Genomic DNA, 56,515 nt, shown 5'->3' with positions numbered 1-56,515 from the left:
TCGGGATGAAAGCTGGGGTCTTCCTCTGCGTTGTGCGTGGTGCCCTTCAGGTCGCGCGCATACATTTCACAATGCAATATCGCTCTGCTGGCTCAGTACAATCATTGTGGTGATAGCCCGTACTTAGTGCCTAGTTTCATCGTAAAATCACTTCCCGAGTTGATGTAACAAATTATCACCTATCACACCTCATAGCCAGTTTTCACCAAATTTTGCAAACAGGTCCGCAACAGCAGCAGAGAAGTGCCTTAGTTGGTTTGAAAATCAAGCTGAGCTAATTGGGTTAAAATTGAACTTACTGAGAAAAGAGAAGGCCTTGAGTCCTAAAGCTGTGACCTCACGTATTCAAAAACAAACAAACAAAAAAACCCTTTTGAAGGAAGTTGAGCACAGCTATAGAGGAAGTTGCAGGAAAGTGAGAAGCTTGTCAGAACTGAGAGGTGCAGCTAAGGGAATTCAGTTACTACAGGTGTCATGGAGATTACACACGGACATCACATTGGCAGCCTAAAGCCAGTGCCTAGCACCTCTTTAGCAGATTTGAGATCAGGCAAAAGGAAGCTGGCGTGGCCAAAATCTAAAGCCAGAGGGATTATCAGTATGCATTCTTCAGCAAGCTCACCTTGCATCCAAAGGAGGAAAATTTAAAGGATCATGACCTCCATTAAATGTAAAACCCCCAAAATGCAAGGCAAAAAAGAGCCTCAGAAACAACTAGTAGAAGCCATCAGAACTAGTAATAAATCCTTTTCTATGCATACTGAAAGCAGAAACACAGACTTCACAGACTTTGAGGACAAATGAAGACCAGGGAATAAAAGGAGCAATCAGAGAGAACAGGGACGTTGAAACAGAGCTAAACGAATTATTTGCAACAGTACTGACAGCAGAAGAAAGTGTAGAGATTCCCAAACCAGACCCTTCTCTTGTGGGGGAATAAATCAAAGGACCCATCCAAAATAAAAGTAATTGTGAAGAGGGTATGGAATTAGTAGGTCTGGGCAGGATGGTCCCAGGGGTTCCCAAGAAATTCAGGGATGAAATAGCTGAATGGCTAATTGCGTTGGGTGGCCTTTTGCCTTAAACTGCCTTCAAATCAGAAAATCACAGGATGGCAAAGAATAAACCAAAAGGAAAAAGAAATCCAGAGAGATCTAGAAAATGAAAGATGTGACATCAGTATTGGGCAAATTAACAGAAATTATAATAAAAGAATAAAATTAATGGACACATGTATAAGTATGATCTACTTGCGAAGAGTCAATATAACTTTCATAAAGGAAAATCCTGCCTTACAAAGCTTTTTTAGTTCTTTGAAGGGGACAACAAGCATATTCATAAGAGTAATCTAGCTATTTGGATTTCCAAAGACTTTCAGCACAGTTCCTCAGCAAACATTTCTAAGGAAAGTGAGCCATGGGATAAGAAGACAGATCTTTTCATAGTAAGCAGACAGGAAAGATGGGTAGGAATAAATGATCAGTTCTCTCAGTGAATGAAAAGCACCAATAGAGCTCTATCAGGTCTGCAGTAAGACAGGTGCCAATATGTCCTTAAACAACAAGGCAAAGAGGAATGAGATGACAAAGTCTACTAATGATACCAAATTGTTCAGGGCAGTAAGGACAAGAGCAAACTGTGAAGAACTGCGGAAGGATGAGACTGAGAAACTACATGATAAAAGGATATAGTCCAATGTAAATAATTATCTAAATGAAGCAACACACATTAGGGAAACCTGCCCTAACTTCACATATAAAATGAGGGACTCTGAGGTGACTATTGCCACTCATAAAGGAAACCTTGGATTATAACCAACATGAAAAATCAGTTCAGATGCAAAGAGAAAAGCAAACCAAACATCAGGAATAATGAAAAAAGAATACAGCAGAGAATATTGTTACAGCACTGTATCGTTATGCCCACATAACTCCAATCTTCTCATCTCAAGAAGGGTACAGAAAAGGTTCAGAGAAAAACAACAAGGATGAACAAAGGTATAGAAGGACTGTCATATAAAGAATAGCTAATTAATACCGGACATTGCCATCTGGAAAAGAGAAATTTTAGAAGAGAAATAATAGAGGTCTATGAAATCATCAATGAAAGGGTTGATGTGGACTTACATTTGTTTCTTTTAATACAAGAACTACAAGACATTGAAAAAAGGAAAAAGGAGTCAGTTAACAAAGGAAGGTGGTTCTTCACAAAACTGATAGTAGGGCAATGGACTCCTTACTCCAGCACGTTGTGCATGCTGAAAGCTTTCTTGGCTTAAAGGTGGAAACAAACTGACTGTTTACTGAATGCACAGCAACTATGTCCTACTCAGTAAGTTCCTATTCAGAGGCTGGAATAATGGCTGGAAGGGGACAAAGCATTCAAGGAGAACATGCTGTATGCTTGCCCTGGTTTTAGTCTTTAGGCACTAACATCACTATGGTCATTCTTAGATTATTTGTCCGAAGCATCTATCAATTCGAGGTTTGCCTGGAGGCAAGTGCTGTAGTCAGGTGCTAATATCAGGGCTTGAGGTTCTGTAAACAACAGCACAAAGGGGGCTGTTGATGTGCTTTCATCCTTTTGAGCAGGCTTTAGTTCTCCCAGCCAGCTGGGGGATGCTGCCAGTATGGCAACCTTTGGTACATGAGCACACTTCCAGGGGCTAGCTGTTCTGCCAGTTGTAGGGGTCTCCCACAGAGCATAGACCTACACAGGAAAGGTAGCTTACTGCATTCTGGAAAGCAAAGCAGAGAGCAAGAAGGGCGGAAAGACAGAAATGAGGTGGGGGAAGCAAATTCTCTAGACAAATTCCATTCTCTCCATTTATTATCTTTCATGTAGTTGTATTTATCAACACTCAGTATTGTGAGTTGTTTTGCTCAGTTTCTGAACGGAGCACTGATAGCACAAGACCTTCTCGCAAGACCTCTAAGCTCTTATTCAAGCACAGTCCACACCTGCTCCTTTCACAAATTCTCTGCTCTGATCTTACCCTGATCCTATCTGTTCCTCTCCCTACTGACAGGGCACTCCAGCCACCACCTGCTCTTAGAGCTAACCTGCTCCTCCAGGTCACTTGAGTTATCTTGCCTTTCCTCCCTGCACCAGGGTGAGAAGAGCATCAGGAGTGAACCTGCTCCACCTTCTTAGTCCTCCCTCCCTTCCCCACATCACCTTGCTTCTCTCCTAGGGATTAAGGCAGAATTGGCCATGGAGATATTAAGGGAGAAGTAGAGTCCTCCTAGCCAAGAGGAGAGCATAAAATGCCAAGGAAGCACGGGGAATGGGGCCCCAAGACCCAGCACTGTGTGGTGAGTAAGGGATGGCAAATATCTAGCCTCTGACAGTCAGGAAGTGAAAGAGTTCCTTGAGTGCTCCCGAGGGATTCAGTTGGTGAGAATGGATGCAGCAATAAGTGATCCACCTGTCTACCAGGCTGTGAGGAAATAGCTAAGATGCAAAGACAGGGAGGGGCAAGACACTACAATTCTTACTGTGCAGTACACCCAGCTGTAGGATACAGTGTGGGAGCAGTGCAGCCAGCTGGGACAAGAGAGAAAAACATCATTTGCCCTCCTCGCACATGGCTGACAACTCTGGCCAGAGCTGCAGGGAAAAGAGACCTCTTCTGGAAGGTAGTAAACTCTGCTGAAGACAGAATAAACCAGAGTAAAATAAGGAGGTACTAGAAGACCTAGGAAGAAAAGGATTATGAAGCCATGAAAGCTCAGAGACAAGGGAATTAGAGCATTCAGGGGTGAAGGGGAAAACAGGGAAGAACTGAAAGGAGGGTAAGAAAAGGGAGGCTAGAGCAGAGAGTGAGAGGGATAAAGCAAAACTGGTATCAGTGGAAAACCACATTGATTTCTGGCAGGTGGCAGCACATCAGCATAGGCAGGCCTGAGTTAGCACGAACACTGTCTCCTTACCAAAACCACCTAGGGTTACCCTCTAGCATTTTGACCAAGTTCAACAGCTCTCCTCACTGTATGGCTGCAGTCCCATGGAGGACATGGTGGAAGGAAGGGAGACTAGAAGAGATGAGAAAAATAAGTTCCTCACCAGTAGGGTTTGTGCACACCCCTGCCCCCATCAAGTTTTAGAAAGAACTGAGGGGTTCAAGCAGAATGGAGCATGCCCAAAAGCCAGCTGAGCTGAGAGAGATCACACTTGGTCAGCTTTGTAATGGGGAAAAGACATATGGTCTCCTGTGATCACAGGTTCCTGAAATCCCTCAGGTATAGGCAGTCTTGGAACAAGAGAAGGAAGAACAGTATCCAGAGAACCTTCAAACAGAAAAGAAACCCTAATCCTCTTCTTTCCACAAACTGTTAACCCAGGACTGTTTTCTCAGAAGAGGAATGATACATTTTTCTCCCCTAATTAACCAATCATCCAACCAAAGCCAACAGAGGACACAATCATATGCATTATCCCACAGCTGTTTTATGTCATTATGGGGAACATCACACCTTCACTTCCTTCCTCTTTTGGGGCTGAGCCACAAATCTCAAGGCCAGAAATTGCTGAAGATCAGATCCAGATGATATTGTAGCTGCTTGCCATAGCTGCACTATATCTGATTCCAAACCTGGGCCAAATCTAAGTCCAGAACTGCCAGACCCAATGCCCTGTTTCAAAGGCAGGAGTGTGAAGTCTGTGGCCTTAGAGAGAGCACACAGCATCTGTATGAACAAGCTATGGCCACATAGCTCACAGAAGTGCTAATAACACCTTCCCACAGAGACAATCCTTCATATTTCATTGTCAATATCTGTCTAAGGATTGTACAGAACTCAACAGACTTAAATTTACCTTTGTATGCCTCTGCCCCAAGAGGTAAGTAACCTCATCTCTCTCTTTTGACAGTGGTGGTATGAAAAGAAAAGCACAAAAAGGCAAATCAGCCCAATCATAATCACCAAGAAAACAAGGCCACAATCAGGTAAGGTCACCCAGACCCATGCTGCAACTTTAGGGCCACTCTTACTTGTTCTCAACCTGTTTTCCTCCCACATCCTCTTCATGCACATTAGGGGAATGCAGTAAAGCCTTCTCAGAGAAAGGAGGTTTTGGTGTGAGCTGCATTGGTTAAACAATTCCACCAGAGGGCACTGGAACAGTCGCACCAATCTCGCAAGCTCTGCACGGCGTGCATCAGCACTGATACTGCATGACTCCATCACTCTGCTTTTACCCTCGAGGTTAGATTTATCGGAAGGATTATAAGTGGCCTGCGCTGACCCTTACCCTGTACTGTAGCAGCATCCTACAGCCCAGAAGGCCAGGCACACCCTTTGGAGCTTCCATTTCCTTTCCCTTCTACCCTCTGCATGGCATGTTACTCTCCCACAGGCAGAGAGTGGGGCCAGGCAGAGCACCTGCCTCCAGAACAGACTGCTGCAGCTCCAAGTCACAGCAATCCTAGCTAAGCAATCAGGGTAGGAAAAAAAGAAAGCCATCTGGAAACCACTCGGGAAGGACTGAATTAAACCAAGTACAGTCACCTCAGCTGGAAGTTCCTATAAGCCTTCAGCAACTACTCCCTGAAATATGTTAGGGAATTTTTAATGCCAGGCACTCAGCACTGTAGCTTTGGGTTTCAAACAAATGAAGGAGTCCCATCAGGACCCAGATGTTAACACAGTCAGATGGGGAAGAGGACTTTTTGTTCCTATCAAGTTGCCTGCATCACCTAGTTTTAACACACTAAGGCACTGAACTCAGTGTTGGCACAGCAGGAAAAAGAAGGGAAGGTAAAGAGCACTCCCATGTGCCAGCCCTCAGCATGGGAGCCAACACGATTCAGAGGGCAAAAGACCCTCTCTTGCCAAGTTCCTGCAGGTCTTGCAGCTGTCAGCCAGGATTGACTCAAAGGGTGAAGTGCTCCCTGTTCACTTATACTGGCCTACAGCACCATGGCCCGTGTCTTTTAGACTCTGCCTCTAGTTCATGTTTACTTGCATATTTGGCATTTTAAACTGGGAAGGAGCAGCACACCACGCTGGTCTTTCTACAACAGGTGTGGTCTCTGCCCTTTCTGAGCAGAAGAACTGTTGTCGTACCTTAGCACCCCCCACAACCTATCAAATCCCCATATCAGACTTCTCACCAGCCACTGCTGTCCCGAGCCCCATCCTGGGACCAACCTCACTGCTGCATTGAGGGCCTAGCACAAAAGTTGAGTTATAGAATAACTCAGCTTGGACAGATTCTCTGGAGGTATCTAGTTCAATCACTGCTCAAAGCAGGGCTAATTCTGAAGTTAGATCAGGTTACCCAGGGCAGGTTCACTGCTAAAAAAACCTCCTCTATTTCTGTATGGAACAGGCTTTTCCTGTTCTCCTCCCTTCCCTCAAATGTCTTTATTTCCATGGTAGCCTCCAGAAATAGATATTCTACCCAAAAAGTAGTTACACAGCAGTGGTTTCCAAGCACAGTTTACACACTTACTATTGTGTTGACTTCAGCCTTAGGTATTGGTGACAGCAGCCCCTAATTCTGGGCCAGACATCAGTCCATGCTGCCATATCTCTAGCCTCATATCACATATTTTCCTCCCAGAGGAAACAGCCTCCCAGCCCTCTCCTATCTTCCTAGCACTGCTACACACTAGAATAAAATTCCTTGTCCCTGGCAGCTAACCAAAGCAATAGTTTGAGTAGCACTATTGATTTAGCATCTCCACACATCTTTGGAAGCAGTTCACCTAACACCATAACCAGTGCTCATGGACAAGTGCTTAGCCTTCACTTCAGAAAAGACCAGGAGAAAAATCAGCTCCTAATGGCCAAACTTTAAAGACAACTCAAATACACATGTACTGCCATACCAGAAGAGGATATGTGCCTGCCCTGGAGCATCTTGATTCCAAGTCTTACACTACCCTCTCTGTGCATGAGGGCACTAAAGCACAGAGGTCATTAGGTAACAGAGCATTTCAGCATTTGGAAGAAATTAATTCCATTACTGCCAAATTGTCAAGAGAGATGAAAAAAAAATCTTCAAATTGTGCTTCCTGTAAAATTGACTCCCTGCCAAGTTTAAGTCACCCAGGAAAGCATTTGAATGACAAGTCATGATGCTGATGGACATGAGTTGAGAGCTGCTGTTGGACTCAGGGAAACATTTGAAAAGGCTTATACAAACTTTGCAGTCACCCAAAGCTGTTCTGGAATTTTACATCAGACCCACCAAATTCCTTTTCTGGTATTTTACATTTGCCTACCTCCCTTTCCCCTTTGGTCTACTGGGCTGTGTGCCAAATTCAAGACACCCTTTCCTTCCCCTTCTATCTGGGACACTCCTGGGGGCATTTCCAGATGTTGCAGTTCTGCTTTGTGGCTTGTTCCATACCCAGGTCTAGCCCTTGCCCAAGTTCCTGAGACACAGTGTGCTCTTGCTGCCATGTGCCAGCTGTGATTTCTTTTTAGAAGAGCACTTCAAGGGCACCAGCTCCAGATGCTTCTAGCTAGGTGACACTTGCCTGCATATCCCCTCCCCAGCTGAGCCCAGGGATTGCCAGAACCCCTGGAACAAGGTGGTTCAGCAGCAGATAGCAGCACATGGTCACAGGTGGGACTCTGCATTTCTAGTCCCTGGTTGCAGATGCTCCCAGCCACCGCTTTCCACAGGCCAGCCAGGCTTGCAGACCAGGCTGGGAGGGCAGCAGAGCACCACATCTCTGTACATCCCAGCAGCAGAGGGCTGAATTGAATACAAAGGCTGGAAGTTACAGGCTGTTTCCTGGCTCACTGGGTTTCTCCTCAGGCTGCTCCAAGAATTAAGAAGCCTGGCCCCTGAGAAAGCCAGCTACCTCTATCTCATCATGCAGTAGCGTTGCTATCCCATAAAGACCTGGGAAAGGGGAGGAAAAGCAGGCCATTGCGAGTACATGGCTGGCCTGCCCCAGGCATAAGTGATGTAAGCCATTCACCTTGCAGTCTCCCATCAGTGACAGCGGGCCAAATGTAGCTCTGGTCTATAACCACTTCAGACACAGGCTGCCGACTGATCTTCCCATGCTCAGAGGCAGCTTTGGCAGCTAGCAAAAGTAAGCTATCAGACTAGAAGGGCACTGACCATCAATAGCTACTGTATCCTGTAATGTTTTCCCTGACTATTAGCATGGACAAAACTATTAACTTGGAAGAAAATAAACCTAAAATGGTCTCTAGAATAAGAATCTATTGTTCACATAATATAATGAGCGCTCAATGGATCCTAGACCTTGAGGCATTACACTGTGTGTGTGTGAACTACACAGGCTGCAGTGATCTGCTTTTATGCATTAACCACCCAGGTTTGTTCTCTCCTAGAATTTTATAGATTTATGCTGATTTAACAGGGTCACTTCAGATGCAGATTCTACTCACTCCTTCACACCCAACTCAAGATGACTGTTCCCCCCTCCCCTTTTTTTTTTTAAATTAATTTGGAGTAATTTCCTCCTAGGGAAATCTCTTTACCTCCATTTCTTCAGGAGTCTACACACAATACTGAGGTTTTGTTAAAGCTGTAAGCTTGCGCCTGCAAAGTTGTGTGGCTGTGGTAAGAACAGTTACCACACGGCTGTGGGACAGGAGTTTTAAATCACTGAACACAGAACAGAAATAATGAGGGGTGGGGAGGGTGGCAATACTCACATCCCTCCCCAACTACAGCTGTCACAAGAGAAGCTGCACAACCAATGACCAAACAAAATTGGGATCTTTCATTTGACACTTAAGTTTCTCTTCAGTGTCCAGAACTCTTTCCATTTGCTACGTTCCATTTCCCATTTGGCCAACACAAGTATTAGCTTTCCTTCCCAGTTGTCCACCGTCCCTCTCAGACAGGGAGCAGCTCTTCCTATATGCCCCCAAAACACAGTTTTTGTATTAAGTGGAACACAACAAACATTCAGGACATATTCCTTGGTTTGATCTGTTGATCTATATTAAAGGCCTGGGCTTATGCCTTAATCTAGAGAGTACTCTTGTGCAGTCTTAAGCAGCTTGCATCCTGCTTCTGCTAGTTTAAAAGAGTATTTGCAACAGAAAGCACAGAAGGAGATGGAGGATTCAGCTGCTCTGGTCACAGGTGAGGTCATTTCACCAGTAACTTACTGTCACAGACAACTTCTCCCCCTTGCAGACCAAGAGGAAGGGAAAGATTACTCCTGGTGATAGCCAAGGTGAAAGGGAGAGGAGACATGCCGAACTGTTGCATTCCAGCAGGCTATCAGCCCAAGATGCCCCACTGTGAGGAAGGACACTGGGAACAAGGAGATCCCAAAGAGGACTAAGCTTTCTCCCTCAAACTGTATACCAGTCCTCTATGCTTCTCTATTACACAAGCAACAATACATCCCAGCACCTCTATGAAGTACCCCTTACCTGAAAAACCTCTTGCTCTGGAGATACACTTTCTTAGATCATTCAATCCTTTCTGCTGTAAACTGCTACTGGAAAGCCACTGTCAAGCTTCATCACAGCTCATGGATAGGACTCTTCACCTTTTGTCTGCTGGGACCTACCCCACATATCTACCATATTCACCCCAGGGGATAACAGCTTTGCTCCTAGATCTGAAGAAAACTAGAGCTATTTTCCTAGACTACCACAGATGCTAGAATATTTATATGCATTTGATAGAGGGGTTTATGAAACCCAGTGTTTACTGGTGCCCATTCAAAATGCTGACTTAAAAGGCTAAGACTTCTCACCTTTGCCTAGACTGCAAAACTTCTGTGATACTTCCAAGACAACCTTGTGCAGAGCTTTGCTGTCCTGACACTGGAAGACTGCACAGCCCCACTTGCACAAGAAGAGATGGCTGTAAGCAGACTCAACCAAACTGAAGATGGAAGAACACCACAGCCCTGAGCACATTCTCCATCTTCTGAGAGTTTGGCTTCCTGGACTCAAGGCCAACTTAGTAATATTGGTGTCTTGCTTTGAGACTCCTCAGCAAGGTCCTACCCCTCCCTTGCCTGGGAGTTGTATTTAAGCTGAGGTTCTCACCTTTGATCCCTGTCTGAGCTAAAATGCAGCCAGGTCCATGCCTCACTCTACTGATCTAAGTTCTCACCCTGATCTGCTTTATCTTCCTGCTAAGGTGCTGTTGGACTGTTCCTTTGTTAGCAAGGCCACTGCCCCTGCCTGCCTTGCTCTGACTCTCAGCTCCCAGCTTACCCTCCCTTTCAGAGCAGCCTGCCCTTGCTGTTCCTTGACAAAGAGCCCACTCAGTTCACCTTGCTCATCTCTGCAGTCAGCAGACTGCTTCCAACTTACAAGTGTTGCAAGAATCAATTCTGACAAATCTCCACAGGCTGTAGAAACCACCAATGTCCGATAGGCTAAGTGGCAGGGCAACTAAAAGTTCTCCCACTTGATCAGAACAAGGATAAAACTAGCAAGTATCACACACACCTATAGCCAAGCCTGTTCCCATGGGTATTTTAGTAGTTGTTTGTTTGTCTTTAAACCATTTGGAATAGCCTTAGGCCATTTTTATCTCTTTCTTCCAGGCTTCTACTTCTTTGCCCAGGCAGAGGCTGAACCTCCATCACTCCTAAAGCTGCTCTTGTCCAGCCTGCAGGCCATGATGCACTTGCAGAAGGACAGGCAGGCTACTGGGGGTTTGTTGGAGACTTAAAAAACCTTCAGTCTGCAGAGCTGCCAAAGCAACAACAATTTGACAATGTAGAAGACTCGCAACATTCTTTTCCCCAACATTACTTGTTTAATTACCATTTTTGCACCAGTACATCTTATACTTTATATACATATATCTTTAATTTTTGCTTCTTCAGCTTTTCAAATACATAATATATTATCTCCAGAATACTAATTAAGACAGAACACAGAATAAGAGGCTCCTGGTTAGTTGCTAATTGGTGCTATGAACTTCCTTGGTTTGGGGAACTGATACGTACTTGAAATGACATGACCTGACAATGATACACAAAAAAAACAAGCCAGCCAGCAGAGTCCATGGCTTAACCTAAAGAATGCAAGGGAAGGAAATGGACAGCTAGCAGATTACAAATTCAGAGGAGGCTGGGAGCTGATGTACAGCAAGACTTAGGAGCGACTGGGGTGGGAGAGAAGCAGGGGGAACACCAAGAGAACCAGGGGATCAGGATTAAGTGACTAAAAATACATCCAAGAACAGTCCGATCTCCACTTATCCAAGTGGAACTGCAGCAGCTTTAGAGCTATTTTTAAAAAACTTAGTTTCCCAGAGGGATTGTCTAAGTGAAACTTTGTGTCCAAAATACCCTCAGTGTAGTAAGAAGACAGAAAGGACCAGAGACCTGGTATATACTGGTAACTACTCTCTAAGAGCCTCACCATGAAATTTTAGTCCCAGGGGGCAGAATTTACTTGTACAGAAACCTTGCAGAGTATATCCCAGTCACAAAAGTGTTGCTGCTGGTTGAGTGTTCAAAATAAGAAGCTTTCCTGTGAAGTACAAAAGTCTAGTGTTCTATGAAATGGGTCACAGCTACAGGAAGGTCATTGAGACCCTCTTCACTGCTAGTGTTTTAGCTAATCAGCTAGCATGGTAGGGCTTGTGTTTTCTAGCCTGCCCTGGAGTGTTGCCCAGGTAATCAGCAGACTCGTACCCCAGATCACATCCATAGCTGCTATCGGTGGGATAGTTTATAGACTAAGGGGGCCTAAAGAATCTCTCACAAACGGAACAGGAGAGACTAAGGGCCTTCTGCCTCAGACCTTCTAACCCCCTAAAACACGCAGGAAAGTGGATGACCTTCAGGACACATTAAAAAAGAGTTACAACAATCAGATCACATCTCTAGAAAGTTAGCCTCAGAAGGAAAGCCACAAGAAAGAAGCCAGGTGGGAGAACCCAGCTGCCACAGCTCTCAGGATTGGGCCTCCTACACATTTCTTGCCCAAATGATGAGTGTAAGGTGAAAGGGGGAGGGGACTGCCCCTTCACTAGAAAATACCCCATTTTCCCATCATAGTTCTTACTGCTGTGTAATACCTGTAACAGTGCAAAGTCACAGCAGGTACTGCTGCACAAACACACAGACAGGGCTCAGGACAGTGATGCAGGAACATTAGAAGCTGAGAGGTGGGATCACCTGGCTGTCATCTAGCATAAGTAACTACTAAATTATAAAATGCTTCTCTTTCTTTTGTTTTGTTTAAAAAAAAAACAAAACAACTATTTCCAGTTAAAACAGCCCAATGTCATGGAGACCTTTGCATGGGAGGTGGTGGGGGAATGATAATGAGAGAAGTTCCTCCAATGAACCTACAAGCCAAACAAGGAGCCTTAAAATGGCATGCCCATTTGGAGCCACAACACCATGGCAGCAGCAGGTCTACTTAGTGTCCTGCACATCTCTTCCCACAAGAGCACAGGAACATCCAGCAATACCAAGAATCGCACCAAACAGAGGAAGAGTAGTGTGAGCACGGGGAGGTTCACTCCTCACCACAGACACACCATAATTAATCAAACAGGATTTTGTGTTGAGACTTAGCAGAGAGATAAACAAAACCTATATCCTTGCAGCTTCCATTTATGAGTCGCAGCTAAACACAGCTGCCCTCAGCACTGTAGGCCAAGCTGCATAGACTCAAGTCACTATTGAAAGCAGCCACAGAAAGCAACAGGCCATAACCAGAGAAGTTTAAAGGAAAAGGAACCCAGATGCACCTACCCAGCCTACTCCTGTACCCACCTTCCTCAGGATTCTTGCCTTCCCTGTATGGAAACATGGGGAAAAAGAGCTAGGATGTACCATGTAACAGCCAAGTGGGTAGAAGAGACAAGGCTACCTCTCCTCCTTGCCCACCGCGCGAGGAGTCAGTATGTTCTCTTTAGGTTCAGTGGTTTCACTGTGGGATCAAAATTAGTACGTTTTGACTGAAGTGAAGATCTACTTTAAAAAGGAGGGACTGTCCTGACTTGTTTTTGATTGAAGATTAGAGAGGTTTGTGCCCCCTCTGTTCCCATTTGGTGTTTCTGGAGCCTCTTGGTCATCAGTTTGTTCCATTCCACTGCTTTGACCATTCAGAACTGGACCCAGTTGGATTGCTGAGGAGTCTGATTAGGAATGGCACTGAAAGAAGGAAAGAAAGGACAATCAAAGGGGCAAATCTAATTACAGACTTCCTAACCCATGCTTTTTCCAGTGCCCTTCTAGACTCTGCCCTTCTTGTGTGCTGTTCCCTCCACCACAGTTTACCTGGATGCAGCGCTGAAGTCTCCCCAAAGGTCTGTAGTAGCTGGTGCCTTGGATGCAGATACAGGAGTGCCTAAGTCTAACAGAATATCTAAGGCAGAAAAAGAAGACAAATCTGTCAAAGTAATCAAGAAGAAAACAAAACAAAACAAAACACCCTACAGGCATTTAAATTGTCACCTTACACAACCTCTCCTCCCTGGTAGGTGCAGTGGCACAGCATCTCTAAACAGACTCCATCTCTCTCTCCAGAGGAGGGAGGTTAGAGTTTTTAAGGACTGAGTTTGTTATAACAGCTCCTTTTGCTGAATGTGCACTGAGCCTTCAGCTCCTGCTGCAGGGGTGCATCATCTTCAAGAACTGTTCAGTCCCTACCTATCATACCAACCAACATATTACCCCTCCCAGTAGACATAAGGCTCAGACCCAGCACTATTGGGCACAGCCATCATAACAGTTGCCAACCAGGCATCACTACCAGTGCAAATCACACAGTGGAGCCCAGCCCTAATCAGAAGGTTGTGGTTTCTTCTCACTCAGATCCGTATATACCACTGCTAAAGTCTCTGCCTTCTCCATGCACCTCTACATGGTCACACTTCTAGTACATCTAGAAAGCTTCAGCAGCTCTACTCTTGTCTCCCCTTACAGCCCAATCCCACTATACTTTGCACCTCTTTCTATTGTGCTCTTTATACTAAAGCTGCCTCTCTCCCTATTGTAAGCTTATCAAGAAGTGCTTTTCCTGTATCTCTCAACAACAACTACAGGCTGATGTATATTCTCCTGTGGAAAGCAAGTGACCTGGCAGTGCTTTTCTGGATGCCTCATACAGGTCTGTCAGCATCCATCAAACAAACACAAGGTCAGAAAATCTAAGCATTTAAGTTGTATATCTGACCCTCACAGATCATTTTGACCAAGTCATTTGTTTTCTCCTTTTGCAAGGATAAGAGCTAAAATACTGTTCTCCCCTACAAGGGGAAATGACCAGGTATTATTGTCAAACAAACACGGAGATCCTCAGGTCAAAGGCAGCAAAGTCCTCAGGACACATGATGTCTCACAGGGCTTTTAACTGCACTGTTGACATCAGACTGAACATCAGTTCCCTGAAGCATGCCTCAGCCCTCTTTATGTGCCTACTAGGGTCCAACTGACTGATTGCTCTGTGCTAATGTTTACCTGCACTGCTCACGTTACTGGATTTCACCATGGGTGGTGGTGTGACATGGTCGGCAATGGCTGTGGAAGAAGGGGGAGGGATGGGAGGGACTGCAATTTTGCCTCCTGGTGGGGGTGGGAGCAGGCTTAGGCCCCCTGATCCAGACACACGGGGCTTGGCTGCCCCTCCTTTCTTAGTCGTCATGTTCTGTATAAAAAGAAGGGACAAGTGAGGAAGCATCTCAACTGGCAAATCCAAAGAAAGAAGCTGGGGCAACCAGACTCCTTACCCCAATGTTCAGTTTGATGGTCTGCCCTTCCTTGAACCCTAAATCTAATTTGGGACGTGTGTCAGCTTCCTGGGACTCCTTGGAGATCTCAGTCTCCTGCTTTACCCACCTAAAAGGAAAAGAGGAAGACATAAGACCCTGTGGCAAAGGGAAACAGGGCTTCAGAAAAATGCATGGTTCCTCCCTCCTGCCAAAGGACTAGCTTGCCTTGTCAGTCTGGCTACCTCACTGCTCCCAGTATAGCACAGCAAAAAGCTCAGACCACACAAACCCAAAAAACTGTCCAACACCACACCTATAGCATCACAGGACCCAAGCTGCAAGCTTTCGACTTATAGATCTGACCCTACCGGGCCCTCAGCCTGCATGGTGGTTGACAGCACACTTGAATGTCCTTGATGGAGCCACAGCTGGGCTTCAAGACTATCCCAGAGAAGCCTGTCCTAAATGAACATGCACAGCTGTCCACCGCATTCCACAGGCCAGAGGAAAAACAGCATCCAAGAAAAGTACAACTCACTTGAAGTGATCCTGCAAAGAGACGTTGAAGTCAAATGCATCACCCCGATCCACGAAGCCAATGCCAATGAAAGCACTTCGTCCTAATGGTGAGACAGAAGGGGTCATTGGAAACGTCTTGCAAAGGTACTCCCGTGTTCATTCACTCCCAAATCCTTCTGCTTCTTCTAAACCACTCTTTGCTACCTCCTTTGACAGCTCTGCAGCTGGACAACACAGGCACATAGCAGTTCATTGTTCCTAGTCTGTAGGATGCACCCTTCATCTCATGTGGCACTCTCCAAAACTGAATCCTCCTTTTCAGCCCCTGGACTCTGTGCAATGTAGAGAACTCTCCTCTGCTAACCTTTCTTTCCTATCCCTCCAGGCACACTATCCAACCTTTTCAGCATTCCCAACATCATGTCAGTCCCCCTGGCATACACACAACTTCAGCAGATTAACTCTCTTCCACTCCCAGCACTTGGGCCACGCATGACCCCTTGACTCACCAGTTCCATTCTGAATCCGAATGACAAAATAGCGGCTGGAATCTGTCACAGTCTCCACTGCAATGCCAGGGTATTGGTCTATGGGAGCCTGAGCAAAAAGCTCCCCTACAGACAAAGAAGCAGGTGTTAATGAGAGCAACATCTTTCTAAACAGAGATTTCTAAACCTTTCTTTCTAAAACATGGTTGGGGCTGCCATGCACAGCTCCCAGTTGACTTAGAAGCACATGCTCATAAGTAGCAATCACACTTACAGTGTTGACAAGCCACACCCCTTCCCTTACCTGAAACCTTATCCTCTAGTTTTATGTATGCAGTTTTGCCTTTGGAGGTCACACGAAGTCGCCCTGTCCAATCCGGATGGTCCAGTTTCCAGTCAGAAGCCCTGAAAAGAAGAGCAACTGTTCACTGACAGTACCTCAACATTTACGTTTCTGCCCAAACAGCTCAGCTAAAGCCTCTGCTCTCAAACCTTCAATCACATGCAGTTGCCTTATTCCACTTCTCTCTCCCCACAAAGTGTGGGAATCTGCTCCTCTCCATTGTAGGGTTAGCTCCTCATTGAGCGTCTCAGCTCCTCTCTGTTGCTACCAGTGTACACACGAGACTCAGAATGGCCTTTCTTCCTCTTGGGTAAAGGAAAATAGATACAGTCCAGAGAACATCAACTCCCTGTCTTTACCTTTATAACCTTGCAGAAGAAGAGAAACTGAAACCCTAGAACTCAGCTGGAACAGTAAACCTAAAAGGGACTAATAAGCAACTAGTGAGCATCAGGAAGACCTAAAAAAATTATAGCATGCTGAAGAGCCACTTCATTATTTTACCCCATTGCTGTAAAACATATCAAGTACCTCTGAAACTAGAGGCAGCTTGTTTACACTTGGTAAGACACCACACACACAAGCATACACATCACCTTATTTGGCCCATTAACTTCTTTGCTACAAAATGCTGGGGGGAGGGGTCAATCCTACAGTCAGGACAAAACATTTGTGTCCAGGAATAGCATGGACAGCAGCAACACTTCAGCAAGATAAAGCAAATACTACTCACACCATCAGTGTTTCAGAGCATAAACTAATCTCTCCAGGAACTGTGCGGAAGCAGCACACAAAGTCGCATTCCACTGGTTTTGGCTAAAGGCACTTCTAACTCCTGGCCCTGCAACTTTTTTTTTTTGTTTGTTTGTTTGTTTTTTGTTTTTTAAAAAGACTCACAGTCAACTCCTTCTGACTTCCACCCCAACCACTCCAAGAGCCAGTGGGCCAAATTCAACCTTTTGCTACACCACATCAGACTTGTGCCTCAGGGAGCAGAGCAAATATAATTGAGGGCAGAAGTTAGGTCTGACTAGAAAAAATGCAGCAAGTGATTTACACCTGTGTTCTCTGTGAAATTAACTAGTTAATCCCCATTCCTCTGCAGCATAGGAGAGGATACTCTTGGTTTTAGGCACAGAGAACATACAACAGACTTGATACAGATTTATCAGAAATAAGTACATCATCTGTAGCTGAAGTTAGTGAAATTGCAGGTGCCTAAGGCCTCAGAAAGCCTGCTTGACTTAATGCCAAAGAGAGGACAGGCAGCTCAGCAGGCATTAGTGCATACAAGCCTCTGCCTCTCAAGCCTCTGTTTATTTGCACAGAATGGACTGTGCTGACTGAGCAATTCTGCAGGAGTGCCTGAGCCAGCACTCTCTGCCAGAGCTGTACCAGCTCTGCAGGGACAATATGGGGTTGGGGTGGGGAAGAAACACATCTACCACCAGAGAAAGCAGCTATGGTATGACTCAGAGCACACACAAGGACAGATCTGTGGAATAAGAAGAGACCATTTTTATAAATTCACCTCTCCTTTAATCCAAGCTGCAAACTCATCACAAAGCAGGTCATGGGCACCACAAAGCAAAACTGAGAGGTCTAAGGCCACAGCTCAGACCCCAGTTACACAGCAAAAAGAAACAATGGCAGCTCAGTGCACGACTGCACCGCACCCCCTTTTCACTCCACGACGGCACAAGGAGCCCACACCTCCCCACAGCAACGCTTCTCCCACTCCAGGTTTGGCACCATCAGGAGGTGCTGGCATCCTGCAGTGCAAGCGAGCCGCTGCCGTACAGGCACTGCCACCTACTCCAGCCCCTAGCCATGACACCTCTCCCCACCTCAGCGAGGCGCCTACCTGCTCCAGGGCCGCCCTCCAGCCCCCTGGGCAGCACGGAGAGGGGCTGAAGGGCGGCCCTGGAGCCGATGCCGCCCCAGGGAGCCGCGGAGCGCAGCCGTGCTCCCCACGGCGCCGTGGTGGAGAGGAGCGCAGAGCCCCCTGCTCAAGCACAGACCGTCCGACCTCGGCCCCCCGGCACCGCTGTACTCCCGCCCCTCTTACCTGTATCCACGGTTGGAGGTGCGCGGCGGGATACGGTACACGTTGACATCAGGCTTCACGCAGAGAACAGACTCATACTCCAACTCAGCCGTCGCCGCCATCTCAGATATGAACCCCAAACACCCCAGCAGACAGCAGCGGGTGGGGAGCTTAATAACCGGGGGCGCTTCCGACCGCCATGTTTGTTGAGGGCAGACGTTGCCAAGGGAGCGCGAGCGTAGCCATGTTGCAATCAGGCCACGCTAAAAGCGTGGCGGAAGGTATCATGGATCCTGGCAGTAAAACGCTGGGGCGGGGGAGGGGAGGTGGCCATATTGGAACCGTTTCTGACAAAGCAATACGGAGGGCGCCATCTTGGATCCTGGCAATTTCCACAGGGTTTGGCGTGGCCATATTTGATTCGGGCTGATGAAGTCGTGTCGAGCGGCATCCCGAATCCTGGCGCCTTCCCTTCCGCTCGGATACCGGAGTGGCGCGGAAAAGCAGCCATGTTGGAAGTGGGCAGAGTGAAGCGGGCGGTCACCGGAAGCCATGCTGCGTGCTGCCGTGGCCGCCCTAGCTGCAGGAGCCGCTTGCGCTGGCCCAGGTGCTAATGGCTCCAGCGAGGACATGGAACGGGGCAGGATGCTCGGCCCTCCTGGGCCTTCTTGGGCTCTCCGCGGCAAGTGTATGTGTGTGAGCAGCCAGCCCAGCCTCTCCAGGCACAGGGTAGCCCCAGGAAGAGTGAGGGCTGCTTCCCACATGCCCCGTGCCCAGGGCAGAACCAACCGTGCACTTCAAAACCAAAATGATACCAAGCAGAAGCTCACGATGTCATGCCACGTGCTGGAAAGCCACTGCTCAGACCATGCCAAAACATGTGGTTGGGTTTTGTGCTTTCATGTATTTGAGGGTCTTTTAGTTCTCTGAATGTTCTGAGTATTGTTGTGGGTGCTTTGCCTTCCTTCCTTTTGTGTTTTTCTTCTCTGCAACCTTAGGTCAAAAAGTTGGATTTTAGGGAAAAAAGGATTTTCATGTACCCTGTGGTTCTGGGACCAAGAAGCTTTTGGTAAAACAGCAAACCAAAGTGGAAGTGCAACACAAACCACTGTAAGTTTTCCAGCTAAAGCTGGTGAAAGTACATGTTAAGTAAAGGTTAATTTCAGAGGTATGATTTTCCAGAAATGTGGCTAATGTAAGTATATAAATACTAATTTATTTATTAAATATAACAGGAGAAATACTAGTATCATTTAGACTGCAATTTTTTCATAGTCACTAACTTCCCAGTGGAAGCTGGTGCTGAAGTCTACTGCTGTGCAGTTGCTTGTGGCTGACTCTCTAAATTTTGACCCTGAAGACTGGGAAAAAAAGGGATAAGGCAAGTTATGAAAAAAGTTACCTTTGTCCACCCAGCCTGAGACAGACATAACATGGGCTAATTGTGCTAGGAAGTAATTTAAGCAATCCGTGGAACGCTAAGCTTAGTTTATTGCTGAGGGTAAAGCAAAGTGAATGAAACAGCACTGAGTCTGGGGAATGATTTTTTTTCTGGTATGGTATAGCGTTAGTTAATGCAGTGAGAGCTGAAACTGTATTTGGAGATTTGTTGCCATTTTGGTCCAGTCTTGTTCAACTTCTTCATCAATGACCTGGATGAAGGGACAGAGTGCACCCTCAGCAAGTTTGCTGATGATACAAAACTGGGAGGAGTGGTGGATACGCCAGAGGGCTGTGCTGCCATTCAGAGAGACCTGGACAGGCTGGAGAGGTGGGTGGAGAGGAACCTCATGAAGTTCAACAAAGGGAAGTGCAGGGTCCTGCACCTGGGGAGGAATAACCCCATGCACCAGTACAGGTTGGGGGTTGACCTGCTGGAAAGCAGCTCTGCGGAGAAGGTCCTGGGAGTGCGGGTGGACACCAAGTTAAGCATGAGGCAGCAATGTGCCCTTGTGGCCAAGAAGGCCAATGGTATGCTGGGGTGCATCAGGAAGAGTGTTGCCAGCAGGTCGAGGGAAGTCATCCTGCCCCTCTACTCAGCCCTGGTGAGGCCCCATCTGGAGTACTGTGTCCAGTTCTGGGCTCCCCAGTACAAGAGGGATGTGGCACTACTGGAGCAAGTCCAGCGAAGGGCTACAAAGATGATTAGGGGACTGGAGCATCTCTCTTATGAGGAAAGGCTGAGAGAGCTGGGCCTGTTTAGCCTGGAGAAGAGAAGGCTGAGAGGAGATCTTATCAACGTGTACAAGTATCTGAAGGGAGGGTGTCGAGAGGATGGGACCAGACTCTTTTCAGTGGTGCCCAGCGACAGGACGCGAGGCAACGGGCACAAACTGAAACACAGACGCTTCCATGTGAACATGAGGAAAAACTTTTTCACTGTGAGGGTGACAGAGCACTGGAAGAGGTTGCCCAGAGAGGTTGTGGAGTCTCCTTCTCTGGAGATGTTCAAAACGCGCCTGCATGCAATCCTGTGCAATATGCTCTAGGTGACCCTGCTTGAGCAGGGGTGTTGGACTAGATGATCTCCAGAGGTCCCTTCCAACCTCAACCATTCTGTGATTCTGTGATTCTGTGATTTTCATTCCAGAGGTAAGTGGAACTGGATGGTAATAAACCTCAGTCATAGCATTCAAAACAAGCAGTACTTCTGTCAGGCCAAAGGTCCAACTACCTCAGCAGCATGTCTCTGACAGTGCCCAGTACAGAAAATCTTTGAAACAAAGGGAGTTTGTGCTGCTAGTTCCATAGATTTGGTAAGCGAAGCCCAGAAAAAGGAAGTCTTGAGTCAATATAGTCATTGAGTCATTAAAACTAACAGAACAAAATACTGTAATTTAACTAACCTATCTAAATGTAACCGGCCTAGCTTTTCAGAAAAAATGGTGTGGGCAGCTGTATGAATAGATATACACAAAAGATGAGCTGAGTACCTGAATAGACCTGAATTACTATGGAATTATGCAAATACACAACTTCCCTTTTCCCTTCCCCTCTGCCAGCTAGTTCTGCCTCCATGCAGCAGGAAGGAGAGGTTAGCACACAGGATTTTTGTGGCAGATCTTGATATCCTAGGGAACAGAGGCCCTTATCTTGCTGTTTGGGTGAAGCAAGCCATTCCCTGCCAGGCTGCACACTGGGTCAGGCAGATATCTGCCTGGACAATAAGATTTGAAACCCTTCAGACAGCCTGGACAAGAGCAGATGGGAGTGTGTGGAGCCAATACTTATTGCAGGTAGGTGCCACAATGTGAAAGAAAGCTCTGCCTCCCTGCTTGCAGTATGCCAGGGTATGTTGCTTGCCAGACTGTCAGAATAAAAAAACAGTTCTGATACTGAACTGAAGTTAAAAGAGGTTAATGAGAGGAGAACCGTGGAGGAGAAGGCAGCAGAGTTGCTTAAAGAAAGCATATGAAACAGCACAGAATTACACTTTGCTCATATGAGGAGAGGCTGAGAGAGCTGGGACTGTTTAGCCTGGAGAAGAAAAGACTGAGAGGGAATCTTATCAATATGTATAAATAGCTGAAGGGAGGGAGGGTGGGGCCAGACTTTTCCCAGTGGTGCCCAGTGACAGGGCAAGAGGCAACAGGCACAAACTGAAACACAGGAAGTTCCATCTGAATCTAAGAAAAAACTTTTTTACTGTGAGGGTGACAGAGCACTGGAACAGGTTGCCCAGAGAGGTTGTGGAGTCTCCATTCTTGGAGATATTCAAAAGTGTCTGGACATGGTCCTGGGCAACATGCTCTAGGTGATCCTGCTTGAACAGGAGGGTTGGACTAGATGATCTCTAAAGGTCCTTTCCAACATCAACCCTTTTGTGATTCTGTGATCTATGAGTACCCTGATACTAATCCATGCAGAAGAATCATTTGAGCTTTTGCTTTGATTTGATTACATTTAAGAAAAAATAATGCATTGTCCAGGAATGTGCATGAAGCCTATTGTAATGGATGGATACAACATATGGAATTTTCCTTCTGTGCATAAAAGGCACAAGGGAAACCCATCTTACAAAATGAATCACTTAAAGGTCAATCTTGAGACAAGCATTTACACAGAACAGTCTAAATACTATTTCAGACAATGCCTTCTTCACTGAAAATGCCCTGGTAAAAATTCTGACACAGACAATCATCCAGTACTGAGAATCTTGTATTATGAAGAGCTACTTTTTCATTCTGTGTGATCTATATATGTACCAGTTTTGCCAAGCTTGTTCCCTGTTTGATGTCCAAAAGGCTTGTGCCTACCTGAGCTTACCCAGCAGTGTACAAGAATGGTTTTGGGTCATCCAGGAGATTTTCTAAAGAAGGGAAACTGAGGAATATCAATACAGGGCAACCTTGCTGATACTTGGTGTTACTGCAGCAGCAGCCAGTGAGTCCCTGTGAAACTAGGTACACACTAGAGACAATGCAAACATTGTAAACACATAGTAAAGATTGGCCACTAAAGCACCACAGTATGCCTTCCAGAGACGCAGTTATGCTAGCTATGGCTAAGCTTTATAGGGAATGTTTTGGATAGTTTAGGAAGATGAGCTTGACATATACTCAAGGAACTTTCAGCGTCTGGGAAAGATCATAGCTATCTAGTGGGTCCACCTGCTCAGAAACAAACAGGGAGTCTCAAAGGGTCTGTAAAGCTTTGTAGAACTGCAGAAGTAGTAGTAAAAATATGAAATGAAAATGGAATTCTCAATTCTTGCCAAACTGTTCTGGAGGAAACCTGCATTCTCTTGAGGGAGGGAGGCTTTTGTAAGTATGCTGATCACATTTATAGAAATGCAGTTGTATATGGGTGTAACTATTTAGTAACTGGTAGGCTTGTGCAGGTTTGTACTAACAAACCTGAAATAGCAATATAAATGGCAACTGGCATTAAGGTTTTAGCCAATTTGTTGTGATGGCCAGCTGAGTCTATAGGTCAAGATAAATTCCAAGGTTAATTAGAGCCTTTCTGAGCTAATCCAGTCTGTTTATCATGTGGGGAAGGGAAAGACCTGGAAGAGAAGAAAAGAATATAGTATGGTGTTTTGGGGTTACCATCACAGCTGCAAATCAGAGGTCTGGCCTGATCTGATCTAAGTAACTGTTTTCTGAAAGTAATGAATGAAATGTCTTCTTCCCTCCTTGCTCCATCTCCCTGAAGTGTCCAAGTGTCTACTTCATTAGGTCCTTCATGCTCAGGTGCAAAATACCTTGCTACTCAAACTGCTTAAAAGGTTCAATTGGTCTGGAAACCTATACAGAGAGGTACCTCATCATCTTATCACTGTCCAGAGTGAGCTGGCTGGATTGTAGGTAAAGTGTTTGCTGTGTTGAGGTTGGCTGCAGGGGAAGGATTTTAACTGAGGGATTCGGAGCTAGCCCACTGATGGAAAAAAGACCTTCTTGCAAGAGAGAGTTTGGCTAGATCTAGCCAATCCCATAGTGATGGAGAGGCTGTGGGATTCCTAGGAAAGATGACCAGTACCCTCTTATTAACAGGACAATTCATGTTACTCTCAGATCACTTGCTGTCTGGGTCTGAGGAGTCCCCTGGAAAGGCAGCTGAGAATAAAAGGCAGCTGGAGGGGCTGTTCTGGCAAGCTGCTGACAGCCTGTCAATCTTTGGTGAATGGCCCAGTCCTGGCCTGCCTTCCTGTTCCTGGTCTAATGGTTTTGTCTTTGAGCCAACATTCATATGTTTTGCAGAACAGATGACATGCTCATGAGCAGAACTCTTCTCAGTCCTGTTAATTTTCCAGACTAAAACCAAAATGATTCTTATATGTCTGATTCTTATATGTCTGGACTTTGCCATTTCTCCTGTCTCTTGATTTCCTAATTTGGGGGGGGAAAAAACCTAGTGTTAGACACTTGAGTGCTTTACTTTAGATGTCTTTTTATAGTCATGCTACTTTTTGTGTTATCAGCATTTCAATTAACCACTTCTGCTTTTTCATCAGTTAAGTTCCGTCTTTAAAAAAATGTCATAACTACCCAAAAATGTTGCAAATCAGATTAAAATCCTTTTGAGACTTCCAGTAATGGCTTGTTGGGTAGAGTGTTTGGGTATTTCATGAACTAAGCTGTTTCAAGTTGGAACAGAATCTGATCTGGATTGATAAGAACCCAGAATGATAAGAAATGGGATTAGCTAGGTGAATGTGCTGATCTGACAGAACATGAGGTGGGTACCAGACAACAGACCAGACCCCTGATGGTAACATGTCAGGGTCTGAATTTATGAGCTGCACCAAGCAGTGGTCAGTGTTATGCCAGTAGGCAGGAGAGCTGATTCAGTGTCTTGGTTTGGTGTTCTATGGAAACTTTATTTAAAGTATGTGTTTTGCCTATCAGTCCCTTGCCTCCTATTATTCCTTAACTCAGGAGCCTGTTTTATTTTGGCAGTGTTGGGACAACTACTGTTTGTTTGTTTGTTTGTTTGTTTTCTTTTTCTAGCAGATTATATCTAAAACTTCAGATATGAGTCATTTTAAGCCCTTCCGGCAGGGTGCAAGAACCTAAATAGTTAGTACACACATGCACATAGAGGAAAAAAGCAGTTCCTAAAATGCCATGAGGGTTTCTTCTTTCAGTCACTCCAGAGCCAAGGCAGGATAGGTCTTGTTCCCTGACACGCTGAAGTATCTGCTTCACTGAGGTAGGTATAATAAGCTGCAGAATTCTGTTTTCTCCTTCAGCTTGCAATTTCTTATTGTTCACTCCTGAAAATCTCTCTCGCCCCTCCACTTTTCCCTTCCATCTTTACAGACACATACAGCCTTTTTAGCATTCTTGAAAACATAGGGTGGGCAGGATTTTCGTATTAATTCATCTCTCTGTTTGCTTTGGTGTAGGATTTGTATTAGTATTTTTACAGCATTACCTGATTCTCTATCCTCTTTATGCTGTAGTTACATTCTGTGGCTATATGAGGAGACAGCATGATTTAACTCTTGCAGCGCTGTTCCCTGATGGTCTCTGTAAGTGTCTTCCGCATATATCAGTGGGACCACAGGAAAATGAACAGACTTGCTAGATTTTTAAGTTAAACCCCCAGCTGCCTTCAGTGACTTCTTTCATAGCTTTCCTCACAGTTCACCCTCACCTAAAAGCCTATTAGTAACTGTTACCTAAGAGTGGTAATTACAGTGTTCATTACAACTTTTTAACTTATTTTCCTCTCGGTGAAGCAATTCCACTGCTTATGATTTGCTCCACATCTAGACAGATGATTTGTTGGTGGTGTTTTTTTTTTATAATACTGTATATTTAGTCCTGCACACAACAATCCTTGACTGGCATTTACGTACTGCCATAACAGAGGTTAAAATAGAAACAGTATTGGTTGTCTTATGTCTCCTCAGCTGCTTTCACAGGCTGAATTCAGCTCTTACCTGTGCAGCTTCCTTGTCTTCTGGTGATGCTTTTAGGGACCTTTCAGCAACACAACTGTCTTCATTGATTCAGCAAGGGTTTTGTTGTGTGGGGTTTTGTAAATAGTTCTGTTAATGCTTAAAGGATGATGCTCTTTCTCTCAGATCTATCTTTGCTTTGCTGAATTTCCTCTACTTAATATATCAATATCCAAGTGCAAGAGTGACTGAGCAATTAAAGTCTTTCTACTGCCACTTCTTATAGTTTTAAAACCAGACTTGAGTGTTCTGTGGTTCAGCTTTGATTTGCTATAAGGACAGCTTTTCTTATATCTAAAATGGTTGAAGAACATTATTGCTATTATTCTGTATTTTAATTTTTCTCTCTGCAATGAAATCTCTGTCTATTCTTCTTAAGCCATTCACCTCTTGCCTTTCTCCTCATCAAGACTAGAAATGCAAAGAACTGGCAGAGAGCTCAGAACACAGATACATGGGCTAGAAAAGCAGGGAAAAGGAAATACTTACTGAGACTTCCCTAAAAATGTCCTTTTGCAAATAGAATTGCTGACCTGTCTGTTCTATTTGTAATGTCCACAAAATAAAATGGACTTATTTAATTAAGACAACCATAGCTTTCTCAACCTAAGCCTATTTCACTATTCATGCCAAGAGGAGGAATTGCTTGTTTTAAAAGGTAAAGGAACTACAGTGCTGACTTACCTTTCTGAAGAACAAAAACATATGCAAAGCTAGAAGTTGATCAGGGAAGACACTTGGAGATAGCATGGGTATGGGTGTGAATAAAATGAGACCTCCACTTTAGATTGGAGACTAAAAAGAGGGAGAAATGAAATCAAAAGGGATGACAGAGACAGGAGAACGTAAGTGTATACAAAACCTCTGTTTGAATAGTGGGGCCATTTTTCTTATGTGACTTAGCCACCATGTGAATGATGAAGCTGTATAGTGGTCAGACTAGTAGAGGTAAACCTTTAGAACAAAGTAGTATAGACCTATGCTTTTGTATCCAGAGAGTTCAGTACTGTCAGCTGACTCAGGAAGGCTTTAGTACAGATAAAGAGAGGAATTTGGAAAGGAAAGTGAGAACTGCTTACTAATTTGCTTTCTGTTTTATAGCTATAGAATGTCTCCACTTCTGAGTGACAGCAGTTCACATGAACAGGCTGCTGTACATTATGCATCAGAATCCATTGGCTCCCTTGCTGTCTTCATCCTCATCTTCATCATAGGTATCCCAGGCAATGGGTTGGTGATCTGGGTAGCTGGCCTGAAAATGAAGAGGTCTGTGAATGTTGTCTGGTTCCTAAACCTTGCTGTGGCTGATTTCATGTGCTGCTTGTCTTTGCCATTTTTCATTGTTCATCTGGTCCTCCATGAACACTGGCCATATGGCTGGTTCCTCTGCAAAGTCATTCCATCAGTCATCATATTCACCATGTTTACTAGTGTTTTCCTACTCATGGCCATTAGCATTGACCGGTGCCTCCTTGTGATGAAACCTGTCTGGTGTCAAAATCATCGAACGGTGAAGTTTATATCACTAACGTGCAGTGGCATTTGGATTCTGGCCTTCATTTTCTGCTGTCCTGTCTTTCACTACCGTGAGACTATCACTTATGATGGCAAAACTGAGTGTGGGTACAATTTTAGAGATGATAAAATGCTAGATTATATGGATGACAATGGTCTTGTAAATGAATTATTGGAAGAATACTCACCTTTAATACCAACTGGCACCTATGGTCGCACCATCTTCATTCATCAGCCTGTTGATGATTATCCATATTTCCAGACAGAGAGCATATCCACCAACGAAGACATAATCACAACATCCCACATTCTGTATTCTGCAGTACCAGTAAACATAAACTCGCTGTTATCTTCCACTGCCTATCCTGACATCAAGGTGTTGGAATCTCCTAGTGGTACGCCTAGTGCAGACGTGTCTGCACCATCCAGCATTGACCTCCACTTAAAGCTACCGGACCTCCCTGATGGTTTGCTCGATTTTGACAATGGGTACAGCGGTAATGACTCACTGGGAAACTTCTATGAGGATGATTATTTTGTACCCCTCCCATTAGTGGTCATAACCATCACCAGGGCCATCTTTGGCTTCGTACTCCCCTTCAGCATAATGGCAGTTTGCTATGCCCTTATTGCTTTCAGGATGCATGCAAATCAGTTTCACAAGCAACGTAGCAAGATGCTGCGAGTGATCTTGCTTGTGGTAGCTGCATTCTTTGTCTGTTGGGCTCCATATCATGTAGTTGGGATTCTGTCCTTTGTAGCTACTCCTGGAACAGGACTGAGGGAGTCATTGGTCCTCTGGGATCACCTCTCCACTGCACTGGCATATGTTAACAGCTGCATCAACCCCCTACTCTATGTTTTTGTGGGGCGGGACTTCAGGGCAAAGGCACGACAATCGGTACAGGGAATCTTGGAAGGTGCCTTTGTTGAGGAACTAACACATTCAACCCCTTACTCCCTTGACAGAAGCAAGACGTCAACAGACAAGGATGTTAGCAGCACAGTCTAATGCAGGACTTCACCACTGCAGGGACAAAGAGTGCATCAATGACTTTCCACTTACAGCTTTTTTTGCTCTAACACATTTAATTAATCTGCAGAGCTGCACATGGGATACTGAGATAGTTCACTTGAGAACAGCTAACCCCCTTTATATCCTTCTCTAGACAGATGCGGAGTTGAAATACCAAGAGTAATAATCTTTGAGGGAAGACACTGGTGAGGAAAAAGACCCAGAGTACATTAACCTTTAAAGAAGAAAGCAGACTTGCAAAATGATTTGTGGTGGGATCATATAATTTAACCTCTGAATTACTAGATGACTATGTTATTAAAGTTATTTGCATATTATATCTATTATAGATGTTATGCATTTCCTGTTTCTGGTAAACTGCAGAGAGAACTAACTTGGATGTCTCTCCTTGAAATCTGTCAACTCCCCCTTCCTCTCCTTTACCTGTACTTAGAACTGAAGGGTTTTTTTGCTGAAGATGTACCTAGATGGAAGTGCTACCTTTTCTCACAACAGTGCGTTGGAACTTCACTTTCTCCAGACATGATTTTCATGCCAGTGGATGCACAAGATCTTTCTTAGTCTCAGCAAATGCATCACTGTACACTAGTAATGGGTCAATTCACATGCTGTATGTTCATTAACATGCACTCACTCAATCTCTCCCTAACACATGCTCTACCACTAGAGTACCAGATCTTTTTAGGATGTGGTCTGAGATTATCTGAATGTCCCTACTGCATTTTAAGACAGCACACAAATAGAATTTGAGCATGTGCAGTCATTGACAAACCAAATTAAGGGGCTGCTGGTCTGTCATCCTTCTAGTGAAACCTTGGAATTGAGAAGTGATATCCTGTATTCTAACTGCAGGAAAGTGGTGTTGAGGCTCATCACGTCCTGTTCCCTATAAGAGAGATGTGTTTTTCATGTCTTTATTTTGGAGGAAGAAGATAAAAGTTTGTTCCAGTCAGGTTCTTTTGGGGTGTTTCCCAAGCTACAGTGTTCCCTACTGCTGAAAAGCAGAAATATGTGGCTTAAAATGTGCTTTTGGTGTTAGTTGCTCCTTAAAGAAGTATGGTCAGCAAATGGTATGATGAACAACTACTAAGCTTTGATGTAGTTTTCACTATGTCTTTCTGGCAGGCATACCATTGACAGGAAAACTAGGTTGAAAGACTCACTGATCTCAATGCTGTGCAAACACCCAGCTGTGAGAACCTCCATTCTTCCTCTTGACAACCTAAAATGTCTCTGTTGTAAAGTGCATATTTATGTGGATTGTTAACTCAGCAATGTCCACACTCAAATTCTGTTTGTAAGGTAAGTAAGTGGGAGACAAACCAACCTGACCAGGCGCTGCTGAAAAAAAATTCAATACTGGCACCAAAGGAGTTAAACCATAAACATTCACTTTTTCTTTTTATTAAGAAAGCATGCACAAAAATAAACTCATGAGACCATGCCCCTCTTTCCCTGACCACTGACTCAAAGCGTTATGGGCCACAACACAGTGGAAGGGCACTCAGGAACACTGGCAGGCCCATCTCCACCGGCAACATCCCTTTGCTCCCAGCAGGCTGTTACCAGCTTGCAGTGCAGAGCTCCACATGTCCAAATGGATGCCTTCCCACATGCTAACCATGCGCATTTATTTCAAGGGCAGAGAAACGAGGCTAATTTGCACACTGACCGGCATATATTCACATATGCAAATGAGGCACAACTGAATATGCAAAATGAGGCAAATATGCAAATGAGGAGCACTTGGCTATGCAGAAAGAGCCATCTTGGTTTGTTTTTCTTCCAGGTGGTGTTTTCAGTCTTTCACAGGGCTGGCTTTCAGTAACATCCTCTGCAAAGCACTAACTGGCACCTAGGAGAGGCTGTCTTTGGTGCCATGTTCCACAGAAACCCAATCACACATGCTTCCAAGTTGTATCATTCCCATCCTGAGCAGCAGACATAACAGCGGACTTCATGCTGAACTTGGCTCTAGGATTCCTCATTTCTCTTGGAAACACTCAACGACGAACTCCCTCCCCCCCCCACGCACACACTTAAAAAAGAAAAAAAAAAAGAAACAAAAATACCCCCCTCCCCCCCAAATCCAATGAGACTCTGTCCACTTCCCTGACAAAGATCCAACTGGTTTATCCCTACAGCGAATTCAGAAAGCAATGCTAAACTACCTCCCCTGCCACAGGCATGTCAAGCCCCCATGAGATGTTTTACTTCCATCTTGGTTCCCCTCACTGGTAAATAGGGAATAAGGACAGGGGGAGGCTTTACAAAATATAAAGAGGAAACAAGAGGTTTGATAGAGTAGAGCCATACCAGAAAAAGGGGAACAGAGGACACAGCTTAGGGCAGGAAGCATCTCAACACTCACTCCTGCTCCCACACCTTTTCCACTTTCTTGCTTTGCAAGTGCTGACAAGAACCCATCCTTAAGGGCTTACAATCCATTCCATCATCTCCCCAGCTGAACTGCAACGGGTCTGACTCACCCTCCTCCCCTTTATATTTTACTCCTTTGCTGTTCAGTTTAAAAATCTCCCCCATTTTTCTTCCCTCTTCTAATGCATCTCTTACAAACATATCACTTGTGAGGGCCTCCCAATTATTTGACCGGAGGGCTCCAGCCCCTTGAACAGAAGTCCTCTAATTCACCTCCATTCTGAGTAGCAGCTTCCTCTTTCCACCTTTAGCCCATTCACCAAATGGGTACCAATGACTGAGAATTTATATCTACGCAGGTAAGACTCTTGCTGGCATTCTCAAACCACAGGCAAGGACAGTCTCCAAACAAATAAGAGAGGGAAAGGGCCAAATAATAACCAAATACTGATGGTATGAGAGAACTTCCTGATTTGCATATGCAGATGAGAGTCTCACCACCTATTTTGAAGGAAGGCTTGAAGAGGTTGGGGTAAAATTAAAAGCTCTGGGGAAAAGAATTTGATGAATCTCATATGACCTCCCCCAACTGCTGGTGCAAAAGACACCTGCTGAGCTTCTCTTACCTGATAGGTACATAGGCTTCACCTCCCTGGAAACTGCAAAAGGCAGTGTAGAAAACAGATCAGGATTCCCTCAAAATCTCTTTAGGTTCTCATAAATGGCACTGCATTTTGAAACCCATCTCTGCTGAAATGTCCTCTCTGCTACAGATTCTCTTTTCTCCACACTCCCAGCTCAGTCCAGCTCTCCCTACCTCAGAGATTGCCCTCTCTTTGTACTTGGGATCTCTACTTCTTTTCTTGCTTTTTCCTGCTGGTGCAAGAAAGTTCACAGAGCTAAGATCAACCCTCCAGTGTCCCTTTAATCCCCTGACTTTTACAACATATAAGAAACATAATTACAGGCTCCCAGGGTCCACTAGGCTCCCTCACTCCAGTAGCCAATTCGACAGATACACTGGCCACCTTGAAGGGAAAGAGGGATTGTTAAATGCAAAATGATGGAGGCAGAGAAAGATGCACTCGAGGAATCAGCCTTCCAAGGTCTTTTCATGGCACCAAGGAGCCATCGCTCCACCCTCCACAGGGCACCATGCAACACAAAAGAGCTGATCTGATGTGTCCGAGGCCACCAGAGGAGGGGGAGGGCTGTGCTCAATTACTGGTAATAATAATAATTATAATAATAATAAACAAAAGAAGAAAAAGAAGATAAACAGGACGCAAGGAAGGATTATCTTCGGCAGCATCTTGCGGTGGCTTCTCTGGCAGAGTTAGAGAATATATATCTATATACAGGCAAGGCAGGGAGGCTGGGAAGGTGGTGCTGACACCATTCACCCCACATCCCCCTTCCCTTCCGTGTCCTTCACGAAGGACGGACTCTCAAGTCTGTAACTCGCTAGGTGATCAAGTCCCAGTCAAAATCGTCGGGGATTTCCTCATTGGTGCCTGGAGGAGGTCCTGGAGGCCGAGGGACCAGATGGTGAGCTGAACCAAAAACAGGAAAAAAGAAGAGAAAGGAAGCAGAACAGTTAGAAGAAAAAAGTTATGCTTTTTCACAGTGAGCTCTTGGGCAAAAGAAACCTAAGGGATTCAGGCATCGTGGGCTTCTCCCCACAGTCGAACAAGCAAGAACACTATCAGAATGGATTTCTCCCTCTCAGACAGCATGTACCAAAGTCTGCAGGTAGGAGGTGCTGTGCTGTGAGCTTCTTCACAGAAGCACCTACAGAGTTAACCTGCAGCCTCCTTAGCTTTCCTCACAGCTGGTCGCTGATAGAGCACAAAGTACTCCAGCAACAGGAGATTACCCATGTCAAGTTGTCTTCAAGCAACTGACTGTGGGTAAGGCTAGGCTAGGAGACCATTTATGTGAAGTGAAAGAAATCGGGCCACTGTAATTCTAAATCCTGCCAGAGTAATGGCACAGCCCTTCTGGAGAATCCCTTGCAGTCCAGGCTCCTTCTCCACCCTCAGTGCTCCATCTGACTAGCAAGTGCTTTGGGAGAAACACACAGAGGTTTTGGGAACCACTTCTTCAATCTTCATTGGTATAATATGCCTTAATGTCACCCCTTACCTGGGCGATTATATCCTGGAGAGTCCTGGGTGGAAAGCTGGTACATAGGAGATGGCCCGGAGAAGAGATGGGGAGGCTGGGGCTGACCATAGGAGTTCACTTTGAAAGGAAAGGAATAAAAAAACCTATTAGTATTCTGGTCAGCTGTCTTGGCCCTAACTGGGTGACAGCTCAGCCACAGAGGAACTCCCTCAGACCCATGGGATATTGAGGAGATGTTCAGTTATTGGGTCCTTACTGCAAGCTATAGCTTGGTCAGGGATCTTGCTCTGGGAATCAGCAAGAGATTCTCTATCGTTGTAAAAAAAGAAAATTTTCATCCAGAAATACCAGAAGCTGGCTCAAAATCAGCCACTCAGTTCAGTACTAGGTGACATACACTATCACAGTTGTATCAAGACCATGATACATGAGGCCCTCTGTGCTGTCCTCACCATGCAACCTCCTACTCTTTGTCCAGTCAGTTCTCCTCCAACATGGGTGCAAGAGCTCCTGCCATGTGAAACAGCAGCCTTTCTACCTTGTCACTCCTTTCTGCTTGTTAGCTACAGAAAACAAACTCCATCTGCTTTATCAGTTTACTTTTTAAACTTATTTCTGTCAGGATATGGTGCCTTTCAATGGTATGCATCACATGATGATGTTGTTTCTAGGCCACAGACATAGGACACCCCTAATTTTTTAAAGCCAGATGAGGCTGAGCTGGTATGAACAGCTCTCACAAAGGTCACAAACAGCCAAGCCCTGAGTTGCTTGGTGCTACACTGCCTGGCAAGGTGGCAAGCTGTTTGGGATATTCACAGAATTGGGCCTTCATTTAAATGACATTTTAGTCTACCTCCCAATTACCTGGGTTCATGGACTGCTCCTGCTTGCCACTGTTCAGGGCACAAGAATCAGAGATTCGGGGGGGCTGCTGTGGGCCAACTAGATGAGGAAGCTGACCGGTCTGGGTAAGGAAGTGATTGAGGGAGTCACAGAGGTTGGCAATATGGTGTTGATCCAGCGTCCAGTTCTTCCGCTCAGCCTGACGCAGACTCTCCATCAGCTCTGCAGAGGACAAGGGACAGTGTCAAAGCCAGCACCTACACTGGTCTCTCCCCCTGACTCTGGAAGAGTCCCTGCAAGTAGCTGCTGTCATCCCACCCTAAATCTCACTTTCTCCCTGCAAACCCAACTTCCTCCTTTCTAATCAGTCACAGGACATCTGGAGAGCTCCCTTTTCAGGGTATTGTCTCACTGACTCAGACCAGGGGAGGGAGGAGCAGGAGGGAAACTCTCTTACCAGCTTTCTCTGATACTTTTATGAATCAATTCCCCCACTCAAATTTGTAGAGTGTTCAAGTGACTTATGGTCTTTAACAGAACCCATGAAGTAGGACATCTCATTTTATAAACAGAAGAGTGGTGTCACTGAGAAACCCACAGACTTGACAAGGTTACAATGAAAAAAGATCTGAGCACAGGACTTCCAAATGCTAGACTATTGCCCCTAGTCACTGAGTCACTAGGTCAACACTGACCTGAGAACTGGGAGTGCTCAATGCTAGACCAGTTCAGCCGGTTTACCATCTTGAAGCTTTCTTTCAGGGAATCAATGCTGGAGCACCAATCAGGGGGAAATGCTGGAATGAAATGGAGACAAGATTATTCCAAGACAGAACACTCTTTCCCTCTACCCCTTAATACAAAATGATTGGCCTCTATTTACCAAAGAGCCTAACACTACAGTAGAAATCCTTTTTATTTAGCCCCAGACTCTACCCTGCATATCTAAACAGAATCCCAAACCCAGTGTAGATGTATTTCCCTTTCCCTCAGTGAGAAGTGAATTTCCTACTCAGTGATCAATCAGAACTGGCTTTTGCCCTTTTTTGTACACAAAATGTAGGCACTGCTTAGGGGAAGCTTGCTTGTGGAATTTCTGTCTAGGGGTTCCCCACTACTCTCTTTTTCCCAGTTGTTCTTTCCATCAGCAGTGACTCACCAAAGCCAGCACTGTTGATTGAAGCCTGTGACTGCTGCTGCTGGTGCTGCTGTGGCTGCTGCTGTGGATGGGAGTGTGGGTGGTGCTGTTGATGTTGGTGGTAGCCTCCATGCTGCATTGGGGGTGGGTGCATGGACATCACTGGTGGAGGGCCATAACCTTCACCCTGCTGCTTTCCTCCTTGGGATGGGCAACCTTCTGGGGTTGGGGTGTGGAGTGGGGGACCACCACCAACTGATGAGGGGCCCTGCTGCTGCTGCTGGTACATGTAGTAGTTGTGGTTGGAGGGCTGCATGTCACCAAGGAGAGAAGAGAAACCTGCAGGGTGAAAGAAAGAGGAGGGAGCTTTAACAGGTGCCTGGATCAGACCCCTGCTTAAATTATCCAATTCTAATTTCACACTACTCATCCCACTATTTATGAAGCTTTTGAAGTGCCCTCTAGAAGCTGTAAACAATTAACACATGCACATGCACTGTGCTCCAAGTTCCATTCAAAGCAAAACACCCTACAATAAAGGATTAAACCTCTAGTACAGAGTTAGGCACATAAATGCCTCCCTGAATTCGTCCTATGTTCATCAAATCACAGCCTGCTCTCCTGAAATTTCACATAGATGTCGGTCTCCTAGAAATGACCGTTAACCAAATTTGAAGTTAAACAACAAAACATAGATAACAGAGAAGTTGATAAAGCTGATTTGCTGTTTTGAAAAGGTCTCTTCAGTTCCTGTCTTCCAGGCAGCTTGGTCTGCAACCTTCACAATTTTTCTAACAAATCACTAGGGGTCACACATTCTACTGCTTTTGTACACAGAGCACATTGCATACACCAGGGCTCCTTATTACTTTCATTTCCTCCTCACTCATTGGGTGTGTTCTTGCTACCCTCATCCATTTCAGGCATTCCCTACATGCAAGAGCATCAGGCATTCTCCATTTTTCCCCACATTAGGAGCACATCTTATTTCTCATGTCTGCTTCCCCTGTTCATTCTTCCCTTATGTTGTAGAACCTCTGGGAAAAATCACAGTGAAAGGCACTGCATACCATTAACCTGAGCTACCCATTCCTTACTTTCAGTCTCCTTACTTGATCATCCATAAGTAAGCCTCAGTTTTCCACTGGAGCCAAAAATCAGAACTACTACTGGAATGAGGCTAAAAGGTCAATACTGTCATCTTTACTCATAGGTCAACCACACAGCTTCCTCAAACTTTGTAAGCTTTCCTAGACCACCTTACAGCCAAAGACTTTAAAAAACATACTGCTGCTTAGCTTTTACTCTGTGTATGTTTCTAATTGTAAAGGTTCTCTTTTGGATTTTTGTAGCTTTCTTGTTCTACAACATCTCACATAACAGGCTCCTACTAAAAATTTCAAGTGTCTGCACGATGCAAGTAGTAAAAATAATATTTTTTTATTTCACTAAAGCCACAAGTTTAGGAGGCTCCTCCTATAGTAGCAAACTCTGCCTGTGCTGTATGATGGCTGACAGCTGAGCAGCTGTAAAATAGGCGAGATGTTCATCTAATAATATATTCCTTTTTACAACAGACTAATATTTAGAAGAATGTTTAAAGGTGGGAACAGCAATTTGGTATTTTCATGAAGTGGTTTCTGTGGGCATCCTATCTTATCCCTGGAGCGACTCTGCCCTCTGGTGGCTGCTTCTTCAATCAGAGAAATCTGATCTATGAACGGAGTTGTAGGCTGTTCCCACTCTCCAATCCACAAAGCTCTATTCTCCATGGCCTTATCCAATCCTAGTTTTAACAGATCTTAGCAACGATGACTTTCCACCCTCCTTTTGGGGAAACTCATGCAACAACCTGCCTACATGCAACAACCTTCTCCCTCCTATGGTTTCTAGTCCGACACTCGTGATGTCAGATTACGACTACTTCCCAGTCAAGCTTTTCTTTAGGACTTCATTCCTCTGAGCTTTTGCCATTCTTGCTTTAGTATCAACACAAGGTATTTTAAATTCATTACCCTTTTTATTCTGACAGAACTGGGGGCAGAGATAGAGAAAGGACATGCAAATTTCTTATCTGCCCCGGCAGAACTAATTACAGCATGCCAAGCAAGGAAAGTCTGTTTGCACAGGCTCCTAAAAGAGGAAAGATCTGAGACACACCAAGGATGTATCTGTGCACAAGGCTATGCCCACCCCACATAACACATAGGGTTACTCACCGTGCTGAGAGGAAGATGATTTTTCCAGCATGGATTTGTAGAGATTTCGGAAGGACCAGCTAAGATCCTGGAAGTTGATCTCAGAGTAGGAGAACTTGAAGTCATGGTTGGCACTGTAGAGCGGGGGTGGCACATCGGCCCCTTCACGGCCCTGCCCACCTGCTACTGTAGAGGCTACATCAACAGGCCCTGCACCCTGCTAAAGGACCACACATGGTAGAAATAAGCCATCTAGTTTGTCCTAGATTTTGTAACTTAAGACAGGGATCCAGAGTCAGGATGCAGGGAAAACATGCAGCGGTATCACACAACACTGGGCTCATCTCCCACCAAATCTTCCCAAATGTTGTTTTCCTTGAGGAAAGTCAAATACCATCTTCCTTCTGCAACACATTGTCTCCAGCCTATACTTCAGCTATCTAATGCCATTATGCCTTTATCCTTATCCCCACCTGTCCCTTTCTTACATTTCACGTCCTCCTTATTTTCTTTCTGGCTACACAACTTTGACTTCTTCCCTTCTTTCTCCTTTTTACCTCTACCACTGTCTCTGCTGTTCCCTCTCTTCTCATCACTTTTCCATTCATGCATTCCTCCCCCTTTCCTTTTCCCCCTTGCTCTCTTCTCAAGGCTCCTATCCTTTTCCCTGCTGCTCACCTGACTGTAGTTGGCAATGGGGGTGGTGCTCTGGAGTGACAGCTGAGGGGTGGCCTCAGGTGGCAAAGAGGCTTCTGTGTTGACTGGAACAGCCCCTCGAGGGCTCTTACTGGCCTCTTGCTCTGGTGAGTCTTGTGGTATCTGTGGATGGGAGAAGAAAGAGAAAAGGAAAGGAGCGGAAATCAAAAACAGACGGAGAAGTGAAACTGCAGATGGGAAGCCAACTCCTCTATAGTAGAAGTTCACAGCTTAGAAAAGAGGACTGGGCCTTAGTCACTGAAGAGTCAGGATAAAAGATTTTAGACAGGATTAAATTTGCTACTGAACAGCAACAACAGCCAGGACAGCAGGACATTCATGTAAGTTCACTCAGTCCTAGCCTTTGTCTACCCATTTGTACGCCCTGCCCTCAAAATGGAACCACAGTCTGATGCTGAAAGTATTTTTTTTAGAACAAGAAGGGACAGCCCCCCTCCTGCTTCGTGCTCTCAGGAAAGAATGACACTCACATCATCATCTGGAGGATGCCGCCTCTTGCGAGATATATCTGGACAGGTATCTATGGTCCAATACGAACCCTGGAAAGAAGACCCATTGGTGAGTGATTGTATTACTAAATCAGAGAGCTTCCTGCAGCAGGCTGTTAGTGACCCTAAGGGTACAGCATCAACTAAACATTAGGAACACCAGGACCACCCTCCAGGACATCAGACAACAGAGACTTCGGTGTTGGAAAGATTCACCTCCTGCATCACATCAGATTGAATAATGAGATACAGTGCTACTGGTGGAAGGCAGAATGCTCCGTGCCTCTGTCACTCAGAGACAGGAGACCAAGGGCAAAGGATGTTTTGATCCAAGCTAGACCAACTCCTTTGGATCTACACACCCCCTTCAGTACCTTCCTCACAGCATGGATTTGTTGTTGACTAACAAGGACCAACAAAATGTTCAGACTGGGCAAAGAGAGCTAAAAGAACCCCTCTCTTCAATGCTTCTGAGACTCCCCTTTGAGTTCTGCGCCCAACACATTGACATACAAGAGCACATCCAGAGGAGGGCCACCATGACAGGGGACTAAAACACATGATGTGCAGGAGGTGCTGAGAAAGACAGGTTTGTTTAGTCTGGAGAAGAAAAGGCTAAGGGGACTTAACCACTTTCTTCAACTATGTAATGAGGTTATAGAGAAGACAGAGCCAGACTCTTCTCCGAGATACACAGCAAAAGAAAAAATTCTTTAAAATGATGGTGGTGCAGCACTAGAACAAGTGCCCAGAGACACTGTGGAATCTCCATCCTTGGAGATATCCAAAACTTGACTTGACAAAGACCTCAGCAACCTGATCTAATTGGCTCTGTGTTGAGTGTGAGATTGATTGATCTCCAAAGGTCCTTTCCAACCTAAATTAGTCTATAATTATGTCAGTTTGTTGTTTTCTGAATTATGATAAAGACAACTCTAGGGTGTGATTTCGTTCATTATAGTTTCCAACTGAAATCTGAATAATCATGACAAGCACAGGACAGGCTTTTATTATAAACCAAGCCCAACATGCCAATGAGCACCTGCAAACATGTACACTGAAGCCAGTTAGGATTTCTTGGAATAAGCCATATAACCAATGGTGTTTTTGACCAGTGATCTTCAGAGCTGTACAACTTCAATTTCTAGATGCCAACTGAGCACTCAGTCCTTTAAAGATAACCTGAAAAGAAAAAGCCTGGGCAAGTGGCCCTTTCTGATAACTTTATGATGTAGAAAAAGAAGACAAGATTTCTCTCCAAACACATAGCTTCACATCCCCACCATCTCCCTCTGCTTGTTTTTTACAGTAGTAATATCTGCATACCAAGTCTTGGTTTTGCTAGCAATTCCCCTTTACAGTCTGTATATATTAAGAGAGTTTTACTAGCCCTTACTGAACCAGTAAATTGCTAAATTCTTAAGAGTTTTTCTTCCAACTGATTTTTACAGATTTGAATTATGTGATGGTGATATTTTTTTCAACACCAAATGGTTTGCAGTCTATATAGGTAGTAGCTCTGTTCTCACTTCCTTGGAACTTGTTTCTATGAAACTCATGATGTCATAACCCTGCCACTTGCCAGCAGCCTCTAAGGTCTGTCATAATAGAACAGGTTCAACTAGACCTGCATTTTACACATAAAAATCAAGAAGAAAAAGAAAGAAAACTAACCAAGTACATTCAACCCTATTTTTTTCCTTCCTCTAATATGTTCAAAGTCAATCAAAGATCACAGATTTAAAATAAAAAAAAAGCTAAAACCATTTAGGCCCCTTTACAGGTTCCCTTTAAGCAACTACTTCTGTAGCCAAGCACAGCAGTAAATCTTACTACTGCTTCCATTTTTTGCCTACACTTTAGGTTTCAAATTCCAACTATGGGTTAGAAAGGGCAACCCTAGCTTATTCCCCTACAGTTTTATATTGCTTGCTCAGGAACATGCAGATTGCTTACCTTCCCAGGATCATCCCTCGGTCGAGGCACCTTCCGAAAACATTTATTCAGAGAGAGGTTGTGACGAATAGAGTTCTGAAGAGAGATTGAGAGATACACATAAGTGCTACAATGAAAATCTATGGAGTTTTGAGTATGCCTAGGAGTGGGCACAAAAAAAGAGGATGGTGGACACTCAAAAACCAAAGCTTATTATATATATGCCCCAGAATGGAGCAGAAAAGAAGCTGAGGAAAGGAAAGGGATGGATCAGGCTGAATAACATGGGTTGAATTACCTATACACCTACATAAGATGCAAAGAAAAGAGTATCAGTGTGATGCAGAGCTTGGTAGTGATTTTTTTTTTTTTTGGCAGGGTCCTTCTTAAGGGACTACCACATACATAATACAAAAAGCTCAGAGAAAATGGGACTTCTGGCTTTGCATTTCCACCAAGCAACTTGGTTTCACATCTGTCTCTTTATTTTGCTCAGTGAGAACATTTTGCACAGAAGTAAGAAAATAAAGTCTTTTAAACAGAGAGGGCATTTTAGACATGAAGGCCTCACCTTCCAACCAATCCCAGCATTTTTATAGTATGGAAAGTTGTCACAGATCCAACGGTAGATCTCACTGAGTGTCATCTTCTTGGCAGGTGATGAGTTGATGGCATATGTGATCAGAGTGGCATAGCTGTAACGTGGCTTCCCATCTTGGTGCACTGCAGCCTCGTCTTTACTCAAGGTGGCATTGGGATCTGTTGGTGAGCCTGGGGGACACTTTCGGGCAGCACCTGGGGGTCCTGCTTGTGAGGACCCCCCTAGTTTTTCAATAGTAGCCCTTAAAGTAAGCTGTGGGAGCCAGTCTATGGAAGTGAGGCTGCTTTCCAGGTCAGAAGCCATGATGGTGGAAGCTGGAGTATCTGTGAGGAGAGAGGAGCAGAAAGGGAACTCCGGAGATATAAACAAGTTGAAATCTAAGAGCAGAAAGATCTCTTTGCATTACTCCTCTACTACTTCTCCCTCTAACACTAAATACCTGTTTGAAGATCATACTACTCCATATACCTTATTCACAGCCAGACACAATCATCCAAAAAGGCCTGTGACCGTGTTGCTGGGAGGACCATCCCTGCTGATAATAGCTGGGACAGAGCTGATGGTAACTTTGCTGGCACAGTCTTAGCCAGAGCATCCCAACTGTATTCAGGTAAAGAATTACGATACAAAAGAGATCTGTTCAAAGGAGGTAGGGCCTTTTCAGCAGCTGTATTTCATTCACTCCTTTACTACTTAAGCAACATAACCTTAAGGCCTTTCACTGAGATCTTGTAAATTTACTTTGTCAGATAAAGAGGAGAATCACTGCTAAAAGGGAATATCCCTTCATGCCATATCCAAACCACAGCTTAATTAGACAATCTGTAAGAATCAGGACTGTGACTACCTTAATTTGGGGGAAAATTAACTTCTTTCTAAGGCCCAGTCTCTCTTGTTGCATCATGTGACATTATAATTAATCCATTTCTTAGAGCTAGGATTACATATCTCATTTGGAAACATCAAGACCATGCACAACACTATATATAGATCATTACATCTACCATGTCGAGGTGGACTAGACTATATTGAGCTCATGATAGTTACAGTTTTGCCTTCCATCACACATTCTTCCTAAATAAATATATCATCTTATTGAAATAAATCTTGCTTAATTCACAGTATAACAGGCAAATATTTTTCCCAAATCCAAGACACAAGAAAAACTGACTTGTCCAAGGTCACATAGCAAGTTTGCCACAGGGAGAAAACAGAATCAGGATCTCCTGACTTCCAATTTTTCTATTGGTCACAAGACCATATTTCCTCTCATAAAAATAAAACACACCTGCCCAACATGACTGGCATTTATACCCAGGGTTTTCTACGTAAACAATTATTTTATATGACAAAAACATTTAGTAGCATGAATTTTTTATGAACTTGTATATTTAGTACATGAACTTGTAGGCTGTGTTTTCAAGTAATCAGGCCATCATAACGATCACCACTATTACTCCTAGTGGCTGCAACAACATACCAGCAGCAATCCCTCTAAGTTTGGACTTAGGTAGCTAAGTTTCTATGGTCACAACCTGCACTGCACCACACTTACACTTTGCATAAGGTGAGGAATTAAGTCTTTAGTGGCTGCAAGTTCCACATCTTTCATTTTTGAAATTAATCTTTTTGGAAGAAACTGTCTTGGAGCATGCTAGCACATACACAAGGTAAAAGCACAAACACACATGCATGCACGTACACACATAGATACACATTCTCATGCAACAAATTAACCACAAACATACATGTAGAGATAACAGACTAACATGAACATACCCTGCTTAGGAAAAATTCATCAGCAGGCACCTCCCACCAAATGCATCACCCATCTGAGTGGATCAGATGAGACAGGGAGACACCCATCTACATGAATAACAATTAGACATTCATTCTAAAAATAGGTATTTGAAAACAACACAGTGTGGATGCACAGATCCAGACACTGATGCATACAGCATTTTGGCATATAATCTCCACCTTCTTCCCCCAGAATCACAGGCATTGATTGTACTTTGCACTTCTGCACTGAAGTGCTCTCACAGCACAAAAGCACACAAGGGTCTACACTCAAGCACGTGTGCATGCACTAAACTATTCATTTTCATGCATGTGCTCATCACACCTTTCAGGGCTCAAAAACCTATGCAGTATCTCCAACAAAATCCAGCACTCAACCACCACCAGCAGTGACTCCGACAGGTTGGGCTCAGAAGATAACTCAGAAAGTACAGCCAGTGTTATTGCTCACACCCATATGCATGCACAGACTGAAAAATAAAATTGCAGCACTATAATATCTGTAGTGGGTGGAACATTTTTCTCTGTGGAGCAGAGGAAAGGAAAGGCCCAACTGCTACCAACTTATCTATATACTCATCTGACACACTATCACATATGATAGCAATGACTACTTACTCTACATCTAACTAGATCAACTAGGGTTGCAAAAGGCTTTCCATTGCCTGCCCTTTACAAGTTATTGCTTATTGAATATAACTCTTTTGGGTTGAATTGATCTAATCTTGTGCATTTTTAAAAAGAAAAAGCAACACTGTTCCTTCCTGAATTATGCAAGGGTAAAGCAATGATGTATTTCTGTACAGTGGAGAAGGAAGAAGACTGCTGAGGTATCCACGTAACTCAAACCACAGCTGCATTTTCATGGCAATTTTACAGGTACAGCCGTCACTAAGGAATAGTATTCAGACCACTTTGGGAGGAAAAAAAAAAAAAAAAAGAACTAAATATCAGTTGAATGTTTAGTTTTGTATGTGCTTCACATAAATTTTAATTTCCACGGTGAAATCATAGAACAAATTACTGCTGCTTATCATATGCATATTAAACCCTTACAAAACATCAGTTGTGCTAACAATACAAAGGCAAAATGAAATAAATACAAGTTTCCCAGCCCACTTTTTTTTTTTTTTTAAAAGAGCACTGACATAAAGAAAATTAAGTTTAAAAAAAAACCCTTATGTCAGATAGAGCTTCCAAGCTGAAATGCCAGAAATGCAAGAAATGCAAATACTGCAGTTTTCACAGAGTCCTCAGATTTGCCCACATTATGTCAGTAGACCATTTGGGATGATTGACTACTATGCAGTAAAAGGTAAGGTTGATACACAATATGCAAGCGTAATACCCTCAGTTTCATCAGAGAAAGGCAAGGTTAGAATTGGGTCATGTTATGGCCACTAAGAATCCAAATGTTTTCACTCCCTGGTTTATAAAACTCTTTGACAAGAAAAGAAAAATACCCAACTCTTAAATTAAAAAAATTCTATTTATACACATGCACTGATTGCCTAGCACTGAAACAACTACTTTTCAATAAATGCAGCAACTCTTGAAGAATACATGTTAGAAAGTCATTTAGAACAGAAAGATAATACTCCTAGATCCAACAGTAACCACATAGAAATTTCAAATTGGTAGAATAAGATTATTTTCCAAGTTTAAACTTGATCATGATACTGGCAGAGGCAATATGGGATCTACATTAATCTGACATAGTCAAACCCTCAGGTAAGGTGGCAATTCCAGCAACACAGTCAGTACAAAAATAATAATTTGCTACTAACCTATTTGAAAGAACATTTGCTATTAAATAACTACAGTTACAACACTTTGTGCTGCACATCACATTCACCTGATTTGTCTCTCATCCAAGTGCTACACCAGCTTGACACTACTTAGTGATATGACAAAACAAGACTGCAGCCAAATCAGAGCAGTTCATGATTCTTCCAGTTTCCACTTTCCAGCTTACTGTCTGGCAAATGTTCTTTCAAACTCCTCTCTTATGACCCTATTCAAACACAAAAAACACAAATAACTAACAGACATGCTGAACTGAAATTGAGAGTGTTTAAAAAATAAAATCCTACCACATTAGTAAGCTAGAACTAACTTCTAAGAAGTAAAAAGAAACTTAAACACCATAATTCATAACCTCCCAATTTAAAGTCAACCAAATACATAAACTGACACTGTTTACTTTTGCACATGTAAAAAACAAGGCTAAGGTAGCCAGTCATAACCATCATCAAGAGCTGGAAACAGACTGTAGTTTCTTCATTTCTCAAGCACTAACTAGGTTCCAGTACAACCCCAAGTCAAGACAGGTCAGAGATATGTAAAGATGACAGCCAACCACTAATCCAAATCTACAATTAAACACATGGGAACCTGTCTGATTCAGAAGGAAAAGATATTAATCATTAAAGAAAATCCTATCATTGAATACATTTTAATGTATTTACTTGGGACTAGTGATACTTCATTACAGCTCTCCAGGGAAGCTTCTTCCTTACTTTGAATATTTGGGATCAGCAAATTGAACTTCACACTGAAAATGTAACCCAGCCTTCTTTCTATCAGATTCCCTGTACTATACCTGCTGCTGGACTGAAGAAATTAGTACTGTGCCTACCCTGCTATTTTGCAAATGCTTGCTCCCAGCCAGTCTGATCTATCCAACATCATTGCTACTTTAATATATCAGGACTGAAAAAAAATGTATGAAATGTGGAGAACAGAGCTCTAAGAGTCATCTTGAATGCAGTTAATAAACACTTACAACCCGAATATTCTCTAAGGCAGAACTCAAAGGCTGGCCAGTCAGTATTGGCTATAACTGAAGCAGGAGAGTGAAACAATGAATGGAATGATGCTGTGCACAGCCTGTAGAAGATGCACTTCTTTCACTGTTGTTTTATTTTTCTTCCTGCTGCAATTCTAATCCAGTGAAAAACTACTGGCAAAACACTCAAAGGAGCCTTAGCTTAGGTTTCTCAGCACAAACTTGGAGCAGGAATATATTCAAAACATACCGACTAGGGTGAAGCATTAATGCAGAGCACCTATAAAAATAAGGGCACTTCTATTCAGGTGCCTGAAATACAGATCAAGGGATCTAACTGACAGTGTTCATCTAACATAGCTAAAGAGATATGGCTGGCTTCTGGGGCATTACAAAAATAATAATAAAAAAAATCACTACAAAGAAACCATTTGACCGCAGCCTTTTTAAGAAAGGTGATCAGGATGGCAATGAGAGGAAGCTGCCTCAAAAAGCAAGAAAGAAAAGTAACACGTAAGATGAGACGTGCATGGAAAAATGGACAGCTTCTGCTCTGATGGAAAAAAGATAGTTTTGAAGTACATGTGTAAAGTACACAAGCAAGAAACTTATATTCTTATGCCAACACAAAAAAAGGGAATCAATTTTTCTAACTCTGGCAGGAGGAGAAATTTGCCATTTTAAGATGTATGTTTTCCCTCAAAAACAAGGTTATATGGAAGAAGAAGGCAGGAACAAAACACTTAAAATCTTATCTTCTCTAAGCAAACTTCCTCACTGAGAGATATTTGTTTCATGTAAAAAGCTAGAAAGAAGGATAAAGCATACCTCATTACCTGGCTAGTCTCAACATTGTTGTCCATCATTTTTTGTAACTATCAATGAGAAGTCTTTAGGAAATTTTTGATGGTTCTGGAATCAAATCCAGATGGAAGAGAGAAGCTACTGGTACTGTTCAGAAAATGAAACTTAATGTGGAAGGACTGGCAGGGGTGGTATTAGTATGTAAACACACCAAAAGAAAAGCACTGCAGTTTGAATGCACACTTCTGTCTGGAATGCCATATGAAAGGAGAAAAAACAGCCCTTGGGCAAAGAGATAACAAAAATCTTCATACCCTAGAACCATGTTTCCCTTCTTTGGGAGCAGTAGAACAAGCAGAAAAATATTTTCCCAATAACCCCCCCCCCAATAAAGGGTTGGAGATGTGGTAATAGGTGGCACACAGTTTGCGCTCATCATGAACCACAAAGGAAAGAAGAATTCACCAAAGGAAGTTACTGTCACTTAAGAGCACATAGCATAGTATCAACTATATGAATATAAAGGAATCTGTTACAAAGTCTGTGCCTGTCCATGTCACAGCGGTCTGATTCTATACCCCTCCTTGAAACTGTTTTCTGTGCAAGATGGAATGGCTTTGAATGCTTTATGCTGTTTCAAGCAAATGAATACAGGTGATAAAGAAATCATGATACCCTGAACAGGAAATTGGCTAAAAGTTACAATACACTAAGATGGTGCTGAAAAATCAAAGATGAAAAATTTTAGACTGTGCATAGCTCAACATAAATCACTGAACTAGTTGCTTTTTATTATAATTAAGTTGTTATAAAGATATGATCTTTCTTTAACAGGCAGAAATTATCTCAACAATATAAGATTCATATTAAATCTGTGGGGGAAATAAAAAGAAAACAAATTTGTTTTTATATAGTTACTAATTATATAAAAAGCATAACAGCACATTTTAAAATAGGATGAACTTTTACCTTTCAATCCCCTACATTTTCTGAGGTGAGTAGAGAAGCTGCATGAGCAAGGAATAATTTCATATTTTGAGTTAAGCCAATCAACTGCATTGACTGTGCATGTAATCCTGGTACTAATAAAGCTTGAAGACTATGGGGACTATAAAGTCACCAAGAACCCCATGTTGAAAGTACATCAGGATCCAATTCCAAAACCATGGGATTTACATACTAAACCGGCAAAGGGCACAGTTTTTAAAACCTGACCTGCTTTAGACATATCAACCAATGCTATTAGAGCCAAAGTCTGAAATATTCTCATGTGAAGGCAGTGTCTTTTACAGGCATAAAAGGCTAGGATCAACTACAGCTAGTGCCTTGCCAGATTTTAATAATAAAAACTAACTAATCCAAGATTCCTTTGTTGTCTGCTAAATACACATGCAATAGAAATGCAGATAAACACTAGACAATTGTTGAAGAGATCCTTCAGACACTCTCAAAATATGAGTTCAAAGTTAAGAATAATCAATTTGCTTATTTATGTCACTGTATAAGTGAGAGAGGGGAAGACTTAAAACACCTACCAAATGAAACAGCAAATGATATTGAGAATACTGGTATGCCTAAAATACTTTTGAGCCAAAATTATTTGTAATAAAACTACTATAAAAGATTTATTCTACTAATAAGCCCAATGTCCCATTACAGCCCTTCACCTTCCAAAAAATAAGAGATTTGAAGCAAAAAGCAAAACAAGCCCTTTGAAGAAGCACAATGAAAATATATCACCACAGCAGAACTCTCTCTAAAGCACCCCTCCCCCTTCAGTACCACTAAGCAATATTTTACCACTGGAAGTAGGAGCTGTAATTCTAAACATATGCCAAGGCAGGCAAGAGAAATCTTTGGCAATTGTTTCAAGAATATTAACAGAACAATTACTCTTACAGTGAGAAAGGTACTGGATATTGTTTTTGGAGTAACTCAATTTTATGAGTATATATCTGGAAAAAAAATTACCTTGGAAACCAGAAAGTCTATGTGAGAGAAACTGTATCTGTAATATGGTATTTCCCCCAATCCTGTGGAAGCACCCAGGTTGAAGAGAAAGATTTCAATTTTAGCTGTCTATCAGAATCACATCCAGTGGCAAACCTTCTGTACAGGATATGCAAACATTGATATGTTACCCAGATTGTCTCTGAAATTAGAGACAACATCAGAAGTAGATCAGCATGCAGAATATCTTGCTCAGAAGATCTTCACATCATTGCAAAGACAGCTACAGAAACTCAGGTTAAAATAATGCATTATGCACTTACAAATGAAAATTGTATTCTATCCCCATTAAAAAAGTGGATGTCAGTGAAAGATTACTGTTAACCTTGCAGTTTAATAATAGTAATACTATGAAGCTTACACATAAGAAGCTCCCTGGGCTAAATAAACATCAGCCAGGCAGAGTGAAAATGAAAATCTGATTGCAAGTGGTCAGAACCTGTTCACCAAAGGCTGAACCACTGAAAGAGAGATTAGTCAATATGAACTCTGCAATAGTTGCTGAAACAAGCCACAACCCATTCTGTCCCATTTGTGGAAATGGACATCAAGCACTAGGAAGAACGACATACTGAATTTATAAAGAATAAGGAAATTGGTATCAAGTGTAAATTATTTGTATACCAGGTGGTCAGAATGTAGATACAGCAGATGCTCCTAGTGTTAAGATTACCAAAGCACAGCAGAATAGCTTGCTAAAGAAGAATTTGGAAGTAAAGTGCAGCTGAAATTGAAGTTTGAGACTGATCAGAAGAATTAATACTGTATAAAGCTCATAAATTAGGTCCCAACCACTTCTAAGCTAATTCTTTTTTGCTTTTCTTTTAGCTTTTATTATTTTAAACTGAAGTGACTGAAATATCTTCCAGGAGACAAAACACCTGACAACCCCTAGCCAGGCCCACAACTTGTAAAGATTTATACGAAGTTTGAAAGTCAACATCACAATGCAGAATCACTCTAGCAAGGAACACACTCACATTAACAGTTCTTTCTGGCTTAAAATGCTAGTACAGCTACTTGGCATTCTGCAGCCTACTCAAAAAGGCTCCATCTTGCATATCATCCTCAAACTAAATCTCCTGTTCAGTCCCTCACAGATACTGAAAGTAGCCCCTTTCTCTCCCACCCATACCTACCCACAGTCACCACCTTGCAACTGTGAATAAATATTATTTTGCTCCAACCCTCACCTTCCTAGTTCTTGTGGGGTTGGGTCTTTGCTTATGATGATCTTTATTTATTTTTGTAATCATTCTCCTCCTTCACAAAAGAAGTGTCAGGATGGAGAGGATAAACATAATAAGCCAACTACCTGTAAGTATCATTCAGTCCTTTTGAATAATTTTCAAATAGGTAAACAAATACTCTCCAGTATGTCTGGCCTCTATTGGCTGGCAGTTTTCCCATAGGTATCAAGGTACGAGTCAGCTGTGGAAGAAGGTGAAGAAATGTTTATGGAAGAAACTGAAAAGCACAATGTAATGTGTTACTGGCAGAGCAGAGGGCAATACAATAAAAGACAAAGACAGATAAGGGAGAAATATAAACGGAAAGCCCTTAAGTGGGGACAAGAAGCTGGACCATTATTTGGTGGATGATAGCCAATGGACAGGATTGCAGGGGAGGAGATGGCAATATGTTGAGAAAACAGGCTAGGAGACAGCTTTAGCAATGGCATTTTTAACAAGACCAAAGAAGGGTGACACAGTCATTACAGGCCAGCCAAAACACACAGTAGTTGAGATGGAAGATGAGAAAGCATAATGGTTGCTTGCCTTAAGAGACTAAGAAAGAAGAAGTGGGAGGCTAAGGCCATGAAACCGGAGGATGAGGCTCTATCCTGTGGGTGCAAAGCAAGAACAGTGGGATTCAGAGGAAACCCACATTATAGGCCCAACTATGGAGGCTTGCAACAGAGGAAAGCAGGAAACAAAGGGAAGTCTTAAAAGAGATTTCAGGAGTTCCATTTTGATCTCAGTGATTTTAAACTAGTGGCAAATCATTTAAGAAAAGATGTTAAGACAGTAAGATGAAATGCATAATTTGGTATCACTGGCATGAAGATGGTGGCGAAGAAAAGCAAAGAGAACACACCAGAGATGGGTCTGTGCATCCAACTTATGAAAAAATAAATGAAGAAAGGTAAATAGCCTAATGAAGAAGTTAATGGATGAATGACTAGAACAGTAGGAGGGAAACCTGGAAAACACAGGCACAAAAGTCAGGAGAGGACAAGATTTCAAGACTGGGCATGATCAAGTGTCAAAAACAGCAGGGAAGCCAAGAAGGATGAAGATGGAACAGAGATCCTGAGGCCTGGCCAAGAAAAGGTCATTAGAGATCTTAGAAGGAGAAGATTCAAGGGAGCCAGAATATCTACACTTAAAAAACAGTTCTAGGCTACAGACATGGTACAGGATCTTTCACCTTTCAGTTTTGGAGTCACGGGACCTTTCATGAAAGAAAAATGAACTGGAGCCTCATGCTTTCACTACTTAATGCCACAAAAGGTGGCCTAGAGAGATTTTGAGTTCAATCTCATATTCTCATCAAGGTAATCAACAATATGAAGAATATCAGTTGTAACACCCAGCCCTTATATAGTGTTTTTCATCCTTGTACTTTGAAGCACTTATAAAGGTTCGATACCTTTATGGCAGCACAAATGGGAAACCACACACACAGAAGCACATAGTCCAAGGTCAGCCAGCAAATGAGTAGCAGAAGCAGGCACAGAACCCAGGTCTCCCAAATCCAAGACCAATTCTTTACCCTGAAAGCTTGTCTGCTTTGTTCAGCTAGAGATAAAACAAATTTGAGAAAAAATTAGTTTAATAGTTTATTTTCTCTGCAAGTTACTCATATGGAGAGAGAACTGTTTTGTTTTTACTTAACAATTTTTTGGGGAAAACTGAGAATTCAGAAATGTTGCTCCCTTACTTTGTGATCACAAAAAGTTTCAATTCCTTCTCAATTATTCAAATTTTAACTTTAAACCCTAATTATATGATATTTCTACTATAATCAGCCACAGAGTCTTACATGACAAAGAACATAAACAAAATTTGAATTGCTAATGTAAATAAAAAGAAAAGAAAAAAAAATCTGGAGATATAAAACCCCTCACTCCTTATCTCTCCTATACACTAAAACAAGGCCAAAAAAAGAAGACACATCCCCTAATGCTTTGTAGTTACTTGACCTTGCTTGACTTCACATCAGGTAAACAGACCAGTTTAGAAGGATCGGGAACAGGATATTGGGCCTTGCACAAATTGTTCACCCCACTTCAAAACCAAAATCCTGAAGTGCTAGAAGGAACTAGAGAATGTACTGCAGGGGCTTTTCATTCTAATTCACCAACTAAAATCTAGCTATTCCTGAGGAAGGGAAGGGGACAGTAGAAAAGGAAGGGTAGGAGAATGAGTCAGATGGATTATGGAGACAAAGTGCTAGTGTCATTCCCAGCCTAGAAGAACCAGATGTTTTCAGAAGAACAAAATTATATTTATTATATAGTTTTATAAAAGAACGGGGTTCTCGGCACAATCTCAAATGAAAAATGCTGTGTCCACAAGCATATAATCTAATGAAAGCCAAACCAAGAAGGGTCAAAATGCAGGAGTGGTAATAACAAGGAGGCCTGTGAAATGCAGTGAGAAAGGATTCCCGACACAAAATAATCTTAGGGAGGAGATGGGGAATGCTTGCCTTATGAGCATAAAACAAGCATTTTAGGCTTTATGGGACATGAGGACAGAATGCCAAAGGGGACAGTAAGGAAAATGAGATGCAAAGGGATGTAGTGAGAGACTTGGGAGGAGTAGTGGGGTGTAGGAGGAAATGAAAGTAAAAACGTAGGCAGGGTGGAAACATGCCAGGCCTTAAAGGTGCAGGAGAAAAACCTGACTATGACACGATGTTAGGAAGCCAGGGATGGGATTTAGGAAGGGGCTGACAAAGGTCAGGAACTAGCAACATCAGTGGAATGCTGTGTCTTCTACTTTTAAGACACCTACCCTAAGGTTCATGCTAGGATGGGGTAGAAGACAGGGGAGGTAAAAACAGAAGAATAAGCAACAGTCTAGTCCAGATCTTGGCAAAGCATCAGGAGACACAACAGTAAATTGGTTCTAAACTCTGTTGCAAAGGTCTCTGAATTTTGAAACACTCTCAATATTTTGCATATGTTTCATTTCAAACTTAAGATGAAAATTTTACAACTAATTAAGTGCGAAAACACACTGCAGGGTGCTTGCTCTCTCTCAGTAACACATTCACACAGGCTGCCTTTAAAAGTGAAAACATGGGGACAGTGTAGAAGTATGCCATGGATTTTTATGTTCATCTTATATCCTTTAGAAGGAAGAAGGAAACATTAACTGCAGAACAGGTAGCAAGCAGCAATACTGACTGCTACAAAGATGACAAGCCTTTGGGGGATAAAAACATCAACTGGATATTGTTGTTAAAATAATAGGAAGTACAATATCCAGCAATACAGAGGTTTACATGCTTTTCTTTAGGTTTCAGAGTTAACACAAGTGGAGAGTTCATATGTTTTAGAGATACCATTTTAGGCTGTCCAATAATCTGGACACTACTCATATTTTTAGAGCCGTCTTCAAGACCAGGAATGCTAGAAACAATACTCTTTAGTTAAAGTTTCAATTCTGAAGCACAGTACTGCTACAAATTCTGCAAATGGCATACTACAAAATACAGGGTTCTGCCTGAAAGTCACTGGTTACAATTCTATCCAAGGTTTGGAGCAACAAATGGAAAAACGAGTCCAAAAGCATCTTCTGGCTGCTAATGACCAAAAGTAATTCCTGTCTGGCAGCAGTGTAAAATAAGATAATCATCATAGCCCTGCTCTTGAGGGACAGCTGTCCATAACACAGTTGCCATTAACAGTACCACCTTTCTGACAGTTGCAGTAAAGGGCCAAAACTCCAAATTCTGATAGAGGCTGAACTCCCCAGTTTAGGAGAGGAGGATGTAATCAAGTAATAATGGATACCTGTATCTCTGGGGTAAGAAAAAGCTTCACAGAACAGTTGAGACTGGGGTCTCTTCTCCAGAGACACCAGAATTCAGCCATACTTTTCAGAAAAAGTAAGCATTACAGGACTCACAACCACATCTAGGACTGGGACATGACATTCTACTCCCTAAACAGATTATTCTATTTCATTCTAACATGTCTGACTCCTGATTTTGAGCTAGACACTGCCTACAGAACCAGATTTCAAGATAAAACCCAAGGAACTTACAGAACATATACTTAAACATTGATATAACCTTAATATAACCTCCTGATCTTTTAGTAATGTAATTGTTTTCCCATAAATCTCTAGACCTTCTCATTTAATTTTATTTAAGGGTTTGACCTGAGAAGTACCACGCTCTCAGTTCTCAAACTTCACTGGGAATGGAGTGCACATAGGAAAGGATCAGACTGCTTCAATTTTAAAAGCCAACTTTGGAAGCATGAATGCCCAAATTTAAATTTGCCAATCCATACACATACAATTAAGTGTCTCTATATCCAAATGCTGAAGACTTTGTAGCTTCTATTGAAGTCACCTCTAAGTTCCTGGACACTTAGGAGAATCAGGCTATTTACTCAGGTACCTAAATGTGAGTTTAGAAGTCTAATTTTAGGTATTCAGGTTTAACACTCTTGACAAACTCTTAAAGACATAGCACTTTCATTTAAATGTGCCTATAAAGTACCTTGCACTTTTATGAAGATAATATTCTTCCTTTCTCTTTTATGAATACTTTTGTATTAAATAAATGGTGCAGAAGAGCTGCAGTATTCCACCTCAGAGGAAGTGCATTTTAGCCTGTGATAAACATTTGATTTAAATACAAACATCATCACACTGAAGAGCCATGCCCTGTAAAAATTATTCCCTTCCTTGAATTTACCAGCACATCCTGGCTTTGTAGAGCTGTGTTTTAGACTACAAGACCTTCAGATCTGTCTTAATTTTGTGTGTCTGTGTCAGCACCAAATACCCAGTCAGTAATTAACAAATAAATAACAAACAATTAAACTACAGCATATGACTTTCAGCCTTGCATGTCTGTCATGAATATTAAAAGCTCAGGCAGAAAATACAAATCTTACTCTTTATCACAATAATCAAGAATGAAACATTTTACACATATAAAGATAGTTATTCCGAGAGAGCAGAATTTTGTAAGGCTGGCATATACATTCTGTAAAGTGCCTTGGCATCCATCATAGCCAAAAGCATTTCAAAAATGTCAAGTCATTACAGTGAGGAAGGGGCAGAGGAAGGTAAATTAACCTCGAGAACATCAAAAGTCAGTTACCCCCTTGAGTGTACAAAGGCCAAAATGACTCAGTTATCTCTTACCTTGCTCTGGATAACACGTCTGTACTCAAAACAGTCTGATTGCACAACTATAGGGCAACAGGTAGGAGGGCCTCTAACAGTACCCCCTGAATATACAGTTCATGGTTCAGCCTTCCTTTGAAAAACACACCTTCTCAAGCTACGGATAACTGTCAAAATCTCTGCAAAAATGGGGAACTACCTTGGAGGGACCTGGATTCTTTTGTATGATCTTACTGTCAAATTACACCAAGGAGTTCCTTCTTCTGGGATTCCCTATTAACCACTGTGCTCCCTACTGAATTCCAAAAAGCTACCTGTCCCGGCCAACGATCCTTTGATCTTGGATTTCCTCACTGCTGTCTCATTGGAGAACAGAAACAGGAGTATCTTAAGTGAGATATCCTTAGGGATGATGCTTCTGCTAAAGGAATCTGCTTTGGCTTGACTTGAGATGAAGTCTCCCTTGGACTTTATTTCTCAGGAAATTGCTATGTTAGTGTCAAAATACTCATTTGGACAGGAATTTAACTGTCCCGTCTACAAAATGCAGCCAGCTTGGCTCACCATGACACTAGCATTAGGATTGACAGTCCTAGCCCCTGAACACAGAAGAAAGCACATATGAAGACTAGCAGCAATGGAATGGTTTCTTTTTGACTTTCAGAGAAGGTTCCACCAGCCTTACCATGACTTTCATTCCTAGGCCCCTGAGTACAACAGGATCAACTCTCAAGGGCACTCAGGCCAGCATTCATCCCACAACCCCCGAATACAGTAGGATTTTCATTTCAGAGTGTTAGCACTGGGGTCTGTATATTCAGCTTCCAAGCACAATAAGGTCTGCATCTCACAATGATTTTATTCCTATAGTTACAATCATAGCAAGACACATATAGAGAACACCTGACACTCCAGCCCCATGAGTGCAATATAATATATATACATCCTTGGACACCAGCACTACAAATCACTCTTCCTGTCTCTTTAACCTTTTTTTTGGCCAGTATTACCCTCGTCAATGACTTCTGGATAACAGAAATTAATTTCACACCATTGATGATAAAAGCTGAGCCCAGGACAAATTCAATAAACCAATGAAAGAAAGTAGAAAGGAAAGGACAGAGAGGTTTGTTACAATTAATTAGGGCTAGGATCACCCATAAGCTAAACAGTGAGGGAAAGAATCAGGTCAATTCCCTGTAATGTGTAAGTGTGATTAATGAGAGAGATGGAAAAAGATATATGGAAAAAGAAGGTTGGGGAGAGGTTCATAAACAGAAAGAGACAGAAAAGATTCACTGAAAAGCAGATACTAAGAGAGAAAAGACATGGAAAACAAGAAAGACAGAGGGAAAGAGAATGATAGAAAGGAAGACAGAGGTGACATAATGTGGTCACTCACTCTGGAAGATTTTCTGGAGGGAGATGGATCTTCAGTGCTGGTTTCTGGGGTGCTGCCCTTCACACTCCTGTGAGCCCCATCCTCAGAACATCGATGTTGCTGTCAGCTACTCCAACAGCTTCTTCAAGAAAAATTTTGAGGGCAAGGGGATTGTGGATGCAATCAGAATCTTGAGTGCTAAAATGATCTGCTTGGGATTGTCAATCCCCTAAAACTGCTAGTTTTATCCCAGGATGGAGATGCTCTCTCTCTCTTTTGGCAGCTAACTACTAAAGGGGAGTTCCCCTGGGAGATAGCATTTTCTTCTCTTCACTGACTGTCAGATTGAGAGAGCAATTTCCGCAGTCTCCCTACCTGGAAGTCTCTCTTCTCTCTCGTGCAGGTACACCTTGTCCTTCAAGTTGGGCAAATCTCTGAAAGAATTCTTACTAACTCTGTAGATATTATCAGCAAAATCTGTCTTTTTCCTCCCCTGTAATTGGGAGGTGTGTCTTCTCTCCTTGCACAGGTTATTTAGAGAAAACCCTCTTGGTTTAAGGGATGAGGAATCTTCTTTGGAAGGAGGACCAGATCAGTGCTAGAAATTACCTTTTTCCCCAGCAGTTAACAGCAACTGGAGAGGGGAGAGTATCTAAATCCGTGCCTGTTTTTCTTTCTCTGCTGCCTGCTGACCAGATGTAAATAATTAAAATCACTAGGTAAGTATCTGGTGAGGTCTGGCTTATTTCTGTTTTGGGGACTGCCTCTCTTTCTTAGGGAAACTCCCCACTTACTATCTGGCTGGGTCTGGGAAACAGCTGGGGAAGGGGTGTCTCCTTCTCTGCTTGAAGGAGAAATTTTTCTCACCCAGTAGCTATGTAGTAGGGGGGGAAGCAGGTGGTAAAGATGGTTCGCACAACCCCC

The 56,515-nt window shown here is 43.2% G+C and overlaps 3 protein-coding genes across 14 annotated transcripts; 1 reads left to right on the top strand and 2 right to left on the bottom strand.

Moving 5' to 3' along the window:
- Positions 1-10,705: 10,705 nt before the first annotated feature.
- NECAP1 (NECAP endocytosis associated 1) lies at positions 10,706-18,366 on the bottom strand. The gene is made up of 8 exons (XM_026082443.1): positions 18,065-18,366; positions 15,958-16,058; positions 15,675-15,779; positions 15,185-15,266; positions 14,665-14,773; positions 14,396-14,582; positions 13,214-13,301; positions 10,706-13,087 (listed from the first exon to the last, which is right to left on the bottom strand). Exons 1-8 carry the CDS (start codon positions 18,163-18,165, stop codon positions 13,039-13,041), a joined length of 822 nt encoding a protein of 273 aa, XP_025938228.1. The 5' UTR covers positions 18,166-18,366; the 3' UTR covers positions 10,706-13,038.
- Positions 18,367-20,599: 2,233 nt separating this feature from the next.
- Positions 20,600-28,319, top strand: C3AR1 (complement C3a receptor 1). 8 transcript variants are annotated; one of them, XM_026082464.1, is made up of 2 exons: positions 20,600-20,635; positions 26,553-28,319. In XM_026082464.1, exon 2 carries the CDS (start codon positions 26,560-26,562, stop codon positions 27,976-27,978), a length of 1,419 nt encoding a protein of 472 aa, XP_025938249.1. In that variant the 5' UTR covers positions 20,600-20,635; positions 26,553-26,559; the 3' UTR covers positions 27,979-28,319. The 8 variants fall into 8 exon arrangements, with proteins under 8 accessions (XP_025938249.1, XP_025938246.1, XP_025938245.1 ...); XM_026082461.1 differs by having other exon boundaries at positions 20,615-20,635; positions 24,499-28,319; XM_026082460.1 differs by having other exon boundaries at positions 20,615-20,635; positions 24,496-28,319.
- A 1,057-nt stretch (positions 28,320-29,376) lies between these two features.
- FOXJ2 (forkhead box J2) lies at positions 29,377-56,059 on the bottom strand. Of its 5 annotated transcripts, XM_026082445.1 has the most exons (13): positions 55,967-56,059; positions 55,613-55,733; positions 44,087-44,245; positions 40,402-40,754; positions 39,852-39,926; positions 37,878-37,946; positions 37,369-37,509; positions 36,712-36,910; positions 34,514-34,831; positions 34,050-34,151; positions 33,376-33,576; positions 32,527-32,625; positions 29,377-31,934 (listed from the first exon to the last, which is right to left on the bottom strand). In XM_026082445.1, exons 3-13 carry the CDS (start codon positions 44,100-44,102, stop codon positions 31,846-31,848), a joined length of 1,662 nt encoding a protein of 553 aa, XP_025938230.1. In that variant the 5' UTR covers positions 44,103-44,245; positions 55,613-55,733; positions 55,967-56,059; the 3' UTR covers positions 29,377-31,845. The 5 variants fall into 5 exon arrangements, with proteins under 5 accessions (XP_025938230.1, XP_025938229.1, XP_025938231.1 ...); XM_026082444.1 differs by having other exon boundaries at positions 55,613-56,059; XM_026082446.1 differs by having other exon boundaries at positions 36,712-36,907; positions 55,613-56,059.
- Between the last annotated feature and the right edge of the window lie 456 nt (positions 56,060-56,515).

Source organism: Apteryx rowi, unplaced genomic scaffold (assembly GCF_003343035.1).
Source record: "Apteryx rowi isolate R43461 unplaced genomic scaffold, aptRow1 scaffold_578, whole genome shotgun sequence".
Lineage (NCBI taxonomy): Eukaryota > Metazoa > Chordata > Aves > Apterygiformes > Apterygidae > Apteryx > Apteryx rowi.
This window is presented reverse-complemented; position numbering and strand designations above follow the sequence as displayed.

What these genes read in the sequence shown, in the direction of transcription:
- C3AR1 (XM_026082464.1), top strand. Translation starts at nt 26,560, where the DNA reads ATGTCTCCACTTCTGAGTGACAGCAGTTCACATGAACAGGCTGCTGTA.
- NECAP1 (XM_026082443.1), bottom strand. Translation starts at nt 18,165, where the DNA reads ATGGCGGCGACGGCTGAGTTGGAGTATGAGTCTGTTCTCTGCGTGAAG. An exon ending in ACCTCCAACCGTGGATACAG is followed by an intron (nt 16,059 to 18,064) that starts GTAAGAGGGGCG and finishes TCTTCTTTTCAG; the next exon opens with GGCTTCTGACTGGAAACTGG. An exon ending in ACTAGAGGATAAGGTTTCAG is followed by an intron (nt 15,780 to 15,957) that starts GTAAGGGAAGGG and finishes CTTTGTCTGTAG; the next exon opens with GGGAGCTTTTTGCTCAGGCT.
- FOXJ2 (XM_026082444.1), bottom strand. An exon ending in ATCATCTTCCTCTCAGCACG is followed by an intron (nt 34,832 to 36,711) that starts GTGAGTAACCCT and finishes TTCACCCTGCAG; the next exon opens with GTTTCTCTTCTCTCCTTGGT. An exon ending in GGAGCAGTCCATGAACCCAG is followed by an intron (nt 32,626 to 33,375) that starts GTAATTGGGAGG and finishes TTCCTTTCAAAG; the next exon opens with TGAACTCCTATGGTCAGCCC.